Source organism: Pinus tabuliformis, chromosome 3_1 (genome assembly GCF_031772625.1).
Source record: "Pinus tabuliformis cultivar Carrire ecotype Pingquan chromosome 3_1, CPIR1, whole genome shotgun sequence".
Classification (NCBI taxonomy): Eukaryota; Viridiplantae; Streptophyta; class Pinopsida; order Pinales; family Pinaceae; genus Pinus; species Pinus tabuliformis.
Window position 1 is genome coordinate 710272235 of NC_142301.1, and position 72089 is coordinate 710344323.

At 39.2% G+C, this 72089-nt stretch overlaps 4 non-coding genes and 5 pseudogenes across 4 annotated transcripts; 8 read left to right on the top strand and 1 right to left on the bottom strand.

The window, feature by feature from the left end:
• The first annotated feature begins 3854 nt into the window (after positions 1-3854).
• On the top strand, positions 3855-17863 carry LOC149189193 (cation/H(+) antiporter 19 pseudogene; annotated as a pseudogene).
• A 375-nt stretch (positions 17864-18238) lies between these two features.
• On the top strand, positions 18239-19281 carry LOC149189194 (cation/H(+) antiporter 18 pseudogene; annotated as a pseudogene).
• Positions 19282-24409: 5128 nt separating this feature from the next.
• Positions 24410-30269, top strand: LOC149189195 (cation/H(+) antiporter 18 pseudogene; annotated as a pseudogene).
• Positions 30270-30394: 125 nt separating this feature from the next.
• Positions 30395-31542, top strand: LOC149189196 (cation/H(+) antiporter 18 pseudogene; annotated as a pseudogene).
• Positions 31543-37910: 6368 nt separating this feature from the next.
• Positions 37911-38669, top strand: LOC149189197 (putative 1-acyl-sn-glycerol-3-phosphate acyltransferase 5 pseudogene; annotated as a pseudogene).
• Positions 38670-69335: 30666 nt separating this feature from the next.
• TRNAQ-CUG (transfer RNA glutamine (anticodon CUG)) lies at positions 69336-69407 on the top strand. Its single transcript has one exon. It is a non-coding gene; the product is annotated as a tRNA-Gln (tRNA).
• Positions 69408-69638: 231 nt separating this feature from the next.
• Positions 69639-69711, top strand: TRNAE-CUC (transfer RNA glutamic acid (anticodon CUC)). Its single transcript has one exon. It is a non-coding gene; the product is annotated as a tRNA-Glu (tRNA).
• A 252-nt stretch (positions 69712-69963) lies between these two features.
• On the bottom strand, positions 69964-70035 carry TRNAG-UCC (transfer RNA glycine (anticodon UCC)). The gene has a single exon. It is a non-coding gene; the product is annotated as a tRNA-Gly (tRNA).
• Positions 70036-70400: 365 nt separating this feature from the next.
• On the top strand, positions 70401-70503 carry LOC149189201 (U6 spliceosomal RNA). Its single transcript, XR_016256655.1, has one exon. It is a non-coding gene; the product is annotated as a U6 spliceosomal RNA (small nuclear RNA).
• Positions 70504-72089: the final 1586 nt, after the last annotated feature.

The following is a 72089-nucleotide window of genomic DNA, read 5'->3' on the forward strand; positions in this document are numbered from 1 at the left end:
GTTCATTATGTGAACCATCCTCTTAGAAAAGCACCATTGTGATGGTACCATTTAAAGAAGATAAGTATAAAAAGTAATCTTGACGGTAATTTGGGGGATGTAGCAATGGTGTGTGGATTAACACATTTTTCAAAGCATCAAATTCTTTGTGTGTGGTATCATCCCAAATAAAGGGAAACGTTCTATTTAAAAGTCGAAAAAAAACTTTATTAAGCTTAGTGTAATTAGGAAGGAAACAACATAAAAAGTTTTCCTTCCCTTGCAAACTTTAGAGTTGGAATAAACTAGAAGGAAGTGGTAGATTAAGAATGGCCTCATCCTTCAAGGGATCAACTTGGATTCCTTTCTTGGATAGGATGAAACCTAAAATAAATTGTGATTCCACACAAAAAAAACACATTTATACATATTCAAGAAAATATTGTAATGTCGACAATGGAGGAAAATGTGTCATAAATGTGTTAGGTGATATTGACATTGCGTAGAATGTGAAGATAAATCATCAAGATAGGGCTGTAAAATATGCTTAATGTTGTGAAACACATAGGACATAGTTCATTGAAAAGTGGTGACAACATTCTTCATTTCAAAAGGAATCTTTCAATAAGAAAAGGAACCCCAAGGACAAATAAAAGTGGTTTTGTGTTGATCAGATGGTATTATATAAATCTAATTATAGCCAAAAAATCCATCCATGAAGGAGAAAATTTCACTAACAACACAATCATTGATAATCTTGTCGATAAAATGGGTTGGATAATTATCTTTAGGAAAATACTTTTTGATATCCCTATAATCAATACATAAGTGGATCATACCATCTTTCTTGTTGACTAAAACAATAAAACCCAATCGGTGAGAGGTATAGGGTAAATAAAACTTGCTTTAAGAAGTATTTCAACTTCAACTTTGATCGTAGTGGGTTTTCATCGTTGAATTGGACGAAGATTTTATAAAACAGGATTAACATTAATATATGTCTTAATTTCGTGAACAACAATTTGTGGATCAATACTAGTAGTTTCTTTGTAGGACCAAGAAAAATATCACAAAAATATTTAAATAGGGTCATATAGGTTCATAATTCTTTAGGAGAACATGAGGCACCTATATGAATGTTTTCCATGATCCCATATTTTATTGAGATATCAATCACTATGGCTACTAATGTATTCCCTAAAAACCCTTCATATGTTGGCATTGTTGTCATTGATGGAAAAGGAGTGGCAAAGGAGCAACAAGAAGTGTGGTCACCATATGTGTGTGAGAAGGTGATGTTCATATAGATATGTTGCTTGTTGACAACACTACAAAGGATCAACGCACAATTAATGTATGCATAGTTGAACATGTATTTTTGATGGCATGCTTGTGTTGATGCAAGTATTGTTATGCTTCGGAGGTGAAGGAGAACAACTTGTTAGGCCTTGCTTTCATACGTTGTTATTACATGTTGATCTAATTGCATGTTGATGATGTTGCATATATTGTTATGGAAAAGGAGCAACAATGTAAGATGGAAAAGGGTGTCATGTTTGTCTTGGAGTTCTTATGTTACACATCTGTATTGGTTACATATGCCTATTGGTTGCTGATGAAAAAATATTGCAGAGATTGGTATGAAACAAAGCAAAGGAAAAGGTATAAGGCACAAACAAAGGAAAATGCATGAAGAATATTGTTATGCTTGTGATGTTGCGATGTTATAGTTGTTGGTGTATTTCTAATGTATGTTACAAAGAATGTGGTTTCTATGCTTGTTGATTTAATCATTACAGGTGGTTGAAAATAATATTTGGTGAAGCATTTATTTTATTTTAATATTCAAAATCTCAAAAGGTGTGAAATGAATGAGTAGAATGCAAAGAGACAAGTCTTTTCACTTCATATTCATGTTTGGAATTGGTGAGCATCGGTGTTTCAGCAATAATGTTGCAACTCTTGGGCTGCCTACCTTACTCTTATCAACCCAGTAGTTCGTAACAAACTTGGAAGTGACGATGTTGTATGCACAAGTACTACTTACTGCAGGCTATCACTTGGTCAGCTAGCACAAGATCACTAGGAGCTCAAGCCAACTTCTATGGATTCCATAAGAAGCTCTATATGTGATGAAAGAAAGGAAAGCTTACTCTACAAAGGATACTCTACTTGCAGAAAGGAAAAGAAGACTAAAATGTAAAGTAAACCTAGTAAACCCTACTTAACCAACTAATCCCACTTTTGCAGAAAGAAAGATGAAAACCATGAAATGAATGCCATTACCTACTCAGGAAGTAAACAACATCTACTCAAGCTATTTCTAGAAGTAAATGAGCAAAAAACATTTTTTTGGATTTTTATGTGAAATTGTCATGCATGTAATTTATTTATTTGTGAATGTGGCAGCGATTAGGTGGCGATGGAGGGCGGTTTTGGGACTTGAAAAGATGTAGGATGGTGTGGATGGGTCCTAGGAGGTCTTAGGTGGCCTTTTGAAGGCTGGGTTCGACAACTCCCATCCCAGCAAAATGATAAATAGAAGAACCATCATTTCAGCGAAAGAAGGTCAGAGAAGGGAATGTTGAAAGGAGACTATGAGAGAGGCTCTGAGCCATTCAGGGTTGTTGAGGAACAGTTATTAAAAATACAAGAAGAAATTTTCACATTTTCATCATGAGAAATCACAATAATCAGGGTATAGGTTATGACAGAGGTCCAGCAGTTGCAGGTTAACTTATCTTCAGTTGTCATGTACCAATTTTCTCCAACGAAAGGTGTCTCAATCCTTCAACCATTGCGCGAACCACCAAAATTTCGTTGAGTTGCTAGCAATGTCATTTGTCTTGCTTTACATCATTTATAGAGGAGTACTTTCAGACTTCAGTATTAGATAGGTCGGCTTCATGGTGTAGTTCATCCTTCCTTTATGTATGAGTAGGGAGTCTAGATGGTATGGTTGCTACACTTAGAGATCTGACCCTTCAACTTCCTCCAGCAGAAATACTTCAAAATTACGATCCTTGCAATGCTTCAAGAAACTATCCTTACAAGGATAACTCTACCAAGTGTACAAGTCAACCTTCTATATAATAATGGTGTATTAGGATTGGATCTTTATCATACCAGCTACCACAGGTTTGAGACTGTCACTACGGGTTCGGATCACCACAGACCTTCGTATCACCTCAAGTTCGGTCTGCTAGCACAGAATTCAGATTTTTTATAGAATAATCACTGCTAAAGGGAGATCAGGTTTCACAAATTTGGATGTCACACAGGATGATTCAACAAGGGAAAAGAGTCGTCGTTGAAGAGGAAAAGAAACGGTTGGAGGCAGAGTGCACACAACTTAGGAGTCTCGTTAAAGACCTCGAAAGAAGAGCAGTGAAAACACAGAATGGTGAAGGAAATGAGGAACCCATAGCAGTTGTTGTCATTATGGCTTGCAATTGTGCTGATTACTTGGAAAGAACAATTAAATCAATTCTAAAGTATCATGGACCTGTGGCTTGAAAGTTTCCCGCTTTTCATATCACAGGATGGCCCAGATTATTCAGTGAGAAGCAAAGCTTTGAGATACACTAAGTTCGAATATATGCAGCACCTGGATTTTGAACCAGTACGAACTGAAAGGCCAGGAGAGTTGACTGCTGATTACAAAATAGTGAATCATTATAAATGGGCCTCAGAAAGCAGTTGTTCAGGATGCTGAATTGCTCTATCAATAAGACTTCTTCCTTGGACTAGGGTGGATGCTGACAAAGACTGTGTGGGATGAGTTGGCTCCAAAATGGCCCATCTAAATGAAGAAAACAAATGAATCAAGGATGAAATTGGCCAGCGTGGTGCATAGGATGACTAGTGCGACGCACATGGGCCTCGCGGCGCACTGGGCGCGATCATCCAGTGCAAAATATACACTGGCGCAGCGCACATGGCGTGCGCGGCACACATGGAGAATGGCGCGGCGTTCAGGCCCGAAAGCACTAAATTTTGCCTTTTTTCCCTCAAATTGTGTAAGGAATTCGCCACTTAGCACTGGAATCACCTTACCATTTGTGGTTGGTATTGGGGTTGCTTATGTGCTTAGGGAAACAATTTCGAAAGGTGTGGGATATCGACAGTTCCTCATATTCATGGGTGTATAGATGTCTATCACCACGTTCCCGGTACTTGCTAGGATACTTGCAGAGCTCAAGCTTATCACCACCGATATGGGATAGATGGCCATGACTGAAGCTGCTGTGAATAACGTGGTTGCTTGGGTTCTTCTGGCCGTTGCCATTGCCCTTTCGGGAACAGACAAGAACCTGGTCATACCAGTCTACGTTCTGCCTTGTGGCTTAGCATTTGTTATTTTCATGATGGTGGCCGTGAAGCCAGCCATGGCCTGGATTGGCCATCGTTCATCTGAAAATCAACCGGTGAGCGAAGAATGCGTTTGCTTTACACTTGCGGGAGTGCTAGCAGCTGGATTGGCAACGGATGTAATTGGGATACACTCAATCTTCGGAGCTTTTGTGTTTGGTTTGACGATTCCGAAAGACGGCCCATTCGCAGGGATGCTTATTGAAAAGATTGAAGACTTTGTGTCTGTCTTGCTGCTGCCATTGTATTTTGCCTCCAGTGGTTTGAAGACTAATGTCACCACGATTCATGGGAGCACGACTCCTGGTTTGCTTGTTTTGGTTATGGTGACCGCCAGTGCTGGGAAGATTCAGGGTACGTTTTTAGTGGCCATAGCCCACAAAGTGCCCTGTCGAGAAGCAATGACTTTAGGATTCTTGATGAACACCAAAGGATTGGTTGAGTTGATTGTCCTCAACATCGGAAAGGATAGGAGGGTCCTGAATGATGAAGTATCTGCGATCTTGGTGCTCATGGCTCTGTTCACCACATTCATCACCACCCCTTTAGTAACAGCTACATACAAGCCAGCGCACGAAGGGTACCTGATTATTGGGTGTATGATTCATAAAAGAAGATGGGTTTTGTTGTGCTGAAGAGTCAAGGGGCGACACGCTTGTTATAGACAATTTTGTGCCTTACAGCAACAGGCATGAATTGTCAATAATCCAAGGGATCCAAAGTTCCCTAAACATGATGTTCTTACCCCTAGAGGAACAAGGTCAACAAACCAACAGCTCTCAGATCAGTTCTCCACCTGAAAATACTCAAAAACAAGCAATCCTGAAATCAAAGCAGGTGCTCCACTAGGCTTCTGCGCTGAAACACAACTCCTCCATGGTGTACCTGCGTTGCAAAGCAGGTAGAACAAAGGCCACCTGCGTTGAGCGAGTTTGGACATGTGGCACACTGAGTCATTGCTCTGGAATCTTCCAAAAATGACACTTGGATCAGGGATTTCGCCTTGTGATGAGTCAAAGGCTCTGTTTCTCCAAGTGGAAGCAAAGTTCTCCAAGTGGACTCAAGAACTGAAGATCAACTGAAGAGAGAGAGGACACAAGGTAGCTACACATCAGTTGCAAGCTGACTCATCCTTTCTCAATTCATCTATATATTGAGCTCTCTCCTATGAGCTCAGGAGGCTGGAATTTTGTGCAAAGTAATGATATGCTGTTGGTTTCACTATAGAACTATTGGGTGATTGCTTGAAGGAGGTGAAGAGGAGAAATTCTTTCTGCTGGGAGGTGTTGCTGGATTGGAGCCTTCAATGGTTGTAACCTTCTCAGAACTTTACTTCTTCCATTAATAAAAGCTATTGAGGTTCTTCTATATGCAGTTGTTTCAATGATGTATTATGATGATTGTATATTTGATTTATGCTAATCCTTGAATCAGTTATGAATGCATGCTTCTTGTAGTTTCCTTCTTTGTTATTTTGCAGGATCTCATTGTAGCTGGGCCAGCAAAAGAGCAAAGAGCTAAGAGCAAGCAGCAAAGAGAAGAGATTGGAGCAAATATTAAGCGCAAGGCAACGGTTAGTGCATTTCTTCATTCTCTCTTACTTTCATAAAGAAGTAAACCTTAAGTAGTTTTCTTTACAGTTGTTGCTGAGGTACTATCACCCTTAGAGTGGGATAGGGTCATCCGAATCGGATACTTTTCCCTACAACAAACTGGTGACTCCGCTGGGGATCGTATCTGTTTGATTGTTTGTAGTATTTTGCTATTCATTTCCTGAATAAAAGAGTACTAAATTGAAAAGCTTTTGACTATATCAAAAGCGAAGTAGAGGGCAGCTACTCTGGCTCATTTCTGAGCCTGTTCATGATTTGAAGAGCTGATCTACAAGGATCCTTGTAAGCTCTTAGTGATAGCTTTTCATCCTCCTAATCATCCCTTTGTGTGTGCTTGACTGATTGCTTCTGATTTGAGCAAAAACTGTGCATTTTTGAGAAAATTGTGACCCGGAAACTGAGAAAACGCAACTTTCGTTTTCCAAAGCAGGTGGTACACAGGCTACCTGCGCTGAGAGCCAGACTGGCTGTGCAGCACCTGCGTTGGCCCAATTTTGCCTAGGGCAGTTGGGGTTTCCTCCCTTTTTCTTGCTTGTTTTCACTATAGATTTGGCTGCCAGTTACCAGTCTTGTACCTGTTCTGAAACCAATCTTACTTCCCATCATTCCGCCTCTGTTATATAACGAAATTGTACTTGTTCTTTTGTATTTCTTACGTCATTTACAATTTCCCATAACGAAAGTAGACTAGTCTTGCTTTGGCCTCCTAGATCTGAACCTGTGTTAGGCATTTTGCTGGTCTAAAGAGTTAGCTTGTTTGCTGTCCATAGCTGATTAGTCTTTTTACTTTCGTCATTATGGTTTGATTTCATGTATTTCCAGTGATTAAACAAGTAAATCTTAAGGTGTCTTTTGATTTTGGACAAACTTGTTTGTTTTCGCTTTAAATCGAAATCAAAGTTATATAACAACTTTCTTTTTGTAATACATCAACATTAAGAAAGGGAAAAGAAAATACATGCATTGTGCATTTTGCATTTGACTGTTTACATGCTGATTTAGGAAATTTTGCATTAGTGTGTGCTCTATGATCTGTGTGAAAAGATTTGCCTTTCTTCTCCTCAGTAGTTAAGATTTTCAAAGTTGAAAGATTGAAAAGTTTGCTTCTCATCTTAGACTGCATTCAGGAATTTGTTACATACATCTCGTGGTGATCCTTAAAGGCAAACTGCTAAGCAAGATCAACATTAAAATAAATTCAATTTACATAACAACGCTTTGTAACATAACGTAAACACATAGAGGTCTAGGTAGAGACGTGTTCCGGCGTCGTTAAACATAGTGACTGTCGATCTCTACGAAGGTGGGTGATTCCTCCTGAGAGTCGGTGGCACTAATACGGACTTGTGCTCCCACGTACCGTCGCGTATATATTGGGAGACCCCTATAGGAACAAAGCCTTTATCCATAGGAAGCCGTGTCGGCCGCCCTACTGATCGCGATGCAGTGAACACAGCATTCACGAAGATCGACCACCCGTACCGTAAAACGTATTCTGTGGTTTCGCGAAAAGTTTGGCACACCCTCTGCCTAGAACTCCAGAGCAGTTTCTTTTGGCCTTTTTCAAACTCTATAACTGAAAAAGTCCATCCGAGCATTTGTCACTTCGGGCTCGTTAAAACATCGAAGGGGACTAGAGTCATCTTTAGCTTTTTCTCGACTCTTAAAACATGAAAAAGCAAAGTTGTGTCTAAAGCGTCGTTAATAAAATTTATTTTAAACAGAACATAATCACCTCTTATTCCCACGTTGATCTTTCAGTTGAAAAGTATGGAGCCCACCACCAAGGAAGTCACCTTAGTGGAAGTCCCAATCCCTTCTCCTCTTGGGGAGATGTTGGTGCGCCTCATATGGCCACATTGTCCCTTCCAGGATTGACAATTGGCCTACCTGTATGGCTCTTTTCAACTAATGTAGTTCAAATCGCCACAAATCCTGAGCAGTCGAATCAACAGTCAGATCAGTCTAGAGCTGCCCACCAGCCTTCCACTTCTTACATTTCTTCCTCTGATCCTTCATCTTCACAAGGTAGAGCCGGAAAAAGTCAGCCTCCCATGGAGAAGAAGGAAAAGAAGAAGAAAGAAAAGAAGCAGAAGGGGCCTATGGCGAAGGCGACTGGGGGCAAGCAAAAGACATCTGACAAAAATCCACACACTGCACCGACCGGGCCTAAATCGCCATGTGTCATTTGCAAAGGGACCCACTTCCATCGTGATTGTCCTTGTATTCCCCGGATACTAAGGGACTGGTCCCCCAGGTTGCACAATCCGGTAGCATCAACCTCTGGTAGTCATGTTGATTGCAATCCGTCAACTAGCGAGAGTGAAGGACGAAAAGGGAGACCAAGATCACCCTGTATGTTGTGTGAAGGTGATCATGCCATCCACCGATGTCCATTCTTAGATGAGGCGAAGAGAGTTTTGGAAGATCGTCCGGTATCACCGTTACGACTTCCTCCTGGATACCAAAAACTCGCGCCAAGTCCCTCGATAGTTGAAAATCCAGCTGGCCCGCTCAAGTGGTCAGCTGAAGTGTCGGTCATTGAGAATGAACCTGCTGAATCCAGACCAGACGAAATTCTAAAGGTCGAAACGGCAGTTGACCCGGTTCTTCCTTCAGAGGTTTCATCCTCAAATGACACCGTCGTTGAAGATTCATCTTCAAATGACACCCTCACTGAAGAGAATAAGGATGACACCGTCCAGATTCTTTTCATCAACACAGACTCTGATGAGCATCAGGGCAATGCGCCCATTCCTTTATCGCAGGAAGGAACATCGTCAGGGTCGTATCCGGCCGTGTATTCGGTCCCACCACCGAGCAACCTAGTTGTATCCTTTGATTGGAATCAATTAGGCAGACCCCGGTTACCATCCAGTATACCATTCAGAATCATTGTCCAAATCTATAGAATGGTAATGGCTGGAACCATCATTGATGAAGGGGCATCTGTGAGTATCCTTTCCTTTATTGCTTGGAAAGCACTGGGTTCCCCGACGCTTTTACCTGAGATGAGAAATCTATCAGGATTTGATAAAGGAGCCAGTCGCCCATTAGGGATTCTCCCCAATGTTCCCATTACATTGAGGAAGAAGACAGTTCATATGAATTTCATGGTCGTCCAAGGACCCTTGGATTATAACCTACTCCTTGGACGGGACTATATATATTGCATGGGAGCTATAGTCTCCTCACTCTTTAGAGTAATGTGTTTTCCACACGAAGGAAAGATGGTCAAGCTCGTAGACCAACTTTCATTACTGGGATCTCGCATCGCAAATAGTCAAATACCAACCCTAAACGGCTTATTCACCCAAGAAATGCCTCCACCCCCGGTTCTACTTCCCGATGAATGCGAGTGATTCGGTAAGATATAACTGGGACCCAGGGGGCATGCACCCTGGCCTGCCTTGGGCAGAGGAAACCTTGGGTATAAAGTTAATTTCCGCAGAAGAATAGACTAGTCCGTACCCCGTCCGAAAAAGGAAGAGAGGGTTGTTCTAGAATAAAGTTCTTTTGTCAAAGTTATGTGAGTGGAAGAATCGCTCCCTTTGTCTAAAAAATAGGCTCTCCTAAGGGAGGAGATCCATTTGTGGCGGCAAGTAGCCACCATCTTTGAATGTCAAGCCTCACCCATTAAAACATATGTTTTGAAGGATAAGTAGGGGCAGTCTCCAAAGAAAGAGATGAAATTGCTGCAACAAGTAGTCACCATCCTTAGCAACCTAATGATAGGCACCGCCGAAAAGAGAGTTTAGTTTGCGGCAGCAAACAAAACCATTTTTCGGATAATAAGTAAGAGGACCTCCCTCCGTAACACCAATGTTTTATCTGTTGCGATCTTGAAAAACCTAAAAGTGAACTGATGGGAAGACAAGTACCGTCGGCACCGAAAAATAACGAGAAGACAAGTATCGTTAAAAATATAGCAAGACGACAAGTAGAAAAACGGAGGTGGGACGGAGGAGGGGTAGCCTTGAAATTATATTTTATACCTGGGGGCATGCAAACCTTTTGGAGTGCAAGCTAAGAGCGGTTATTTATCTGCTTTTTTGGATTAGTTGTTTCTGAACTAGCATGAAAAAAGGATGTGGGGCAAAAGTCAAAACTTGCCAAATTGGAGTAGCTAGTGAGGTATAGCTCCTTAAATAAGAATACCTCACCTGAGGCGTTCCTTGTATTATGACTAGTATAATCGAGCAGTTTTAGCACACAGTTCATGCTCGTTAAAAAATAAACACAAGATTCGAGCAGTTTTAGCAATGTTCATGCTCGTTAAAAAATAAACATAAGTTGTGAGCAATCTTCCCCTACAGTTCAAGCTCACCCAGAAAAAATGAACCGGTAAATAACCTTGGTAAATGTAACCTTTGACTGCCATATTAAAAGCCATTGGTCGTGTTTATATACCATCACCTCCATCCGTTCATTTGGCCAATCGTTCATCTCCATATGTTTGTTTACCCATTTTGAGGAACAGCTGCGAAGAGTGATTTCACTTAGCCATCCTTGTGACACTGCCGTGATTGGAATATTCCAACCTGTACCTGGAATCTGCTGCTATCCCTGTTTATCACTCGTTCCTCGAAAGACGAGTCTTCTTTGAGCTCTTTTCACTGACTCGTAAAATATGAAAAGTTTGCCGAGTTTTGGCCTTCCAGCTCGTTAAAGCGACCGGAAGAGCTATCCCTCCTCTAGATTTTAATCTTTTTGGACCTGAGGGATTATTGCACAAAAAGATCGAGCGCTTGTTTTGTTCGGCTCGTTAAAGGAATCGAAAATTCATCCCTTTTGTATTGTTTTATACTTTTTCGGACTTAAGGGATTAGATGACGAAAAAGGAATTTTGGAGTTAACTTTCCGTACCTTTTCAGACTCTCTAAAAATGAAAAGGACCGAGTTTTCCTTGTCGTTAGACTCGTTAAAATGATTAAATAGCGACAAACTTGTCTTTAGACGAGAACGAGTTTCCCTATCGCTAGGCTCGTTAAAACATAGCGATGGGCTTGCCCGAAGGGCAGGTTATAGAACAAGCATATGTTATCCTCCTCAAGCTTGACAAAAATAAAGAGGTACTGGTCAGCAATGACTGGGGAAAAATTGGGAGAACCTCACAGCATTAATGGTAGCAAGTCGCTCTTGAACATGACACTTTGTCCTCCGTATCACATCGGGTTGGGTTGTTTCATTCACCGGTCTCATAACCATGGTCCTCGCCACACCATCCACATTTGGGGTAATGCTACCGATCCATCACATCAGTGTCGTTATATGTTCAAGAGATGTTGTTCTGCAAAGAGTCAACCGTGTCCCATCCACGGCCATACATTGTCCTTCATCCATTTCATGACCGCCACCCTGAATCATACATCACAGTTTGTTTTCACCTCATCACAATCATTAGCTCCGTTCCGTGTCACTGATGTGGGATTCATTAAAGCCCTCCTTTGACGGATCGCTCCTTGTCGACATCAGCTCATTATCCAAGGAGTTGATCTAGGAACAACCCCTTCAGTACTTTGAAACTTGCATGCCTCAATGGCAAGTTTCTCACTTCCGGCGACAGGTATACATCAATGACCTTCGACCAGAAGATTTTGCATGGTGGTCGACGCCAAGTCCTTTATTCCCACCATGTGAATTGTACTGCCGTACCTTGAGGGTCATCATCCTTATCGGTGATTCCTCTCGCGCTTGTTAACGGTTTACATCATTGACCGGTAATCAAGCGATGTCTTTCCATGTTCGACTTCAAGAAATTCTCACATGGATCGACTTGTACATCGAGTGAAGATCGGAAGAGATTGAAGACCCCGGATCTAGTTTCATCCATCCGGGCTGCGATATATATTCAGGATATTAAGACATTTGATATGTACATCATTGCAGCAGATGATCATCCTTCTCAAAGGATGATAATTTCAGTAGAGAATTATCAGTCTACAATCAGACGATCGTCTGTTCTATGTACCAAAATGTGTTTATAAAGCTGAGCATGGGAATGCCCGCCTCAGCTAGATCATGAAAATGTATGAAAAATAATGTATTGTATTGTATCTTATTACAGGACACTTCTCAGCAGATTGAATGAACTTCGGATCCTCCCAATAAAGCATTTCACCCGATAAACGACCTCATACTTTAGGGGGCATCTGTTATAGACAATTTTGTGCCTTACAGCAACAGGCATGAATTGTCAATAATCCAAGGGATCCAAAGTTCCCTAAACATGATGTTCTTACCCCTAGAGGAACAAGGTCAACAAACCAACAGCTCTCAGATCAGCTCTCCACCTGAAAATACTCAAAAACAAGCAATCCTGAAATCAAAGCAGGTGCTCCACTAGGCTTCTGCGCTGAAACACAACTCCTCCATGGTGTACCTGCGTTGCAAAGCAGGTAGAACAAAGGCCACCTGCGTTGAGCGAGTTTGGACATGTGGCACACTGAGTCATTGCTCTGGAATATTCCAAAAATGACACTTGGATCAGGGATTTCGCCTTGTGATGAGTCAAAGGCTCTGTTTCTCCAAGTGGAAGCAAAGTTCTCCAAGTGGACTCAAGAACTGAAGATCAACTGAAGAGAGAGAGGACACAAGGCAGCAACACATCAGTTGCAAGCTGACTCATCCTTTCTCAATTCATCTATATATTGAGCTCTCTCCTATGAGCTCAGGAGGCTGGAATTTTGTGCAAAGTAATGATATGCTGTTGGTTTCACTATAGAACTATTAGGTGATTGCTTGAAGGAGGTGAAGAGGAGAAATTCTTTCTGCTGGGAGGTGTTGCTGGATTGGAGCCTTCAATGGTTGTAACCTTCTCAGAACTTTACTTCTTCCATTAATAAAAGCTATTGAGGTTCTTCTATATGCAGTTGTTTCAATGATGTATTGTGATGATTGTATATTTGATTTATGCTAATCCTTGAATCAGTTATGAATGCATGCTTCTTGTAGTTTCCTTCTTTGTTATTTTGCAGGATCTCATTGTAGCTGGGCCAGCAAAAGAGCAAAGAGCTAAGAGCAAGCAGCAAAGAGAAGAGATTGGAGCAAATATTAAGCGCAAGGCAACAGTTAGTGCATTTCTTCATTCTCTCTTGCTTTCATAAAGAAGTAAACCTTAAGTAGTTTTCTTTACAGTTGTTGCTGAGGTACTATCACCCTTAGAGTGGGATAGGGTCATCCGAATCGGATACTTTTCCCTACAACAACGCTACATGAATTCTTCATTTCAAACATCCTTTCATATTCCTTACTTCAGAAATGCTGACTATCACATGCCCACAACTGAGAAATGATATACCCTCAAACAGTATTTCGTTGGCTCCACAGAACTTGTTTTATAAAGTCCAGTGTAGCGATGCCGACGTTTCAAAAAAAAACTTGACCAAATCATTTGGATTGGGCACATATGATTTTTTTTATACAACAGGAACAAGCTCAGCAACCATTGCAGATGCAGCTACAACTTCCATTAGTACTTCTGAAAGATATATCAGGCGAAACACTTCTATAACCCAGTGACAAATACAGTAAGGAGTAAATGAAGAGTATCACAATGTCTGTGCTGCAGATTCAATTAGCTCGAAGGGTATGTTTGAAACTTATTCAGAGAAAGAGGTCCTTGTGGGCATTTCATGGCACTTGTTAATACTGATGGATCTGGCGCTAATTATAAAAATTGGTTTTAAACGGAAAAAGAGAAGGTGAAAGGTCAAAATCCCAATTAAATGAAGAATACCTACCATAGTGGAAAAATAGGAAACGATGGTCTATTTGTGACTTCAGTTACAATTTCAAGGGATTCACACCTACAGATGTCACTTTTTCAGATCCGAGCAAAATGTAACGCTGCTCCTTTAGCGATGGATGGCTTTTCATCTTCAGTTAGTAATGATTAAATCATCCCATATTCTGAGTCGATTCATTTTTTGATAGAGTGAGTCTATTTATTGTATAGAAATTTTTTGAAAAAGGTTTCTGAGTTCTGGCAAACAGTGGGAGAGCTGTGAAGGAAAAATTCACTGTACAATTTTTTGATAGGGATTTAATGAAAAGATACAACTCTGACTCCTGAGATTCTTGTGGTGTGAATTCAACATTTGTCTTTTCCGTTGTTTCATATGTAGCTTGTTATGTTTCCATTTTATTTCATAATCATTCCTAAATGAATACTTTTAAGTGAGAAAGGCAGAATCCAGTTTGCTGCTCTGCCTTGGGAAGGTATTCATGTTTTGTGTTTTCTTTTGTTTGATAAGGATTCATCCATTGCCCTTGTCAACCTCTCAGCATTCTTTTCATTCCATATAATTTCAAAATTGAATGCTAAATTTATTGCCTGTCTTGCCTCCTTAGATAATCTGTGTCTTGGATTTCATCTCCCTGCTCATGCTATTCTCAATCCCACGCTGCCCAGAAAACCCAGTCATTTATCAAATTACCCCTTTCCTATCCATTTACTAGCCTAAAATCAGTTCCCATTTTTAGTCATCTCCTGTCCTCGTAGGGCTAGCTACGAGGCTGAGCTTGGTTTGATGTTGCCTCGAGTTTCACCTTCTTTTAGCCTGAGGCAGATTCGAGCGCTAACATATTGGCGACCATACTGGGGAATGAAATGGTTTACTTGTAGATTGTTTTGCCCCAGTACATATCTCAAGTTCAGAGCTGATTGTTGATAGTGAACAACGATCAAACATAAGAAGACGACTGAAATCATTCACTTGGTGACTCCATTCACTGAAGAATCCGTGCAATCAATCCTTCATGGTGACTCCACTGCAGAGGGATTAATAGCTTTGAGGTTTCTTAATATGGATCGGATTGCAAGAAGATACGCTCCCATGAGTCGAGATCACATCCCAGGTTTCCCAAATAAAATGCCCAAGGTAGTTGGTCAAAGAATTTGCCTGTTCAGAAATGTGGAAGGTAATGACACTGCTCTTCATCTGGTGAAATTTCACATTCACGTGCATAAATTAAAGATCGATTTTCCTGAAGACTGTTTGATGAAAATGTTTATGGCCACTCTAGAAGACGAAGCCCGATCTTGGTATGAAAGCTTGCCACCTGCTTCCATTTATTGTCTAAAGGATTTTCATTCGATATTCTTTGAGAAGTATAAAGAAACTTATCCATCATTAAATCTAGTTCATGATTGTTGCAAACATGCTTCTACTTTTATTGAAAGCCTTGAAAAATATTACGAAGATGATAATTTCATGGATGATGAAATCATGGAAGCATTGTATGAAAATCTGTTTCAGTAGTCTACGGAACTCCTAGAGGAAACTTTGCAGCAGGATCAAAATCAGCAGGTTAAAGATTTCCACATGACTGAAAAGGATCAAAAAGGAAGTCCTATTTCAGATCTGGTTGAAATAAAAGAGGATACGCAGGAAAATGATGTTCCAATCTCAGAAAATGATGATGATAAACCAGATCGAGAGACGGATTGTGATGAGGAAAAATATGTTGTTCCAGATCTCATAGAAGAGAATTGTCTTGTTGAGGCTGCCTCAAATGAGGAAGATAGAGTTACAGGCCTAACTGCCCTCATCTCATCAGAACACAGCCTTCCTACCAAGGTAATCCAGTCTATGTATGAACAACAAAATGAGACCTTCGTTCAAGTAAGCGAAAAGGTTCCTTTGGATGAATCTTTAGTAGATAGTAGAAATGTCATTTGTGTGCTTCAAGAATCATATGAAGTTTCTCTTCTTGTGATTAATGAATGTAATAAGGAACATGAAAACCTGGTTGTCATATCATATGAAGATGACCTATAGCACATTCACACCACAGAAGATTAAAACATTCAAGATTTCCATTCAGATTCCTCTTCATATGTTTCATGTGTTGAAATGTTTTTCCAAGAAGATATCTGCTCATCTACCTGTTCAGAGTTTTTTGAAGCCCAGGAGCATACTTTTACTGAAGTGCATGATGAAGAAAGTTCAGAAATTGAAGCAAAGGACACCTTGTTTCTTCAGCAGGAAGAAAATCTTCATGTTTTTCACGATCCAATGGTAGATTTATTGCAGTCAGCAGTGAAGGTGATCATTGTAGTGTCCAATGATGAAGGAGATCAGGTTAAATTAGCTTTTTGGATGCCCAGTTACAAGTATCTACTGTTGAACAGAAGATCTGATAGGAAAAATCAGTCAAGAAGCCATCTTCTTGATTGGTTACATTGGCATTTTGATATAGTTTGATCGTATATGGCCTTGTAAGAAACATAGGTGGCCATGCAATGCCACCAAGCTTTAAGTTTTAAGTCCAGGTCTTTTCCATTTTGAGTTAGTTTGTTAGAGTCAATTTTCTCACTCATTTCAGTTTGCATTGAGTTAGTTTGATTCAAGTTTCAACCAATAAATTGAGTCATGTTGGTTTGTCGGAATAATGGACTCCATAACCCAATGGACGAAGGCACTGTCTAGCTCTCCTAGAGATCTGATGTTCTTGGCACCTCCACGGAGTGGGAGCTGCCATCCCAATTGGAGCCAATGTTAGACTCAGTCTTGTCAGTCCTCTGTCAGAGTCAAATTCACCAAGGTTCATTTCTCGTCATTTGCAGTCATCAAATACCAGTTTGGTCAAAAAGAGTCATTTTAATCCTTGAGTCCAGGGTTTTGTCTCCAGAAGTGTTCACTAACGCCTGTAGGCCTAAGAGAGCTTAAATAATGTTTCACTTCAAGATTCACATTATTAATAATGCTGAAGAACATTCCTTCTTGAAAACTCTGTTTTGAAGAAGAATTATTAAGTTTGTTTAATACATGATTGATAAGGTTTTACAGTTCTTCAGGCAGCCCTGCCATCTTGCTGGGTTCAACAACTCCCATCCCTGCAAAACGATCAACAGAAGAACCATCATTTCAGCGAAAGAAGGTCAGAGAAGGAAATGTTGAAAGGAGACTATGAGAGAGGTTTTGAGCCATTCAGGGTTGTTGAGGAACAATAAAAATAGAAGAAGAACTTTTCAAAGTTTCATCATAAGAAATCACAATAATCAGGGTATAGGTTATGACAGGGGTCCAACAGTTGTAGGTTAACTTATCTTCAGTTGTCATGTACCAATTTTCTCCAACGAAAGGTGTCTCAATCCTTCAAACATTGCACGAACCACAGAAATTTCGTTGAGCTGCTAGCAATGTCATTTGTCTTGCTTTACATCGTTTATAGAGGAGTACTCCCAGACTTCAATATTAGATAGGTCGGCTTCATGGTGTAGTTTATCCTTCCTTTATGTATGAGTAGGGAGTCTAGATAGTATGGTTGCTACACTTAGAGATCTGACTCTTCAACTTCCTCCAGCAGAAATACTTCAAAATTACGATCCTTGCAATGCTTCAAGAAACTATCCTTACAAGGATAGCTCTACCAAGTGTACAAGTCAGCCTTCTATATAATAATGGTGTATTAGGATTGGATCTTTATCATACCAGCTACCACAGGTTTGAGACTGTCACTACGGGTTCGGATCACCACAGACCTTTGTATCACCTCAAGTTCGGTCTGCTAGCACAGAATTCAGATTTTTTATAGAATAATCACTGCTACAGGGAGATCAGGTTTCAAAAATTTGGATGTCACACAGGATGATTCAACAATGGAAAATAGTCTCTGTTGAAGAGGCAAAGCAACGGTTGGAGGCAGAGTGCACACAACTTAGGAATCTCGTTAAAGACCTCGAAAGAAGAGCAGTGAAAACACAGAATGGTGAAGGAAATGAGGAACCCATAGCAGTTGTTGGCATTATGGCTTGCAATTGTGCTGATTACTTGGAAAGAACAATTAAATCAATTCTAAAGTATCATGGACCTGTGGCTTCAAAGTTTCCTGCTTTTCATATCACAGGATGGCCCAGATTATTCAGTGAGAAGCGAAGCTTTGAGATACACTAAGTTCGAATATATGCAACACTTGGATTATGAACCAGTACGAACTGAAAGGCCAGGAGAGTTGACTGCTTATTACAAAATAGCGAATCAGTATAAATGGGCCTCAGAAAGCAGTTTGTTCAGGATGTTGAATTTCTCTATCGATCAGACTTCTTCCTTGGACTAGGGTGGATGCTGAAAAAGACTATGTGGGATGAGTTGGCTCCAAAATGGCCCATCTAAATGAAGAAAACAAAGGAATAAGGGATGAAATTGGCCAGCGTGGCGCATATGATGACTGGCGCGGCGCACATGGGCCTCGCGACGCACTGGGCATGATCATCCAGTGAAAAATATACACTAGAGCGGCGCACATGGCGTGCGTGGTGCACATGGAGAATGGCGCGGCGTACAGGCTCGAAATCACTAAATTTTGCCTTTTTTCCCTCAAATTGCATAAGGAATTCGCCACTTAGCACTGGAATTACCTTACCGTTTGTGGCTGGTATTGGGGTTGCTTATGTGCTCAGGGCAACGATTTCGAAGGGTGTGGGCTATGGACAGTTCCTCGTCTTCATGGGTGTATCGATGTCTATCACTGCATTCCCGGTACTTGCTAGGATACTTGCAGAGCTCAAGCTTCTCACCACCGATGTGGGACAGATGGCCATGGCTGCAGCTGCTGTGAATGACGTGGTTGCTTGGGTTCTTCTGGCCGTTGCCATTGCCCTTTCGGGAACAGACAAGAATCCGGTCATATCAGTCTATGTTCTGCTCTGTGGCTTAGCATTTGTTATTTTCATGATGGTGGCCGTGAAGCCAGCCATGTCCTATATTGGCCATCATTCATCTGACAATCAACCGGTGAGCGAAGAATGCGTTTGCTCTACACTTGCGGGAGTGCTAGCAGCTGGATTGGCAATGGATGTAATTGGGATACGCTCAATCTTTGGAGCTTTTGTGTTTGGTTTGACGATTCCGAAAGACGGCCCATTCGCAGGGATGCTTATTGAAAAGATTGAAGACTTTGTGTCTGGCTTGCTGCTGCCATTGTATTTTGCGTCCAGTGGTTTGAAGACTAATGTCGCAACGATTCATGGGAGCACGCTCTGGGTTTTCTTGTTTTGGTTATGGGGACTGCCAGTGCTGGGAAGATTCTGGGTACGTTTTTTGTTGCGATTGCCCACAAAGTGCCTTGTCGAGAAGCAATGACTCTAGGATTCTTGATGAACACCAAAGGATTGGTTGAGTTGATTGTCCTCAACATCGGAAAGGATAGGAGGGTCCTGAATGAAGAAGTATTCACGATCTTGGTGCTCATGGCTTTGTTCACCACATTCATCACCACCCCTTTAGTAACAGCTACATACAAGCTAGTGCACGAAGGGTACCTGATTATTGGGCGTATGATTCATAAAAGAAGGCGGGTTTTGTTGTGCTGAAGAAACAAGGGGCGACACGCTACATGAATTCTTTGTTTTAGATATCGTTTCATATTCCTTACTTCAGAAATGCTGACTATCACATGCCCACAACTGAGAATGATATACCCTCAAACAGTATTTCGTTGGCTCCACAGAACTTGTTTTATAAATCCAGTGCAGTGACGCCAACGTTTCAACAAAAGACATGACCAAATCATTTGAATTGGGCACATATGATTTTTTTTATACAACAAGAACAAGCTCAACAACCATTGCAGATGTGGCTACAACTTCCATTAGTACTTCTGAAAGATATATCAGGCGAAACACCTCTATAACCCAGTGACAAATACAGTAAGGAGTAAATGAATAGTATCACAATGTCTGTGCTGTAGATTCAATTAGGTCGAAGGTTATGTTTGAAACTTATTCAGAGACAGAGGTCCTTGTGGGCGTTTCATGGCACTTGTTAATACTGATGGATCTGGCGCTAATTATAAAAATTGGTTTTAAACGGCAAAAGAGAAGGTGAAAGGTCAAAAGCCCAATTAAATGAAGAATACCTACCACAGCCGAAAAATAGGAAACGATGGTCTATTTCTGACTTCAGTTACAATTTCAAGGGATTCACACCTACAGATGTCACTTTTTCAGATCCGAGCAAAATGTAACGCTGCTCCTTTAGCGATGGATGGCTTTTCATCTTCAGTTAGTAATGATTAAATCATCCCATATTCTGAGTCGATTCATTTTTTGATAGAGTGAGTCTATTTATTGTATAGAAAATTTTTGAAAAAGGGTTTTGAGTTCTGGCAAACAGTGGGAGAGCTGTGAAGGAAAACTTCACTGTACAGTTTTTTGACAGGGATTTAATGAAAAGATACAGCTCTGACTCCTGAGATTCTTGTGGTGTGAATTCAGCATTTGTCTTTTCCTTTGTTTCATATGTAGCTTGTTATGTTTCCATTTCATTTCATAATCATTCCTAAATGAATACTTTTAATGAGAAAGGCGGAATCCAGTTTGATGCTCTGCTTTGGGAAGGTATTCATGTTTTGTGTTTTCTTCTGTTTGATAAGGATTCATCTATTGCCCTTGTCAACCTCTCAGCATTCTTTTCATTCCATATAATTTCAAAATTGAATGCTAAATTTATTGCCTGTCTTGCCTCCTGAGATAATCTGTGTCTCGGATTTAATCTCCCTGCTCATGCTATTCTCGATCCCACGCTGCCCAGAAAACCTAGTCATTTATCAAATTACCCCTTTCCTATCCATTTACTAGCCTAAAATCAGTTCCCATTTTTAGTCATCTCGCACCCGATTGTTCATTTTATCGAGATTGACTAGAGAGAACCCTCTCCTGTCCTCGTAGGGCTAGCTACGAGGCTAAGCTTGGTTTAATGTTGCCTCAAGTTTCCCTTCTTTCAGCCTGAGGCAGATTCGAGCGCTAACATAGTGGCGACCATACTGGGGAACGAAATGGTTTATTATTAGATTGTTTTGCCCAATACATATCTCAAGTTCATAGCTGATTGTTGATGGTGAACAATGATCAGACATAAGAAGACCGCTGAAATCATTCACCTGGCGACTCCATTCACTGAAGAATCCATGCAATCAATCCTTCATGGTGACTCCACTTCAGAGGGATCAGTAGCTTTGAGGTTTCTTAATATGGATTGGATTGCAAGAAGATACGCTCCCATGAGCCGAGATCACATCCCAGATTTTCCAAATAAAATGCCCAAGGTAGATTGGTCAAAGAATTTGCCTGTGTTCAGAAATGTGGAAGGTAATGACGCTGCTCTTCATCTAGTGAAATTTTACATTCACGTGCATAAATTAAAGATCGATTTTCTTGAAGACTGTTTGATGAAAATGTTTATGGCCACTCTGGAAGACAAAGCCCGATCTTGGTATGAAAGCTTGCCACCTGCTTCCATTTATTGTCTAAAGGATTTTCATTCGATATTCTTTGAGAAGTATAAAGAAACTTATCCATCATTAAATCTAGTTCATGAATGTTGCAAACATGCTTCTACTTTTATTGAAAGCCTTGAAAAATATTAGGAAGATGATAATTTCATGGATGATGAAATCATGGAAGCATTGTATGAAAATCGGTTTCAGCAGTCTACAAAACTCTTAGAGGAAACTTTGCAGCAGGATCAAAATCAGCAGGTTAAAGATTTCCACATGACTGAAAAGGATGAAAAAGGAAGCCCTATTTCAGATATGGTTGAAATAAAAGAGGATACGCAGGAAAATGATGTTCCAATCTTAGAAAATGATGATGATAAACCAGATCGAGAGACGGATTGTGATGAGGAAAAATATGTTTTTCCAGATCTCATAAAAGAGAATTGCATTTCTGAGGCTGCCTCAAATGAAGAAGATAGAGTTACAGGCCTAACTGCCCTCATCTCATCAGAACACAACCTTCCTACCAAGGTAATCCAGTCTATGCATGAACAACAAAATGAGACCTTCGTTCAAGTAAGCGAAAAGGTTCCTTTGGATGAATCTTTAGTAGATGGTAGAAATGTCATTTGTGCGCTTCAAGAATCATATGAAGTTTCTCTTCTTGTGATTAATGAATGTAATAAGGAACATGAAAACCTGGTTGTCATATCATATGAGGATGACCTATAGCACATTCACACCACAGAAGATCAAAATATTCAGGATTTCCATTCAGATTCCTCTTCATATGTTTCATGTGTTGAAATGTTTTTCCAAGAAGATATCTGCTCATCTACCTGTTCAAAGTTTTTTGAAGCCCAGGAGCATACTTTTACTGAAGTGCATGATGAAGGAAGATCAGAAATTGAAGCAAAGAACACCTTGTTTCTTCACCAGGAAGAAAATATTCATGTTTTTCACGATCTAATTTTATTGCAGTTAGCAGTGAAGGTGATCATTGTAGTGTTCAGTGATGAAGGAGATCAGGTTAAATTAGCTTTTTGGATGCCCAGTTACAAGTATCTATTGTTGACCAGAAGATCTGATAGGAAGAATTAGTCAAGAAGCCATCTTCTTGATTGGTTACATTGGCATTTTGATATAGTTTGATCGTATATGGCCTTGTAATAAACATAGCTGGCCATGCACTGCCACCAAGCTTTAAGTTTTAAGTCCAGGTCTTTGCCATTTTGAGTTAGTTTGTTAGTGTCAAGTTTCTCAGTAATTTCAGTTTGCATTGAGTCAGTTTGAGTCAAGTTTCAACAAATAAATTGAGTCACGCTGGTTTGTCGGAATAATGGACTCCATAACCCAATGGACGAAGGCACTGTCTAGCTCTCCCAAAGATCTGATGTTCTTGGCACCTCCACGGAGCAGGAGCTGCCATCCCAATTGGAGCCAATGTTAGACTCAGTCTTGTCAGTCCTCTGTCAGAGTCGAATTCACCAAGGTTCATTTCTCGTCATTTGCAGTCATCAAATACTAGTTTGGTAAAAAAGAGTCATTTTAATCCTTGAGTCGAGGGTTTTGTCTCCATAAGTGTTCACTAACACCTGCAGGCCTAAGAGAGCTTCAATAAGGTTTCACTTCAAGATTCACATTATTAATAATGCTAAAGGACATTCCTTCTTGAAAACTCTGTTTTGAAGAATAATTATTAAGTTTGTTTAATACATGATTGATAAGGTTTTACAGTTCTTCAAGCAGCCCTTCCCATCTTGCTGGGTTCAACAACTCCCATCCCTGCAAAATGATCAACAGAAGAACCATCATTTCAGCGAAAGAAGGTCAGAGAAGGAAATTTTGAAAGGAGACTATGAGAAAGGTTTTGAGCCATTCAGGGTTGTTGAGGAACAATTATTAAAAATACAAGAAGAACTTTTCAAAGTTTCATCATGAGAAATCAAAATAATCAGGGTATAGGTTATGACAGGGGTCCATCTGTTGCAGGTTAAATTATCTTCAGTTGTCATGTACCAATTTTCTCCAACGAAAGGTGTCTCAATCCTTCAACCATTTCACAAACCACAGAAATTTCGTTGAGCTGCTAGCAATGTCATTTGTCTTGCTTTACATCGTTTATAGAGGAGTACTTTCAGACTTCAGTATTAGATAGGTCGGCTTCATGGTGTAGTTCATCCTTCCTTTATGTATGAGTAGGGAGTCTAGATGGTATGGTTGCTACACTTAGAGATCTGACCCTTCAACTTCCTCCAGCAGAAATACTTCAAAATTACGATCCTTGCAATGCTTCAAGAAACTATCCTTACAAGGATAGCTCTACCAAGTGTACAAGTCAACCTTCTATATAATAATGGTGTATTAGGATTGGATCTTTATCATACCAGCTACCACAGGTTTGGGACTGTCACTATGGGTTCGGATCACCACAGACCTTCGTATCACCTCAAGTGCGGTCTGCTAGCACAGAATTCAAATTTTTTATAGAATAATCACTGCTACGGGGAGATCAAGTTTCACCAATTTGGATGTCACACAGGATGATTCAACAAGGGAAAATTGTCACCGTTGAAGAGGCAAAGCAATGGTTGGAGGCAAAGTGCACACAACTTAGGAGTCTTGTTAAAGACCTTGAAAGAAGAGCAGTGAAAACACAGAATGGTGAAGGAAATGAGGAACCCATAGCAGTTGTTGTCATTATGGTTTGCAATCGTGCTGATTACTTGGAAAGAACAATTAAATCAATTCTAAAGTATCATGGACCTGTGGCTTCAAAGTTTCCCACTTTTCATATCACAGGATGGCCCAGATTATTCAGTGAGAAGCAAAGCTTTGAGATACACTCAGTTTGAATATATGCAGCACTTGGATTTTGAACTACTACGAACTGAAAGGCCAGGAGAGTTGTCTGCTTATTAGAAAATAGCGAATCATTATAAATGGTCTTCAGAAAGCAGTTTGTTCAGGATGCTAAATTGCTCTATCGATCAAACTTCTTCCCTGGACTAGGGTGTATGCTGACAAAGACTGTGTGGGATGAGTCGGCTCCAAAATGGCCCATCTAAATGAAGAAAACAAAGGAATAAGGGATGAAATTGGCCAGCACGGCGCCTAGGATGACTGGCACGGCGCACGTGGACCTTGTGGCGCACTGGGCGCGATCATCTAGTGCAAAATATACACTAGCGCGACTCACATGGTGTGCGTGGCGCACATGGAGAATGGCGCGGCATACAGGCTCGAAATCACTAAATTTTGCCTTTTTTCCCTCAAATTGTGTAAGGAATTTTCCACTTAGCACTGGAATCACCTTACCGTTTGTGGCTGGTATTGGGGTTGCTTATGTGCTTAGGGCAATGATTTCGAAGGGTGTGGGCTATCGACAGTTCCTCATATTCATGGGTGTATAGATGTCTATCACCACGTTCCCGGTACTTGGTAGGATACTTGTAGAGCTCAAGCTTATCACCACCGATATGAGACAGATGGCCATGACTGAAGCTGCTGTGAATAACATGGTTGCTTGGGTTCTTCTGGCCATTGCCATTTCCCTTTCGGGAACAGACAAGAACCCGGTCATACAAGTCTACGTTCTGCCCTGTGGCTTAGCATTTGTTATTTTCATGATGGTGGCCGTGAAGCCAGCCATGGCCTGGATTGGCCATCGTTCATCTGAAAATCAACCGGTGAGCGAAGAATGCGTTTGCTCTACACTTGCAGGAGTGCTAGCAGCTGGATTGGCAACGGATGTAATTGGGATACATTCAATCTTCGGAGCTTTTGTGTTTGGTTTGACGATTCTGAAAAACGGCCCATTCGCATGGATTCCTTTTTGAAAAGATTGAAGACTTTGTGTCTGTCTTGCTGCTGCCATTGTATTTTGCCTCCAGTGGTTTGAAGACTAATGTCGCAACGATTCATGGAAGCACGGCTCCGGGTTTGCTTGTTTTGGTTATGGTGACCGCCAGTGCTGGGAAGATTCTGGGTACGTTTTTGTGGCCATAGCCCACAAAGTGCCCTGTCGAGAAGCAATGACTTTAGGATTCTTGATGAACACCAAAGGATTGGTTGAGTTGATTGTCCTCAACATCGGAAAGGATAGGAGGGTCCTGAATGATGAAGTATCCGCGATCTTGGTGCTCATGGCTCTATTCACCACATTCATCACCACCCCTTTAGTAACAGTTACATACAAGCCAACGCACGAAGGGTACCTGATTATTGGGCGTATGATTCATAAAAGAAGACGGGTTTTGTTGTGCTGAAGAGTCAAGGGGTGACACGCTACATTAATTCTTTATTTCAGACATCCTTTCATAATCCTTACTTCAGAAATGATGACTATCACATGCCCACACCTGAGAAATGATATACCCTCAAACAATATTTCGTTGGCTCCACAGAACTTTTTTTATAAAGTCCAATGCAGCGACACCGATGTTTCAACAAAAGACTTGACCAAATCATTCGGATTGGGCACATATGATTTTTTTTATACAACAGGAACAAGCTCAACAACCATTGCAGATGTAGCTACAACTTCCATTAGTACTTCTGAAAGATATATCAGGCGAAACACTTCTATAACCCAGTGGCAAATACAGTATGGAGTAAATGAAGAGTATCACAATGTCTGTGCTGCGATTCAATTAGCTCGAAGGGTATGTTTGAAACTTATTCAGAGACAGAGGTCCTTGTGGGTGTTTCATGGCAATTGTTAACACTGATGTATCTGGTGCTAATTATATAAATTGGTTTTAAATGGCAAAAGAGAAGGTGAAAGGTCAAAAGCCCAATTAAATGAAGAATACCTACCACAGTCGAAAAATAGGAAACGATGGTCTATTTCTGACTTCAGTTACAATTTCAAGGGATTCACACCTACAGATGTCACTTTTTCAGATCCGAGCAAAATGTAACACTGCTCCTTTAGCGATGTATGGCTTTTCATCTTCAGTTAGTAATGATTAAATCATCCCATATTCTGAGTCGATTCATTTTTTGATAGAGTGAGTCTATTTATTGTATAGAAAATTTTTGAAAAAGGGTTCTGAGTTCTGGCAAACAGTGGGAGAGCTGTGAAGGAAAACTTCACTGTACAGTTTTTTGACAGGGATTTAATGAAAAGATACAGCTCTGACTCCTGAGATTCTTGTGGTGTGAATTCAACATTTTTCTTTTCCTTTGTTTCATATGTAGCTTGTTATGTTTCCATTTCATTTCATAATCATTCCTAAATGAATATTTTTAAGTGAGAAAGGCAGAATCCAGTTTGCTACTCTGCCTTGGGAAGGTATTCATGTTTTGTGTTTTCTTCTGTTTGATAATGATTCATCTATTGCCCTTGTCAACCTCTCAACATTATTTTCATTCCATATAATTTAAAAATTGAATGCTAAATTTATTGCCTGTCTTGCCTCCTGAGATAATCTGTGTCTCGGATTTAATCTCCCTACTCATGCTATTCTCGATCCCACGCTGCCCAGAAAACCCAGTCATTTATCAAATTACCCCTTTCCTATCCATTTACTAGCCTAAAATCAGTTCCCATTTTTAGTCATCTCGCACCCGATTGCTCATTTTATCGAGATTGACTGGAGAGAGCCCTCTCCTGTCCTCGTAGGGCTAGCTACGAGGCTGAGCTTGGTTTGATGTTGCCTCGAGTTTTGCCTTCTTTCAGCCTGAGGCAGATTCGAGCGCTAACATAGTGGCGACCATACTGGGGAACGAAATGGTTTACTTGTAGATTGTTTTGCCCCAGTACATATCTCAAGTTCAGAGCTGATTGTTGATGGTGAACAATGATCAGACATAAGAAGACGGCTGAAATCATTCACCTGGCGACTCCATTCACTGAAGAATCCATGCAATCAGTCCTTCATGGTGACTCCACTGCAGAGGGATCAGTAGCTTTGAGATTTCTTAATATGGATCAGATTGCAAGAAGATACGCTCCCATGAGCCGAGATCACATCCCAGGTTTTCCAAATAAAATGCCCAAGGTAGATTGGTCAAAGAATTTGCCTGTGTTCAGAAATGTGGAAGGTAATGATGCTGCTCTTCATCTGGTGAAATTTCACATTCACGTGCATAAATTAAAGATCGATTTTCTTGAAGATTTTTTGATGAAAATGTTTATGGCTACTCTGGAAGAAGAAGCCCGATCTTGGTATGAAAGCTTGCCACTTGCTTCCATTTATTTTCTAAAGGATTTTCATTCGATATTCTTTGAGAAGTATAAAGAAACTTATCCATCATTAAATCTAGTTCATGACTGTTGCAAACATGCTTGTACTTTTATGGAAAGCCTTGAAAAATATTACGAAGATGATAATTTCATGGATGACGAAATCATGGACGCATTGTATGAAAATCCATTTCAACAGTCTACAAAACTTTTAGAGGAAACTTTGCAACAGGATCAAAATCAACAGGTTAAAGATTTCCACACGACCTAAAATGATGAAAAAGGAATTCCTATTTCAGATCTGGTTGAAATAAAAGAGGATACACAAGAAAATGATGTTCCAATCTCAGAAAATGATGATTGTAAACCAGATCGAGAGATGGATTGTGATGAGGAAAAATATGTTGTTCCAGATCTCATAGAAGAGAATTGCATTGTTGAGGCTACCTCAAATGAAGAAGACAGAGTTACAAGCCTAACTGCCCTCATCTCATTAGAACACAACCTTCATTTGTGCACTTCAAGAATCATATGAAGTTTCTCTTCTTGTGATTAATGAATGTAATAAGGAACATGAAAACCTGGCTGTCACATCATATGAAGATGACCTACAGCACATTCACACCACAGAAGATCAAAACATTCAGGATTTCCATTCAGATTCCTCTTCATATGTTTCATGTGTTGAAATGTTTTTCCAAGAAGATATCTACTCATCTACCTGTTCAGAGTTTTTTGAAGCCTAGGAGCATACTTTTACTGAAGTGCATGATGAAGGAAGATCAGAAATTGATGCAAAGGACACCTTGTTTCTTCAGCAGGAAGAAAATATTCATGTTTTTCACGATCTAATTTTATTGCAGTCAGCAGTGAAGGTGATCATTGTAGTGTTCAGTGATGAAGGAGATCAGGTTAAATTAGATTTTTGGATGCCCAGTTACAAGTATCTACTATTGACCAGAAGATCCGATAAGAAGAATCAGTCAAGAAGCCATCTTCTTGATTGGTTACATTGGCATTTTGATATAGTTTGATCATATATGGCCTTGTAAGAAACATGGGTGCCCATGTACTGCCACCAAGCTTTAAGTTTTAAGTCCAGGCCTTTGCCATTTTGAGTTAGTTTGTTAGAGTCAAGTTTCTCAATCATTTCAGTTTGCATTGAGTCAGTTTGAGTCAAGTTTCAACCAATAAATTGAGTCATGTTGGTTTGTCGAAATAATGGACTCCATAACCCAATGGACGAAGGCACTGCCTAGCTCTCCCAGAGATCTGATGTTCTTGGCACCTCCACGGAGCGGGAGCTGCCATCCCAATTGGAGCTAATGTTAGACTCAGTCTTGTTAGTCCTCTGTCAGAGTGGAATTCACCAAGGTTCATTTCTCGCCATTTGCAGTCATCAAATACCAGTTTGGTCAAAAAGAGTCATTTTAATCCTTGAGTCCAGGGTTTTGTCTGCCGAAGTGTTCACTAATGCCTGCAGGCCTAAGAGAGCTTCAATAAGGTTTCACTTCAAGATTCACATTATTAATAATGTTGAAGGACATTCCTTCTTCAAAACTCTGTTTTGAAGAATAATTGTTAAGTTTGTTTAATACATGATTGATAAGGTTTTACAGTTCTTCAGGCAGCCCTGCCCATCTTGCTGGGTTCAACAACTCCCATCCCTGCAAAATGATCAACAGAAGAACCATCATTTCAGCGAAAGAAGGTCAGAGAAGGAAATGTTGAAAGGAGACTATGAGAGAGGTTCTGAGCCATTTAGGGGTTTTGAGGAACAATTATTAAAAATACAAGAATAACTTTTCAAAGTTTCATCATGAGAAATCACAATAATCAGGGTATAGGTTATGACAGGGGTCCAACAGTTGCAGATTAACTTATCTTCAGTTGTAATGTACCAATTTTCTCCAAGGAAAGGTGTCTCAATCCTTCAACCATTGCACGAACCACATAAATTTCGTTGAGCTGCTAGCAATGTCATTTGTCTTGCTTTACATCGTTTATAGAGGATTACTTTCAGACTTCAGTATTAGATAGGTCAGCTTCATGGTGTAGTTCATCCTTCCTTTATGTATGAGTAGGGAGTCTAGATGGTATGGTTGCTACACTTAGATATCTAACCCTTCAACTTCCTCCAGCAAAAATACTTCAAAATTACGATCGTTGCAATGCTTCAAGAAACTATCCTTACAAGGATAGCTCTACCAAGTGTACAAGTCAGCCTTCTATATAATAATGGTGTATTAGGTTTGGATCTTTATCATACCAGCGACCACAGGTTTGAGACTGTCACTACGGGTTCAGATCACCACAGACCTTCATATCACCTCAAGTTCGGTCTGCTAGCACAGAATTCAGATTTTTTATAGAATAATCACTGCTACAAGGAGATCAGGTTTCACAAATTTGGATGTCACACAGGATGATTCATAAAGGGAAAATAGTCTCAGTTGAAGAGGAAAAGCAATGGTTGGAGGCAGAGTGCACACAACTTAGGAGTCTCGTTAAAGGCCTCGAAAGAAGAGTAGTGAAAACACAGAATGGTGAAGGAAATGAGGAACCCATAGCAGCTGTTGTCATTATGGCTTGCAATCGTGCTGATTACTTGGAAAGAACAATTAAATCAATTCTAAAGTATCATGTACCTGTGGCTTCAAAGTTTCCTGCTTTTCATATCACAGGATGGCCCAGATTATTCAGTGAGAAGCAAAGCTTTGAGATACACTTAGTTCGAATATATGCAGGACTTGGATTTTGAACCAGTACGAACTGAAAGGCCAGGAGAGTTGACTGCTTATTACAAAATAGCGAATCATTATAAATGCGCCTCAGAAAGCAATTTGTTCAGGATGCTGAATTTCTCTATCGATCAGACTTCTTCCCTGGACTAGGGTGGATGCTGACAAAGACTGTGTGGGATGAGTTGGCTCCAAAATGGCCCATGTAAATGAAGAAAACAAAGGAATCAAGGATGAAATTGGCCAGCGCGGCGCATAGGATGACTGGCGCGGCGCACATGGGCTTTGCGACACAGTGGGCACGATCATCCAGTGCAAAATATACACTGGTGCGACGCACATGGCGTGCATGGTGCACATGGCGTGCGTGGTGCACATGGAAAATGGCGCGGCGTACAACCCCAAAATCACTAAATTTTGCCTTTTTTCCCTCAAATTGCATAAGGAATTCGCCACTTAGTACTAGAATTACCTTACCGTTTGTGGCTGGTATTGGGGTTGCTTATGTGCTCAGGGAAACGATTTCGAAGGGTGTGGGCTATCGACAGTTCCTCGTCTTCATGGGTGTATCGATGTTTATCACCGCATTCCCGATACTTGGTAGGATACTTGTAGAGCTCAAGCTTATCACCACCAATGTGGGATAGATCGCCATGACTGAAGCTGCTGTGAATAATGTGGTTTCTTGGGTTCTTCTGGCCGTTGCCATTTCCCTTTCGGGAACAGACAAGAATCCGGTCATACCAGTCTATGTTCTGCCCTGTGGCTTAGCATTTGTTATTTTCATGATGGTGGCCGTGAAGCCAGCCATGGCCTGGATTGGCCATCGTTCATCTGACAATCAACCGGTGAGCGAAGAATGCATTTGCTCTACACTTGCGGGAGTGCTAGTAGCTGGATTGGCAACGGATGTAATTGGGATATGCTCAATCTTCGGAGCTTTTGTGTTTGGTTTGACGATTCCTAAAAACGACCCATTCGCAGGGATGCCTTTTGAAAAGATTGAAGACTTTGTGTCTTTCTTGCTGCTGCCATTGTATTTTGCCTCCAGTGGTTTGAAGACTAATGTCACCACGATTCATGGGAGCATGGCTCTGGGTTTGCTTGTTTTGGTTATGTTGACCGCTAGTGCTGGGAAGATTCTGGGTATGTTTTTGTGGCCATAGCCCACAAAGTGCCCTGTCGAGAAGCAATGACTCTAGGATTCTTGATGAACACCAAAGGATTGGTTGAGTTGATTGTCCTCAACATCGGAAAGGATAGGAGGGTCCTGAATGATGAAGTATTCGTGATCTTGGTGCTCATGGCTTTGTTCACCACATTCATCACCACCCCTTTAGTAACAGCTACATACAAGCCAGCGCACGAAGGGTACCTGATTATTGGGCGTATGATTCATAAAAGAAAACGGGTTTTGTTGTGCTGAAGAGTCAAGGGGCGACACGCTACATGAATTCTTTATTTCAGACATCCTTTCATATTCCTACTTTAGAAATGCTAACTATCACATGCCCACAACTAACAAATGATATACCCTCAAACAATATTTCGTTGGCTCCACAAAACTTGTTTTATAAAGTCCAGTGCAGCGACGCCAACGTTTCAACAAAAGACTTGACCAAATCATTCGGATTGAGCACATATGATTTTTTTTATACAACAGGAACAAGCTCAGCAACCATTGCAGATGTAGCTACAACTTCCATTAGTAATTCTGAAAGATATATCAGGCGAAACACCTCTATAACCCAGTGACAAATACAGTAAGGAGTAAATGAAGAGTATCACAATGTATGTGTTGCAGATTCAATTAGCTCGAAGGGTATGTTTGAAACTTATTCAGAGACAGAGGTCCTTGTGGGTGTTTCATGGCACTTGTTAACACTGCTGGATCTCCCGCTAATTATCAAAATTGGTTTTAAACGACAAAAGAGAAGGTGAAAGGTCAAAGCCCAATTAAATGAAGAGTACCTACCACAGTCGAAAAATAGGAAACCATGGCCTATTTCTGACTTCAGTTACAATTTCAAGGGATTCACACCTACAGATGTCACTTTTTTAGATCCGAGCAAAATGTAACGCTACTCCTTTAGCGATGGATGGCTTTTCATCTTCAGTTAGTAATGATTAAATCATCCCATATTCTGAGTCGATTCATTTTTTGATAGAGTGAGTCTATTTATTGTATAGAAAATTTTTGAAAACGGGTTCTGAGTTCTGGCAAACAGTGGGAGAGCTGTGAAGGAAAACTTCACTGCACAGTTTTTTGACAGGGATTTAATGAAAAGATACATCTCTGACTCCTGAGATTCTTGTGGTGTGAATTCAGCGTTTGTCTTTCCTTTGTTTCATATGTAGCTTGTTATGTTTCCATTTCATTTCATAATCATTCCTAAATGAATACTTTTAAGTGAGAAAGGCAGAATCCAGTTTGCTGCTCTGCCTTGGGAAGGTATTCATGTTTTGTGTTTTCTTCTGTTTGATAAGGATTCATCTATTGCCCTTGTCAACCTCTCAGCATTCTTTTCATTCCATATAATTTCAAAATTGAATGCTAAATTTATTACCTGTCTTGCCTCCTGAGATAATCTGTGTCTCAAATTTAATCTCCCTACTCATGCTATTCTCGATCCCACGCTGCCCAGAAAACCCAGACGTTTATCAAATTACCCCTTTCCTATCCATTTACTAGCCTAAAATCAGTTCCCATTTTTAGTCATCTCACACCCGATTGTTCATTTTATCGAGATTGACTGGAGAGAGCCTTCTCCTGTCCTCATAGGGCTAGCTACGAGGCTGAGCTTGGTTTGATGTTGCCTCGAGTTTCGCCTTCTTTCAGCATGATGTAGATTCGAGCGCTAACAGAATGATTCCCCCCCCCTCAAGAAGATTGTAGTAAGAGCCTAGACTAGGCTGGGGGTCAGGTTCTTGTGCCCCAATTGCATCCTCCTTCCCTGTGGCTGTCCTTCTATATTTTTTACAAGTTTTTTGGTCTCCTATAGCCTTGACAAGGTCTCTTGTAGAACGGTCTGTGCCCCCTGTAGAACTGTTTTTGAGTCTTGTAGTTCTACTTTTTCCTTCCATGTGGGAGATCTATGAGTCCCCCTTTCATAAGTGATAGGTGTCTTGGAAGGGGATTCCTTCCCTTGGGCAGAGGGTGAATCTTCAATAACAATAGGCACTTTAGAAGAAGGTTGAGGTTTCCCTTGTTTGATCCTTGTGCTCTTCCTAGCCCTGAAATACATTGAGGTCTGCCTCTTCCTCTTTTGTTTTGGTTTAATTGGGGTGTTGAGGCAGTGAGAGCAGTTGCTGCCTCTCTTTCTAGGGTCTTAGGAGAAACCTCTATCTTTTCTGCCCCTTTTTCTCCTCCTTCTTTATTTTTCTCTATCTCTGATTGTTTTGTTTCTTCCTGCCCTGTTTTGGTTTCTTCCTTCTTTGTTTCCTGTCCCTCAGTTTCTTCCCCTTCTCCCCCTTGTTACTCTTCCTCCTCACTATTAGAAGGACTGATATCATAGGTGAGGGCCTTCATGTCATCTTCTGCTGTCATGTTCATTAAAATCTCCCATGCTATGGGGATTGTGAAGGTATGGAGGGCTTCTTCCACTAAGATTTTAATTAACCCATGGTGAGCCAGCTAATCTAGACCTCCTGCCTTTAACTTAATGCTGGAGCCTATGAGGGATTATAGAAGAAAATAGGGGATGCTGAGTTTCTGGGGTGTTGGAGTGTCCATGCCATATCTCAGCTCATGGAGGATTCTAAAATGGTAGCCATAGACTATGTTATACCTCCCTTCACAGGAAATATATTTGATGATTTGGTAACTGACCTCATTCCAATGGTATGGTATGCTTGTCCTTCTAATGCCATTTTTGTCTTCTACAGGATGTTCATTGTTTTGGAAGAAGTTTTTCTTGGCAGCCTGTCCAATGGGTTTTTCATCTTTTGTTCCAAGGCAATCCAAGAGGAAAGGAGGTAACCCTACTGATAAATTTTGGGGTGATTTCCATGGAAATTCCTCTAAAAGTGACAGTGGAATGGGTCCTTGAGTGAGAGACTTAAGAAAGGGAAAATTCCTGAGCAACTTCTTCATTAAACCCTCGGAATTTCTCAAAAAATGACATCCAATCCTCATATTGCCCCTATATATATTAGTCATCAGGCTCAAGCCATTGCACATTTTGAGGATATAGAAAGGTTACTTGGGGAAGACTATGTGCATGCATGTATGAGGAGATGGAACACCTTACCACACAGTCTGCAGATCAGGGAATATCATTCCCCAATGAGGATGAAAGAGGCATTAAGGAGAGTGCCAATGTACAAGCACTCCATGCAGAGGTTGAAGGTCAATTGGATTGGCCTCAAATTGAGTCCCCCACTACTGCTAGGCATGCTAGAAGGCAGAAAAGAAGAAGAAGAGCAACAATAGTGGGAAGAGGTAGACAGGAAGGTAGGATTCTATGACAAAGAAGAGGAGACCACATCAGAAGCATGGGATGCTAGGGAGGCCACCAGGGCCATAAAAGATGAGGAGATGGACTAAGTTTCTTAGAGGATGAGCAACACTTTCAGTAGGGGAGTGATGATGAGCCTCATCAATGGGTAATTATATGGGCTCATTTTACCTCCTAACCTAGTCAAATCAACCATTCTCTTAGCTTATTGTATGATTTTATAATTATATTTATGCTTATAGAGTGAGTTGAGTTAGTTATGATGCCATGTGGTCTAATATGTGTTTAATGCAGATTTTTGATGAATTTTGTGGTCAAAGTCGAGGATCCAGTGGACAAATGGCAGCAATAACTCGAAGTGGAAAAAGGAGAGGATTTATAGGAGGGAATCCCCCTCATTTATTACTCCCCACTTCGAATTCCCCTTCATTCAGCTCGGAGTATAGGCAACCAAGTCATGCATTAGCAGGCAACTGAGCAAGTGGAGGATAACTGATGTTTATCTCGAGTTTTGGGAGCCAAGCCTCCCTGATTTTGAGGAAGTTGTTGGTAGCTTCATTTGTATAAGTAGAGAGGCCTAGGGCCTCACTAGGGTTGGATTTTTGTTGGATTTTTTTTGCAGTTTTGCTTATGTAAACTCTGCTCAACTTCGAGCTTATTATCTTAATAGTTCATGTAATCTTGTTATTAGTTTTGAGAATAAAGATAGAATCTTTTTTGAGTTAGCATTGAGTTACCTCAGAGGGATGAAGCTCTTGGGTTAGGGCCCAATCCAAGTAGCAAAGCTCCTCTTTACTTGTATTTTTATGTTTTCATTTCAGTGTGTAGATTAGGCTCCTGTTAGATGCATTTCTTTTATGCTTAAGAATAGGTTGCTTTTGATGATTTAATAGTTTTCTTCCATTTGTGCTTTCTATAGTAGGTTAAGTAGTGATAAAGAAAAGATCCAAAAGGCTAGCAGCAGTGCCTTGGCCTCTCTTCCTCCCTTTGGGACAATGATTTGAGGCAAAGACCCTCTTGCTGCCCCAAAAACACAGATTTCCCTCCTTCATAGGACTTCTAGTGTTTGCAACTTTCTAGTTGGTTCATAGTCTAGTTTTCTTTACTTCAGAACTTCTTCATCATGCCCATTTCATTATTAGCAATAGTCTTCTTTTATGCTTTTATTTCATGCAGTGGTTATCAGCATTTCCTTTCATAGATCATAGTTTACTTTGATGCAAAAACTCTGTTTTTTTATGCACTTATTTCCTTGCTTGCTTGATCTCATTGGTTGACTGTCAGTTGTTTATGTAGCAGATATCTTCTAGTAGCAGGTCAGCCTATCATCCATGCCATCCTCCATCTGATCCATTCCCTACAGGTCGCTCAAGTCTCCCCTCAATTCTGCCTTAGTTTCCTGCATTTTCCATAGACTTTCCTCTCTCTCCTCGAGCAAATCCAACCATCTTTCTCTCTCCTAATGATTCTTGGTAGACCCTAGGTGCCCTAAAACTTCATTCCAACCTTCATCTTCCTTCTTCACCCACTCTCACACCTTCAAAATAGTGAAAACTACTCTCGACCTCCTCCTGTAGGACTCCTGTAGAATGTTGTTTTTCCTCCTGTAGATTTCCTGTGTCTTCCTGTAGATTTTCCTGTAGGCTTTCTTTTGAAGCTTGAGTTTGGGAAAAGCCTCAAGAAGGCCACCTGAGACCTCCTAGGACCCATTCACACCATCCTACATCCTCTTAAGTCCCAAAACCACACTCCAACGCCACCTATTCGCTGCCACATTCACAAACAATAAATTACATGCATGTCAAATTCACATAAAAATACATAAAAATCCAAAAAGATGTTTTTTGCTCATTTACTTCCAGAAATAGCTTAGTTAGATGTTGTTTACTTCCTTGAGTAGGAAATGGCATTCCTTTCATGGTTTCCATAGTGCTTTCTACAAAAGTAGGATTAATTGGTTAATTAGGATTTACTTGGTTTGCTTTACATTTCAGTCTTTCTCCTTACTGCAATTAGAATAGCATCTATATTTTTTCCTTTCATCACATATAGAGCTTCTTCTGGAATTCATAGAAGTTGGCTTGAACTCCTAGTGATCTTGCACCGACTGACCAAGTGACAACCTGCAATAAGAACTAGTACTTGTGCATATGGCACCGATGCTTCCAAGTTTTTTACGAACTACCGGGCTGATAAGAGTAAAGTAGGCAGCCCAGGAGTTGCATAATTATTGCTGCAATACTGGTGCTCACCAAAAATCCAAAGAATGTGGTGAAGAAAAGGTTCTTTACAAAAAGATAATTTTCTCCTAGAGTTGAATTGAGAAAATTTGGAAGATCCCAAAGGAGATTCTTTACTCCCTTGAAAGATATCAAGTGTTTTTCTTGCCATGAACTTGGAAATGTAGTAACAGAGTGTAAGAGAAGAAAACAAGGACCAAACAACAAAAGATGCAACAAACAAGAAGGTTCCCTCAAGCAAGAAAACAGATAAGACAACCATCACCAGGTACACAAATAATTTCTTTGGTTATTGTTGTTTGAGTAATGGATTTGGACATAAATCATTTGAATGAAAAATGTATGCAAAGAAAAAATTGAACACAAGAAGAAACACACCATTTCCTCCATTTATTAGTCATATAAGGTGTTATTGTGTAACAATCTTGGCCACAAATCCAAAGACTGCAATTTGGTTTGTACCCTACTGAAGTCTAGACTGAAGATGGATGTCAGTACAAATAGACCAAACAATGAGACAAAAGGAAAGGTAGACAACAAAAGGTGACCCACAAAAATATGGAACAAAAAGAAAAATGAGAAACCTCTGACCTCAACGACAAAGTGAAGTTAACGTAGTCTCATGGGGAGTTGCTCATAAAATCATATTTTTTCAGTGTTAGAGAAACCGTTATGAAATGTGAAGTCTCTATAATCATGTGAGCAACAACAAAAGAAGAGTAGAATGACAGATAAGTCAATTTGCCCTCCTGGATAAGTAGAACAAAAATGAGTTAGTTTGTCCTTGTGGACTACCATTAGTCAATTGAATAAGTGCTTGGCTCATCTTGAAGAGAAAGAATAAAATTGAAGATCCTTGCACACAAGCATTTGAAATTTGAGATGTTGGAAAAAGCACTCGGGCATGGTGGTATTTGGGAAAAGGAGTCCTTATTAGAAAGAAACTATGATGCTTTATAATCATTGTTTTGAAAGATACTTGAGCGGTAGGAGAGGGAAAGCATGAACTCACTGTGATTTGTGTGGAAATAGTGAAAGTCTTTATAATTTGGAGTATTTCTTCTACAAGTTAAGGTACTCAATTGATATATAGACCTATGGGTGACAAAGTCAAAATGAATGGAAATGAAAGTATGAAACATGAATAGTTGGATGGGAAATTCAATTCTACGAGTATCCCTAATCATAATATCCTAGAAGCAACACAATTGGAACCTTGAAGTCTCATGAACTAAAGAATTTCAACTTTATAGAGAGATTTACAGAGAAAAATAATCTACTGGAGAATCAAAAAGTTCAAACACATATGCCTTGAAATTTTGGAGGGTATTAAGAGGGGAAATATATCTAATGGTTCTTCTTTCTACAACATTTATAACATTGGTTTTTTTTCTTTGGTCCTTCTTCATTTCTGGTACTATGGCTATTCAACATACATTATAGCAGAAAGGTAATATCTTTTTTATTTGGTCTTGGATAGCCATGTGGCCACTATGGGTTGAGAAAATAAATGGGTCAAAGATTATATTTGTTGGAGAACATGTTCCTACTAGGGAGCATATTTTGTTGCTTGCAGCATGACATACATGAGTAGATTGTTTGTACATATGGGACCTTGCTGTGTGTAAAGGTTAGTTGGGTTACATTAAGTGTGTGCTCAAGAGAAGTGCCATAATGCACCAACTTTTGGTTGGGGTTTCCATATTCTTGAGTTCATTCTGGCTGAAATAAAATGGGAAGTAGATGAGCCAGTCTTAGATTCAATTCTCTTAACGTTCAAGGACCTACAAGATCCACTTTGGATTATTTTCTTCCCTGAGGGCACTGACTTCATAGAACACCAAGGAAGAAGGTAACAAGAATGAGAAATAATAATACAACTCATATGACACGAGGAGAAAAAAAGGATCGTATGTTTAAACTAAATTTAATTTTTTTGAGGGTGAGTGAAATATGCGAAATGAAATATGTCTACAAGACCATAAGGAAGGAAAGTGATATAAGAGTTGCAAACTGGATAACTCCATTATCTTCCTCTGTTAATAATGATCTTCCATATTGCACAATACAAATAAGGATGGAAACTACAGGAATAAAGAAACTGCAAATTTCAAACACTAGTCATGCACATCATAAAGAATGCCAAATCGAAATCTAGAGCATAAAATCAAGAAGACCTACGGACATAACAAAAAAAAGAGAAAATGTGTTTAAAATATTCATGTTAGTAACCTTGCAGCTGCAACAATTGAAGTTGCTACATTTTCTCAATAATAAAATGATTTCGGATGGGCACCAAAGGAATTTAACCAGGCTGAAGATATGCAAGTAGAAAATACATGTGAACATTTACTACTATTGTATAAGTAGAGATAAAACGTAGGGATAAAATCATTGCAGAGATAAAACACAAGATGCAGAAAATGACGAACCAAAGAGACTTGAGTAACTAGGAGAGTTCATATATGTAAGAATACATGTTTGAATAGAGTATCCAAGAAAATTGTTTAGGAAAAGGTAACACAAAAAATATTATGTGACAGGGATGAAAAAGATGACAAATTACAGAGAGGCAGAGTAGTCAGGTAAGTAATCAAAGCGTAGAGAAATGCAAGGGGAATAATGACAAGTCAGAACATTGGAATGAAAATCATGCTAGGTCGACAGAGGAATGCTAGAGGTTGAATAAGTTATAATGTTAGAGGGTGAATAAGAAGCCAATTGAACATTTCTTACATTATTAATGTCGTGCAGTGTACGCCTAAAATGGTGTTAGTTGTGCGTTTCGGAAGGTTATTGAAGCAATGCCAATCAAATTTTATAAGGAAGAAGGGTGTGCTAGAAGAACCTATGTGCTAATGCTAGGCCACTACAAAATTACATATGATTACTTATTTCATTACATCGACCTCATACACAAAAGAAAAAGGAAATTTGGATGTTTGTTATCACTTTGATTACATGTTGATCAAATTTTGTACATTTGAATAACACGATGCATCATATGTAGGATGATACCACCGTGGCATATATTATACGACAGTTGGCAGGATTATATTATTCAAGTGCCACAATATATATAATTCCACCATGTTTTAATGCAACGATATATATTATACCACTGCATTTATATTATTTGACTGTCTTATATATTGATGATTGTATTAATGCACAACATTATAATGTTATGGTGCATTATAAATATCATCAACATTATATTGGTAGTGTTATACAGTGGGAGCATTATATTAGTAGTGCATGCATATTGGCAGTGTTATACGATGGTGTATTGGCAGTGTTATACAGTGGTGTATTGGAAGTGTATCTTTACATATTTATTATTATTGTGTTATATATATTATATGTCATTGATGTTATTGTTACATTATATATGGCATTGTTGTGTTATAAATTGGCATACATTGATACATGATATATCCTTTCATACTTTTTTTTTTCGATGTCGCGTTATATATATTAGTGTTAATTTTTCTTAGGGATATATTGTTCTTTGGGATATCTGCTTGAGCTTGCAACCTTGTTCTGCCTCTGTGTTGTTAACAACCCTCGTCTTGCATTCATTTCATTGGTATGCTGTCTTCAACTGTTGTTCATGATGTTGCTCGTTGTGATGCTGCCATTGTCATATCTTGAAGTCCTTGTCTACGAGCAACTTGATGTCTTCGTGGGTAGGCAAGTCCATAGACACTTGATCGACTGCATCCCCAAGTGTGCTCTAAACGTTGTCTTCGTCTCTGCTCTCCTAGAAACCATTGTACTTGTACTGCTGAGAGGCAGATGAACACCTGCGATACCTGGAGACATGGAAACACTCATGGCAAGCAATCTGTCAATCGAAAACCAAAATGAACATGAGAACTGACTTGCAACATACTTGGGTGAATGATCATGAAGGTTGCGCAATTTTGGCCAGGAGGTCAGGAGATCGACTGCCAAGATTGCACAAGGTACAATCTAGGATGCTGGGAGACTGACTGACTGCTGGAACTGTACAATGCATCGTCCAATTTGGATGCTAACTGTTGGGATTGTGCAATGTGAAATTCCAGCTCGGAAGGACTATTGGCCCAGGGATATATTTGTGCAATTTCTTGGGCCAAGCAGCCACTGTCCTCTAGGAATGCACAAAACAATCCTGGAGGCTAGTGCTGGGCAGGAATGCATATTTCTGTAGAGGAAGGTGAGCCTTCCTTCCCCATATTGTGCAATGCAACTTTGGTGAAGGTAGAGTCTGGGTCGAGGTTGGCTCGACTCACCGATGGGAAACTAAAAGCAAATAAGACAATGAATGCATGGTGACACTAAGTGATAGGAGAAGTGATCAATAGTGCATGTGAAACATGAATGAAAAATTCAACAAATAGATCAACATGCATGTGGGTGAGGCAATTCGCCGGTTAGGTGAACATCTGTGCTAAAAAGTTTCATGCATGCCACAGTAATGAGATAGAAACAAAAAATGAAACAAAGCTAGGACAAGCTAGAATACACGTAAATGATAGCAAGCGTTCAAAGAAATCAAGAAAATAGTACTCCCACAAGTGAAAACAGAAAAAGCGACAAAAATACAGCACAAGGCATGGGAAGTGGGCTTACCCCAAAACAACTGAGCTGAATGTGCCGACTGCTCCTAGATGTGAAGTGAGATATTAGAGCTACAAGGTTTATGTGAGGAATGAGCTCTGCAGCATCCAGTTGATGAGTTTTGATAACATCAAGGTTGTGACGCGCATGTCACGAATCTAGGGAAAGCGAAACTTGGTGGGAGGTTTCGGAATTGCTCCTTGCATGTAACCTCCAAATGCTAAACATAGATCCCTAAAACAAGGGTTGCCTTTAGATGCTACCTTGGGAGAAGAAGCCCTTGCATGCAAGTTTGTTTTTCTCAGTCCTAGAGGGAACCGGTCAACTCAGTTGCACATGCAATAGACTGCTCGACTGCTTGAAGGAAATGTGCATTTCTGGTTTCGAGATCGGCTGACTAACTAGGAGGCTTGTGCAATTTCTTGGCAGAGTAGTTGATTGCTGCCTAGATTTGCGTAAATCCTGGGCTGAACAACCTGCTGCTGAGAAAATTTGCATAAATCCTGCTGGGAGGGTTGGCTGGAAGGATTGTGCAATCCTGGAGCCTATCAGGCTGTCAGAGAGGATTGCACAATTCCTGGAGGGAAGGCTAGTTACCCTCTAGAAATGCACAATTTTCAAAGGGAAGCTACTCATCCTGCAACTGGACCAAGTCTGGGTGAGCAGCGTGTGAGGGGAATGGATCAACTGTGATTAACAAGCTGCCTTTGTGCGATGAGAACACTGAAGCTCGAGTACTTGATGAAGCAATACAAAGTGTTGTGTAAGGTTGGTAGGGAGGCTCAAGAACAGGCTAAGGAAAAATTTTGGACGGTGGTTGTAGTCGCTACAACACTTGGTAATACACTGGTAAGACTCCAGCTCTCTGAATGGACCTTTTTTATGAAAAGCAAGTCTAACACCTCCAGAAGTATTGTTCAGTTTTCAGCTCATCTTGGTTTCACACTAACTTGATTGTAAGATGTAGCATCTGCCAAACCCTTGGTCAATTGTCACACATTCCAAGCCAAGGCAACACAGTTGTTTCAATTGGGGTTGATGGGTATATGGGTGCACAAGCAGTATAGTCGCTAGAGTCTTAGTTTCATCTCTGGTGTTGCTCCACTACCAGTAATCCTAGACAGTACCCCGGTGGAGTCACATAGGAACACAAGCATGGTTCCACTGCGAGCGAGCCTAGTCAGTACCTCATCAGAGTTACTTGCATCACCTCCTTGCACAGGAAGCCTTTCTCTTCTTTCACCTTATTCATTTTTCATTTTTCATTTTTTACTTTTCATTTTTTCATTTTTCACTGTGCATAACACTTATTCATTTCAAAGGCGGAAGAGGGATCCCGAATTATTGAGAGCAGAAGAGGTTGTTCCAGTAGAGAAGTAGTTTATTATATCTCTGACATTCCTATTAAATTTTTCCCCCTTACCTTACTCTACTTGATTGAGCTGACAAGGGTTAACCCAATAACAATCAACTAGAGAAGGTGACACTAGTTAGTGTGCAAGCATTGTCTTTACAGCAAGTTTCACTTCGAATAGTACGTATTTTCCTTCGACGTATCATGGACTAAAAGTAACAAGCTCATCATATAGAGGCAAGATGACAGATAACCAAGTAGTGATAGCTGTACAAGTCCTCTTGTACTTTACCCAACTCGCTTCAAGAGTCATACATGGTTTCATGCAAAACTAACCTATGAACGAAATAAGCAAACAAACTAACAATCAACAAAGCAAAGAAAGAGCAAAAGCAAAAATGAAAGCAAAGCAAGTAAACAAACAAGCAGGCAAACAAAGCACGTAAGAAAACAATCATGCAAGCAAACGACTGAAAGAAAACACTACTCCTACTCCTACACTAATGGTACATGGACTTCATCATGTGAAGTGATACTTCCAATGTAGCCACCGGCGTATTGGTAGACCCATGTTGGTGAAGGCTTGGTCCGCGAGCAACCCAGTTGTGTGAAATAGCAAGCAAGAAAGATATAACAATGAAGATAACCACACTTTGTGATTCAAAGTGCCCATGGGACATAAGTGAGTGCATGTGCATGACAGGCAGTCCACAGACTTATCATGGTGTTTTGTGACACTGCGTGCAACTTTGAAGCATAATCACACTCTTGACTGTGACATGCAAGAAAACGAAAGAAACAAAGATAACTTGCGTCGCGCACGAGTGCTTGCAATGTAAGACTCCTCCAATGCATGAGCAATGGGATCGTATAGTTCGAGTGGAGGAAGTAAAATATGAGTGTTAAATTGATCCTTAGTGCATACAGATGAGTAATGAGGAACCTTGGGTTTTTGAACAATTTCTTGATCGAAAGTGAAAACAATCTCAGAATAGCGAGGGCCTCACATAACCATTAGCTAGGGCTAAAGTGCCTCGATGATCTATGGCTTTTCGACTTCATTGATAGATGGATCTTCGTATACTAGTGGCTTAGATGGATTAACAATGAGTGAATCAACATCATGATCCAATGATGAGGTGAAGAGATCATGACAACCAAGATCAGGAAATTCAGGATGTTGGTCAGCATCCTCATGGTTTGATAAATCACACAGAGGGGTAGATGAGGAGGAAGGATGTTCACCCTCTACGTTTCTGGAAAGAGCAGATGAAAGATCAAGTGGATTTCCAATGAATGATTGGTCCTCTCCATTGTTGGATGATGGGCTAACATACGGTGTGTCCTGCGAAAGATCAATAATGGGTGCATCCGTGGATGAAGACACACATGTGAAATCATGGATGGCAAGTTCACCAACGATGTTAGGAAAGAATGGAGGGGGCTAGGATGAAAGGGAGTCATCTTTCGCCGAGTTTTGATACTCAAGCTCCCACTCATATTCTTCATGAATGAAAGTGTATGTTGGTTGTGAAACTCCAACTCTGTCAGTGGGTTGTTCCTCATTCACAACAACTGAAAAGTCCATAATGGATGAACACAAGACAACTTCATTCGAAGGAACACCCTGGTGCAAAGATGGAGGTCGTAGAAAATAATTCATATGAGGACTTGAAGGACTCACAACCAAATATGCGCAAAAATTGATTGAAGTGATGTTGGGAGGGTGTGAGGGATGAACAAGTGTGTGAGCATGATCCTCAACATCATTGGCCAGTGGTGGAGCTGTTGACTAAGAGGAAGGCGGATAATTAGTTGAGGCAGTTCCCACTTCCACATGAGATTGCACAATTCCATCAATGAAGAATGTTGAGCGAGGCTTGATCTCAAACTTTCTCTTGGGATGGGTATATTTCTTAATACAATACTTGAACCAGTCCCAAAGATAAGAAAATTTCATTTGGCTGCTCAGAGCTTGAAACTGCAAGTCACAGAAGTGCTGCCAAAAATCAATAACGGATTCATGTGGAGACCTCCATTGCTATAGCAATTTCTAGTCAAGATGGTCTGGATCAAAATGGTAGAATGTGTCTTCAATAAGATCACAAAAGTGTTCAAATGAGTGCACATTGTCAACCGGTAGGTTGAGTGCCCAACGAAATGGAGATTCACGAAGTGTGTATGCAAGCAGCAAACTGGCATGTTCATTAGAAAACTCATCTTCCTCATGAATCATGGAAAAAAATTTAAGTAAGTGCTCAGGCCAAGCCACTTCGCCTTCACCATTATACATGTGAGTGGACAAGAGATCAAAAATCTTCCTTGAGATGGAGACATATTCATGATTTGAAAAACACCTCGGGGAAGATGAGTGCAAGACTCCATGAAAGATATGGAAAGGTTCAAAATTGGATGAGAGGACACAGCTTGTCATCAGGCCCTCCTTCTATCGCTAGAAAAGTTGAAAGGTCTGTCTGATGCTCGAAAGAGCAGTCGACACGGACAATGAAAGCAATAACAACATATGCAACACATTAACAACAAGATTCATATAATTGCATGTGAATTAGTTCATACACAAGTACGTAAGTTAAACAACACATATCATTAAAGCAACCGAAGTAGTCCAAATACAATAACAACATATGCATGAAAATGTGCTAGCTCTTATTATATAAAGAAGTGTAAGTCACAATCATACAATACATCCATGTAAACCTACTAGCCCCAACAAATGAATGTTACAGTCACATCTGCCTACTCCTCCAAAGAGATGTACTAGCTCCGTGTTGTGGAGAAGCCAAGGCATGTTATAATACTGTCCAAGCTTTCTTCAAAATAGTCTTAGTAGAAGCATGGCTGACCAAAAGCCTTTACAATGAGTTATGAGGGACTATTTATAGCAAAGGGTGGGGTGACCCTTGACATTCTCCTTTGTGACAGTTCAACTACCCTCATGACTCTTCGCCTACTCTATGACTGTTACATCCAACTATTGACACTTGACTTACACTTGACACGACTCAACATTACAATGCACATGTACTCATGTGAGACAACATGGCTTGAGCAAGCCTTGCAAGACATGATTGACACTCAGTCTGCTATGATGAGACCATCTCTTTGACATTCATGTGATGGTAAAGGTGGTGAGTTGATGCCAATCTTGGTCATCCTTGATGGTGTGCATGCACCTCATGGTGACATCTTGCTGAAGTAAACTCTTGCCTCTATTGCAACCGGTGCATTGGTTCGTCTCCTTCATCTAACTCGTCTACTAACATGTGCATGGTTTTCTTGGGTGTAGATGAACCAGCAACACACTAATACATAGTGTCCATGTTGACCTTCAAGTGGGTGATGGTGGTCATGCGCATCAACTTGTTGAAGTACATGTTCGACTCTAGTTGGACTTGCTTCTTGTCTTCTCCTTAGTGAGTGTGTTGAATGGGTTGGATTACATGTGTGCACTCAATGACATGCATGATGTTGAATCCCTTGCATGTGATCAACAACATTGCTTACCATGTCTGCTCCGTGTTAGCTGCTTGGATGGATCTTTAACTTGTACGATCGTAGTTTCATCCATGAGTGCATGTTGCGCTCACTGTTGTTCCTATTCCTGCTGGAACTCATTCGTCTGTTTGTGCAACTTCATGTTCTTCCCGAGTTGCTACTTCAGCACATGCAACTCCTTCTTTGTTCCATTCTCTGTCTTTGAACGATCTTCATGTCGCATCATCACCTCATAGCAGAAGTCTCCATAGTTTATTTCATCATTAATGGATCTGATTGAGCTTGCAACCTTTTTCGCCTCCGTGTTGTAAACAACCCTCCTCTTGCATTCATTGTATTTGGTATGATGTCTTTAGTTGTTGTTCATGATGTTGCTTGCTGTGATGCTACTTCTGTCATATCTTGATGTCCTTATCTACGAACAACTTGATGTCTTCGTGGGTAGGCAAGTCCATAGACACTTGATCAACTACATCCCCAAGTGTGCTCTGAACAATGTCTTCATCTCTGCTCTCCTAGAAACCATTGTACATATACTACTGAGAGGAAAATGAACACTTGCGATACTTGGAGACATGGAAACACTAATGGCAAGCAACCTGTTAGTCGAAAACCAAAATTAACATGAGAACTAACTTGCAACATACCTAGGTGAATGATCATGAAGGTTGCGCAATTTCGACTGGGAGGTCGGGAGACTGACTGCCAAGACTGTACAAGGCGCAGTTTGGGCTATTAGGAGACTAACTAACTGTAGGAATTGTACAATGCATAATCCAGCCTAGCTACTGACTACTGGGATTGTGCAATGCACAATTCTAGCTCGGAAGGACTGTTGGCCTAGGGACATATTTTTGAAATTTCTTGGGCCAAGCAGCCATTATCCTCCAGAAATTTGAAAAATAATCCTGGAGGCCAGTGCTGGGAAGTAATGTGCATTTCTGGAGAGGAAGCTGAGTCTTCCTTCCCCAGATTACACAATGCAGCCTTGGTGGATGTAGAGTCCAGGCCGAGGTTGGCTCGACTCGCTGATGGGCAACTGAAAGAAAATAAGATAGTGAATGCATGGTGACACTAAGTGATAGGAGAAGTGATTGACAGTGCATGAAAAACATGAATGAAAAATTCAACAAACATATCAACATGCATGTGGGTGAGGTAGTTCGTCGGTTGTGTCAACGTCCGTGAAAAATAATTTCATGCATGCGATAACAATGAGATAGCAACGAAAACTGAAACAGAGCTAGGACAAGCTAGATTACATGTAAACAACAACAAGCATTCAAATAAATCAAGCAAATAGTACTCCCGTAAGTGAAAACACAAAAAGCGAATTAAATGCAGTAGAAGGCATGGGAAGCGGGCTTACCCCAAAACAGCTGAGATGAATGTGCCGACAACTCCTAGATGTGATGTGGGATGTTAGAGCTACAAGGTTGATGTGAGGAATGAGCTCTGCAACATCTGGTTGATGAGTTTTGATAACAATGAGGTTGTGATGTGCATGCCACGAATCTATGAAAGTGACACTTGGTGGGAGGTTTCAAAATTTCTCCTTGCATGTAACCTCCAAATGCTAAACATAGATCCCTAAAACAAGGGTTGCCTTTGGATGCTACCATGGGAGAAGCAACCCATGCATGCAATTCTATTTTGCTCAGTCCTGAAGGGAACCGATCAACTCAGTTGCACATGCAAGAGACTGCTCGATTGCTTGAAGGAAATGTGCATTTTGGGCTGGGAGCTGGGCTGACTGCCCAAGATATTTGCCCGATTTCTAGGAAGAGCAGCTGACTGCTGCCCAGATTTGCGTAAATCCTGGGTTGAACAACCTGTTGTTGGGAAAATTTGCACAAATCTTGTTGGGAGGGTTGGCTGACAGGATCGTGCAATCCTAGAGCCTAGCTGGCTGTTAGAGAGGATTGCGTGATTCCTGGAGGGAAGGTTGGTTACCCTCCAGAAATGTGCAATTTTCAAGGGGAAGATGCTCATCCTGTAGCTGGACAAAGTCCAGGTGAGCAGCCTATGAGGGGAATGGATCAACCGTGATTGACAAGCTACCTTTGTGCGAGGAAACATTTAAGCTTGAGTACTTGATGAAGCAAGACAAAGTGTTGCATAAGGTGTGTAGGGAGGCTCCAAAATAGGCTAAGGAAAAATTGTGGAGGGTGGTTGTAGCTGCTACAATGCATCATCACATCATTAGAAATTATGTAGAAAGAAAAATATCATCAACAATGCAAGGGAACTATAAAAGGAACATCAAAAGAAAAGCATGCACAAATAGAGACACCATGATTTGGTCGGAGACTAGGGAAAAATACCACAAGGGGGGAACCTAGAATTAAATTCTTCTTATTCTATTATATATTCATCAATTATTCAACTAAGATAAAAAGTACATCCATAGTGAGATATATAAACCTGATTGTAAAATAATTATATCATCAGACCATGTGGGCCATATCATCGAGCCATGCCGGCCATACCAAGTGGGCACTATGGGCCATACCAATCAAGCACTACAGGCCATACCAATTAGATACTGTGGGCCATACCAAATGGGGACTATAGGTTGTACCAACTGAGCACTATGGGCCATACCAACCAAGCACTAAGCAGGCCACCTCGGGTTATGCGAAGTATTGTCACTAAATGATCCATCCTGTGCCATGGGAACCGAGCCACCCTGGGCCATATGAACTAGGCCACATTGGGCCATGTGAACCAAGCCACATTAGGCCATGTGAATCAGGGGGCCATGTGAACTGGGCCACTCCGGGCCATGTGAACCGGGCCTCCTTGGGCCATGTGAACTAGGCCACCCTTGGCCATATGAACCATGTAATGAGTGGGCCATCTGAGGAGGATATCTAGGCCATACGAACCATGTAATGAGTGGACCATCTGAGAGGGCTATTTGGGCCATACGAACCAAGTAATGAGTGGGCCATTCGAGCAGGCTATATGGGCCATTTAAACCATGAAATGAGAGGTCCATTTGAGTGATATATTTGTGCCATATGAACCATCTAATGAGAAAGCTATCTAGGACATACAAGCCATGTAATGAGCGAGCCATTTGAGAGGGCTATCTAGGTCATACGAACCATGTAATGAGCAGACCATCTGAGCGAGATATCTAGGCCATACAAACCATGTAATGAGTCAGCCATATGAGTGGGCTATCTGGGCCACGCGAACCATGTAATTGGTGGGCCATATGAGCGATCTATTTGGCCATATGAACCATGTAATAAGCGGGCCATCTGAGTGGAACATCTTGGCCATACAAACCATGTAATGAGTGGGCCATTTGAGCGAGATATTTGGGCCATACGAATCATGTAGAGACAACCATTGAACTTGACCATCGTTCCATGTGAGCCTCAACACAGAGATGTAATGAATTGTGTAATGTATAGTTGATCTTAGAAAATTACAATTCCAGTTCACACATCAAAATGTGGGCCTATAGGATTTTATGTGTGATCAAATCGTGTGAATCATTATAATGAGTGTGGGCCACATGTAAACCATAAATAATCGATCCACGACAACCATAAACATACACATTTCTTAAATATAAGTCGAGCCATGAGATATATCAAGGGTGTAAGCCATCATATTTTTATCTTAATCAATTAAATGCAAACCACCAGGGGTTTATCTTAACCAATTCCAAGCAAATATATGTGATCATATATACCAAACAATCCACGAATAAAAAATAGACTTTCGCACCATTTCCTAGAGTTGACCTCAGATCATTTTCATGGTACCCTACAAATACACTTTGGACTTTAATTTATAGCCATCAGAAGGATGCCAAAGGTGTCAAGCTGACATAACCATATTTTAAGTTGACCTTGAAATTTGGTGGGAAACTTAAAATTTAAATTCAAATTTGAATATAAGAGCAAATAAATTTTTTGCCAATTAATAATAATTACTTTTGAGTTTTACCCTTGGGGTTTAATGGATTTCCCAAGGGAAATTATTCCCATCGTTGCCCCATATTTTAACGCTCCCTCTCAACTAGGGAGGAATTTCCATCAACAACATTAAGCCTTATCTAGGACATCTCATCATATCTATATCTCAATCACAAGGAAGACAAACAATTCTATCATCGATAAGGACCATCTAATATCATCTTATAAAGGAAGAGGAATCCATAACCAATGGTAGGGGAGTTCAACCCTCCAAACCCTACCTGTCTTGAAGACATATCCCACAGTTATATCAATAAGACATCCATCAAATCCAGATTTCGCTCTATATCCAATAACCAATTCAGTCAGATGAAGTAAAATCATCATTGACATCAAGTCATATCTTGTATCGACTCATTTCTTCCCATCTCCAATTGTTGAACAATATTGATTCTAAAGAAGAATAATATGGCATCATAGGGGAGATAATTCTACTGCCCTCTATCCAATGAATCATCATAGGGGAGTTCCAACTTGACCCACATTAAAGGGGAGCCCAACTTAACCCTCTATCAATAGGTGAGATCAACTTACTACAAGGGAAAGGATCACACTCTGTCATATTGATCTAGGACAATAGGCGATATCTACTCAAGGATCACACTTTGTCCAAATCTAGTGACAATAGGCAAGATCAACTTAAGGATCACACTTATTCCTATTATTTTTTGATCCCTCATCGAGACACTAAAGAGTCAAGTGGTAGAACACCTACATCCAAGACTTGAGAGATATTTGCTTACTAGTTCGGGTAAGGATCAAACCATATCTCAAGTCACCTCTACCCATTAGCTAGATGGGGAGGTCCATCCCAACAAGCCCAACTTGTGGGTAAGATTCCAACTGGGGTATACTCATTAAAAGAAAAAATGGACAAGATCGACTCACCACATGAGTAAGGATACACACCCTATCATATTATCCATAGGTCCCTCAACCCTGGGAGCCATTACTGCTACATTCCTCACCCTGAGAGCTCAACGAGGGGGGGAAGAGAACACTCAGTGTTCTTGATTAGTTATGACCCTTACCTAATGTCACATGAATCAATCCAAGTTTATCTCTAAATATTAGAAAATATGATGGAGCACCATTTCTTCTCTCTACAACATATCAAAGTGCTCATATCCAGCACCGGCTCAAATAACTCACAGAAGAGTTTAACCACACTGCCTTATGCAGTAGTTTCAAGTAATAGTCCTCTTATTTCCTATTCATACTGGACATCAAATCAAATATTGTGTTAGAGAAAATACATATCATAAAGAATAGAATACCATAGTCATCCTTTCTCCCTCTCATATAGGAAGGCAACAAACACAAGCTTAAACTTGTCTCATACAACAACATTCTCTCAACCCATGAAGATGTCTTTGTTACAGCTATATATATATATATATATATATATATATATATATATATAGATATATTTCCAAACTCTATTTAGTTTGGGGTGAATTAATGCAAGGATCCATCATATCTAGCAACAATAATCCATCAATGCACTCTAGTATGCCACGATTCTAACAAAACACTTCTACACGAGAAGAGGTTCCTAAAATTTCTTTGGGTAAACCAGTCCTGTTAGCAATGAACTATTAGCACATAAATTTAATTAACAAAGAAAACATCAGATGATCATCAATCCAAGTTCAGGAGACTAGTTTTAATTTGCAATCATGGGTCTCCTATTCATCCATCTCAAAACTTCTGAGGAAGCCTCAATTTTATATTTATTATGAAAATAATAATGGGTGCAATGATCTCATCAAGGGTCTCTCCCTATGAATGGGAGGCTTCTATAGTCATCATAAATGGACCAAGATCATTGTTTCTTCATGACAAAGTCATATCAGTTCATGCAAAATTGTCATATATTAGGTCCCAGAGTCAAACTATATTGGGTTCTCATATATATCATTGTCATGACAAGTAAATCATCTATTCAATTTGGCTTTGATGTATATGTCATCAATCATCAAGGTATAATGTCATACAATCATGTTATGCAATCATTTCCATCAAAGTCCTAACATTATCAAATCAGGGCATCCATTAAGTCATCATAGCAGTTACAATGTATCAAAGCCTTATTAAGATCAATAAGAAGAAAGTCAATAGATCATAAGTATCAATCTTACAACCACACTATTTCCATTAGGGTTACCATACTCTTTACAAATATTGACAACAATATCAATAAACTGTATATCAAAGTCAATGTTTCTAGCTATGCTTTATCTTTAAACAACATCGGGATATCCAAATATACTAGGAATCAAACGTACTCACATATGTATATGACTGTCATGCATTACTCAAGGGTGCTATATGAATTTTAACTTTTCTTAAGAGTAATTTTTTGTCATACCTTAGGGCTTAACTTGCCATCCCAATGTTACAGTTAAATCAAAGAATAATTTTGAAATAATTATGATATACTATACATACCTCATAATATTCAAATACCTTAGCAACTTGTAGCAAACACACTTTGCCATCTCTCATATGTAACATAATACTCCCACATCCACCCAAGTAACCATGCCAATAGGGGTAAACATGAGAAGAGAGCCTACTATGATCAGATTCAACTTATTATGTGACCTTAAGGAAGTGGAATCGACAAAAACATCACACATAGTCATCCAACATCAGCAACAAAACCCTCAGGAGACATGTCAACCACTCAGACAACTTGCCCCTCGGTCCCACTATTATTCTGAATCTCTTAGGCCATAGTCGATATCATGCTATGGGTAAGAGAGAGACCAAGAACCTAAATTCTCTCTCATGGGCTTGCTTGCCAGTGACTAGAAACCAAAATTTCATGTTCTGTGCCAGCAACCCCGAGATTTAAGCCAATTTTTTAGGCCCAAAACCCATGCCACTGCCCAGAATGGAGTGATAGCTTAGAATTGGTAAAAATACAAGGAAATAATGATGCAAAAATAGTAAGTTGAACAAGACCATAACCAGACCCCTACTAGCCATGACAAGCTTTTCATCAAACATATCATCAACATGTAACCTATAGGGGTACACAACATGATTAAGTGTAGCAGGATCTCATACTTATCTAAGAATCGCTATGAACTATTGTTCCCTCATGTCATTTGGTGAATTATCATCTATTAGGTCATAGACACATTATCCATTCATGTACAAGTAAAAAAATGTTGAGAGCCATACATAGTTGTTGTCATAAAATATACATATAACACACATAATAGGAACAAAAATACCATAAACATATTAACCATCAAAATCCACATATAGATTAGTACATTTACACATGAAAATCAATGGAATTAATTTCTCATTAATGAATGCAATGAACCAACCGGAGATGGGACTACCACGTTCCACCTGACAATAGAATGGTTGAGCCAAATCTCTCTTTATCCATTCACCGCCATGCCATATTCCAAGCATGAATGTGGGACACAAACCAAAAGAACCAACTAGGGCATACCGAGGCTAAACCACCTCACTCTCATCAACAGAAACCTTACTATAATCCATCTTGAATCACTAGGTCAATACAATGAACACATCATAATGATATTTACCATGATCTCCACCTAATCACTAGGCCAAACAAGCATGGATTCCACCTAATTTATCCACCTACATAGTGAGGAATTTTCTTGTCTTCTAGTCTATCAGGCTTTATCGCAATCCAAACCTGGATCATTAGGCCCTAAACTGAGACCCACTCTCTAGGCTTTATCACATATCCTAAATGCGGGGTTACTAGGCCCAACAGAGAGAAACCACCTCTTGGCTTTACCGTATATCTTGCCATTCGCTGGCAAGGAATCCTAGGCCCACTGAGGCAACACAATCTTGGATTTACCGCAACCCACATTATGACTTAGGGGTCACTAGGCCAGTGGCTTTACCGTGATCCACAGTCTAGTTCAGAGACCACTAGGCCATGTGCCCTATAATTTGGAGATCCACCCCACTCAGCTTCGAATCCATTCGACAATCCATCTCAACCAAAACATGAGAACCCCATCACACCATGGCTATCTAGAAATATCAAGGTTAGGTTGAAAACATTGTTACACTTGGAAAAACACATGCCATGAAAAGAACCACATGCAATACCATGCATGCCAAATCTAGCAAGGAAAATACATGTGCAAGTCGATACCTGCAATGAAGCCTATTGTAGCTTCTTGATCTTGCCTTTCCCTGCTTGATCTTTGCTTCCTCTTGCCTTATTTTTCTTTCTTGCTCCAATGCCAAAATGCTCCAAGAGAAATATGTGTCCGAGAGTATGAGAGAGAGAGAGAGAGAATAATGAGAGAGTTCAAAAACTCAACTAACAAAGGTTACCAACTGATCCTCATAAGCCTTTTTATGTATGAAGCCTCTATTTTCTTCATTTTCCATTATTTTCCTTCAATTTCCTCCTCACATGCAACCTGTGACCTTTCACCTTCCTTTTCTCCTAATTTCCATTATTTTCATAAACAAATGTGCCAAAAATTCCATTTTTCCTTTCCAAAGCCTTAGCCATTCCCTTTCCCAAATACCTTAGCCATAGACAACCAAATGAACACCCCCTAGGATGTCTTGCCCAACATTCATCTTGGAATAAGTGTCCCATCAACCATCGTGTTATATATTTTTACATGGAATATTTACTAGGGCTGTTGCAAAACCCTCCCCATTAGGGGACACCATCCTCAGTGTTCAATGACACTTATAACCAATAAGAATGCTAAAAAAAAAAAAAAAAAAAGCTTCCCATGGAGCTTTATAACACATATCATTGTAGTATTTTCAATGAGTGACCTTCTCAAAAGTAAAACATCATGACAACATGACCAGATAACAACCATACCACATACTAGAGCTTTATAACATAGCTCATTAGGGTATTTGCAATAACCACATATACACATATGGAAATGTCCTAAACTAACCTATAAATGATACAATGTTTGCATCCGCAACAAGGGAATCCAGAGGCTCATACATCCACCCTCAAAGTAATACCAGGATTCACCTCCTTCCCAGGAAGTCTAGAATCCACTGCAAAGTCAAATCTGCATCCAATGCCCAGCGCTACAATCTAGGTCCACTTGTCCTCTCAGTGAACAGTTACCAACTCATTGTTCCAGGGTGCACTCCCAATGTACATCTGATTGAATATGGAAATGCTCATCACCAAAATATATATATCTGCAACCTCCTCTTCTCTGTTGTATAGTCCCTCGGGAAGTTACTTGGGAGGCACTATTACTTAGCTTCTCTTTCACTAAACTAATTGTCCCAATGTCAGAACTGGCTTCACTTCAACATCACGAATTACAGGAGAGCCATTTGTTGAAATTTTGCATGGTAGTACCCACTTGTCTTCACTTCGAAAGACTATTTCGCAGTCGGGCCCAAAGACTATATCATTGTCGTCCTTCATTAGATTTTTGCAAATTTCGCAAACAGGAATTGCTCCAATGCTTTTTTATAGGTTTCACAAACAAGAATTACTCCAATGCTGGATGCTTTGATTCTCATGCTAGGAAGCATTTGCAGATATGGCAGGATTCTCGAGCTACAATGTACATGCAGATGACAATGATGGAGAACATGGAGAGAGCATTGTATTGGACACTTGATTTCTCAACAATACACAACATGCTGTTTGAGACATCCGATTTTTCAGTAACATGACATACTATATTTGTTGCCTGTGATGTTTCCTAATTATGATAGCAAAAATAGCACTTCTTCAGGCACTAGATTTCTTAGTAGAAAAATAATTTCTTAGTAGTACAACATATTGTTTGGGGCATGATTTTTCATCATCATAGTTTATACTATTCAGGGTATATGGTTTTTTTAACAGTAAGTCATAATATCTATTTCATTGTCTATGATATTTCCAACTATGGAATTAAATATAGGACAAATCAATTTGAGGCACATGATTTTTGTACAGATATTGAATCTATATGAATTGCTTTAAACAACTTTTAATTTAGAAATTATTGAGTCATATATTTCTATACCCTGAAAAATCAAATATTGAATCTACATTCTTATATATTTAGTACATGAAAAGACAAATATATTTCTATAAATTTAGTTCCTTGAAAAAAAATACTTGAATTACTCCAAATTCAATGACCTAAAGCAATTGAAGTATCACCTGTTGAAACGCCATTGAAGTTTATCTAACAGTTGCATTCGTTGAATCGATTGTCGGCCTAGAATCCTTTGATCCATTTGCTTAGTCACAAGTCCCAGTTCGAGTGAGAGAACCAATCCCAATAGTTGGGAGATATAGATCTGGTGTCAATATACTGAATGAAAGTTGATTCCACAAAGGCGGGTGCAGAGAAAAAGGGCATGGCCCATTCCAGATTATTTCCTAGCGTTTGAGCTTGTAGAAGAAAATATGGCTGGAGGAGAGAAGGAATCACCTTAAACAGTCATGCCATCATCAGTTGTAGCACCAATAAAAATAAAACATAGTAAAAGAATAAGATAGTCTAACCTTGTCATAACTGGACATATAAAATCAAAATTGCCTGAAGTTTGGATGAAAGTTCACAGATTATATGGCGTACCATTACATAGATGAAATTGGCCCAAAATGATGCCCAGAAAACAATAGTTACGCCGAGCGCTACATAAACCATTAATTTCATTTCATTTTTTGGAGGTTTAACAACATTCCAAGTTGTTTCAAGCCAAAAAGTATGCATTTGAATTCCCAAATGCATTATGTACCCTTGAGGTGAAATTTTGCAAGTTGTATACGTTGAGTTTCGGTGATGCCTATGCAAAGCTTGAAATATGCCAATGAGAATGGCTAGGGAGCTGTTGAATTTCGGTGATGCATGTGAAAAGCTTGAAATAGGCCAGCCATAATGGCTACGGAGCTGAGAAAATGATGGTTTTCCTATGTTTTCCAAATGTTCTTCAAGAGCTTGTCCATGCTTATGTTGTTAAGTGACATGCGGGTGTCTCCGAGTTGGTTCTAGACCTCCTTCAACATTAAAATTTATAAAGAATTATGACTAACATGTGGCTAGAACTGAGGTGTTCATCCACCATTAGAGGACAACATTGTGCAGGAACCCATTCCTTGAGAGCCTCTATGAGCCCAAACCGAGGCTTGCATTTTATTTTTAAATTATTCCTCTACTGGGTATCTAACCTGAGACGTACCAATGGCATTGTTCTCTCTACAATCAGTGTGTTTCAAAGTGTCAACTCAATACCATACAATACCATATTGTATTGTGTGGGGGAATGTCCTTCCTCTCTGTCGAGTATAAATTGAAAAGAGCCTTGTTATGAAACCAACTCACAAAAGATAGAAAAGAGAGATAAACACCTTAGAATTCATCCTCTTTGAAGGGGAAACCTCCTTTACATTACACAAATGAACAATTCTTGGATGATTCAAATGACAAAACCTCCTTTCTATATATAGGAGTCTAACGGGTCACAATATAACCAAAGCCAACCTAACAATAATAATATAAGGGCACAAAAATAACAATAGAGGGCTTCTATGGGGCACAATAATAACAATATGGGGACAATAGGGCCACAAAAATAACAATAAGGGATACAATGACAATAGTAATGGGGGAATCATTAGTATTATAGGGACCTAACATGCCCCTCTCCTTCAAAAAAGTGTTGTCCTCAATGCTTGAGTAGTTCTGGATGCTTCTATATAAAATTATTATCCTCCCATCTTCAACGAGTAAGTTCTTCCACTTGATGATATACTCTGAAAGTGATCGATTTCGTAGCTGTAGAGTTATTGTTTCTTTGACTACTTTAGGTTCCAATATTATTTTTCCTTCCTCAACAAGTTCTGGCAATATTTTTTGAACTGGGAGCTGACACCTATAACTTTCTTTAAGCATGACACATGGAAAACGAGGCGCACTCAGGAAGTTGCAGGAAGCTCCAATTTGTATGCCATAGTACGTATCTTTTGCAACACCTTGTACAAACCATAATACTTTGGTGATTATTTATTATCCTTCTTAGCTTCCTTGAGGGACATTTGTTTATATGGTTGTAGCCGTAAGAATACCCAATCACCTACGTCAAAACTTCTTTTGTTGCAAGGTTGATCTACCTTCTATTTCATTCTATTATGTGCCAAGGTGAGGTTATCCTTTAAGAGTTGGAGAACTTGTTGTTGATGCTCGATGTGATCTTCCACTGCTTGAACCTTAGAATTTTCTCTTAAATATGATGTGATGGATGGTGGATGATATCCATAAAGTGCCATAAATGGAGTCATTTTTTTTGCAGTATGGAAGGAAGTGTTATACCACCATTCAGCGAGAGGCAACCATTTGACCCATTGTGTCTATTTATCTGATACAAATCAATGAAGATATCCTTCCAACCATTTTTTTACTCTCTTAGTTTTCCCATCAGATTGAGGATGATAGGATGAGTTGTGAGCTAACTGAGTACCAAGATAATAAAATAATTTTTTCCAAAAATTTCCAGTGAAAATGGGATCCCTGTTGCTTACAATAATATTTGGGCTTCCATGTAGCTTTTGAATTGTTTCCATAAATGTAGTAGAAATTGTACTCACTTTAAATGGATGAGATAATGCACAAAAGTGTGCATACTTGGTAAGTTTGTTAACTACCACCATGATAACACTCTTCCCTCGTACTTGGGTAAACCTGTGATAAAATATATTGAAACCTCCTCCCAACGTTGGCTTGGAATGGATAAAGGTTGTAATAGACCTGGGGTCTTATTTGTTTCAACTTTATTTTGTTGGCAAACCAAACATTCTACCACAAACTTTCAAATATCTGATTTAAGGCCATCCCAAACAAATATCTGATTTAAGGCCATCCCAAACAAATTCCTTCTTAACCCTGTGGTAAATTTTTAGAAATCTTGAGTGCCCTCCTAAGGGAGAGGTGTACAATTCCCTAAGAATATTTTTTTAAAATTTGGGAATTCTTACATAGGTATAACTGATATTTGTAACATAACTAATCATTTTTCCAGCTAAATGTATTAGATGTACTGGGATCTTGTTGTAACTTTTGAATGAGTGCCCACACTTATCGTCATTCTTCCATTCATCCCTTACTTTGTTTATCCAATCTGGTTGGATAATAGAAATGGCACAAAGAAATTCTTCCACATCCTCATCCTTTCTTAAGAGTGCATCTAGAACAACATTTTGCTTCCCTTTTTTGTAGATGATTTCAAAGTCATAACCCAACATATTTGTGACCCATTTTTACTGCTCTTCTGAAGATAATATTTGTTCTAAAAATTATTTAAGACTATCATGATCTGTTTTTACCTTTAAGTGTCTTCCCATTAGATAGGGTTGCCATTTCTTAAGTGCATGTAGTAATTCCAACATTTCCTTCTCATAAATAACTTTGTGTAAATACTTTTTTTCCTTTGATTGGATGACTTTCAAAGGCAATGGGTCTTTCTTCTTTCATTAAAACAACACCAATTCCATTTCATGAGGCATCTTATTCCACAATAAAGGTTTTTGTGAAGTCCGGTGTAGCTAAGACTGGTGCTTGGCACATTGCCTCTTTAAGATGTTCAAAGGCCTTCGTTGCTTCTGGATTCCATGAAAATGCATCTTTCTTCAATAATGTTGTTAGAGGTGCTACTATTCTCCCATAATTCTTAATAAACTTGCGATAATACCCTGTCAACACGAGAAATCCTTGTAGATGCTTTATGGATGTGGGGATTTTCCATTCCTTAATGGTTTTAATTTTGCTAGGGTTTACCTTAACACCTTCATGAGATACAATATGACCCAGATATTCCACCTCTTGTACTCCAAAGAAGCATTTGGAGCTTTTTGCATATAATGTTTCTCCTCCAATAGTTTGAGCACCTTGTCAACTTGTTGAACATGATCCTTCCAAGACTTGTTGTAGATTAGTATATCATCAAAAAATACTAACACAAATTTTCTAAGGAAGGGTTTGAAAATGGAATTAATCAAACCTTGAAATGTAGAAGGTGCATTGGTAAGGCCAAAAGGCATGACCAAAAATTCATAATGACCCTCATGAGTTCTAAATGCTATTTTTGGCATGTCTTCAGTCTTCATTCTGATTTGATGATATCCTGAACGAAGATCCAACTTGGTGAAGTAAATTGATCCATGAAATTCATCCAATAATTCATCAATGACAGGAATGGGAAATTTATCTTTAATAGTGAGCTTGTTGAGCTCCTTATAATCTGGACACGTGCACCATGATCCATCCTTCATATGAACCAATACTACTAGAGCAGAGAAAGAACTTTGACTAGGTTGAATTATACCAACCTCTAGCATTTCTGCAACCATACGTTCATTTTCACCCTTTTGGGCATAGGGATATCTATAACGTATGATGTTTGGAGGAACACTTCCTGGAATCAAATGAATAGCATGATCATGATCATGAATAGGTGGGAGGCCTTTGGGAATCTCAAATACCTTGGAATGATTATACAAGAATTTTTGGAGATATGGAGAAATAGATGATTTTGATGTGGGAACCTCTAGTGAACATAATTTTGCAATTATGCCTCGTTGTTCTTTCTTTAGAAGCTTTTTCATTCTGTTAGAGCTGATTATCTTTCCTGGTTTCCCTGCGATACCCCTTAATTCAACTTCTTTTCCTTCTGAAAAAAATTTCATGAAAAGTTCTTGAAAATTAAAAGCTATTGTACCTAAGGATTGTAGCCATTGGACTCCTCGTACAACATCAACACCACCCATTGGAATGGAAAACATTGGGATATTCAATACATATTCTCCCATGGATAGCTTGATATTATGGCACTTTCCTGAGCAATTTATGGTTCCTCCACTTGCAACCATCACTTGACACTCTGGTGCTAGATATAGGAAGCAATTCAATTCCTTGGCTATCTTACAATGAATAAAATTATTGGTACTGCCCGAATCAATCAACACTATTACCTTTTTCTTCTTGATATGCCCTTCTAACTTGATAGTTTGAGGAGTGGTAATTCCAGCCAATGCATTACAAGATATGGTCAGATTCATTTCTTCTTTTTCTAGGGTTTGTTCCTAGTGTATATCCTCTTCTTTTGATGTTTCTTGTTCCTTTTCTTCCTCCTCTTCACAATCTATGTAAAATAATTTCTTCTCGGCACACTTATGACCTTTAGTGTATTTTCTATCACAATTGTAACAAAGTCCTTTTTCTCTTTTTATTCCAATTGTTGTGGTGTCAACATTGTAGGTTGTGGATGGCTAGGGGCAATAACACTTCCATCTTTACGATTGTGAGTGGTAGGCTTCCTTGTTGCCATAATTTTTCTTTCCATTTTTCTTGCCAACCTGAATGCCTTCTCCAATGAATTAGGTCCCCAAAGGCGAACCTAATGTTGGACGTTATCCTTTAAAGTCCCTATAAACACATCAATCCTATGCTCCTCTGGAATATCTTTTACCCTTATATTCAATTTTTGGAAGTCCTCAATGTGCTCTATCATTGAACCCTTTTGTTTGAGATTTATCAATTGGCTAAAAAAAGTGTTGCTTTTTGTATCCTCATAATGTGCTATCATTTCATCCGTAAAAATAGCCCAAGTGACAATTTGTTTACGAGAGAAAAGCCACCGATACCATACAAACTGATTTGGTTCCAAGAATAAGTTGTAATGTGTACCTTTTGTGTGTTTTGGACATTATGGAGATCTAAAAATTGCTCCATCTGTAGTATCTATGTTACGTGATCATTGCCATCAAACTTCTTCATATTGATCTTTGGAACATGATAGTTCTTCGATCCAATGTTAGAGTCTATGAAATCATGATTAACATTTATTTTGTTCTCAGCATGAGTTTCCTATACTACCCTTTCACCATTAGTAAGCATTTCTTGTAGAAACTTTGTCAAATCTGTCTTCAAATCTTCCATCTTTGCTTCCATGCCTTTTTTAAATCATTCATCTTAGCTTCCACGCCATCCATCTTAGCTTCCATGTCATTCATCTTAGATTCTATGCCTTTCTTTAAACCATCCATCTTAACTTCCACACCATATATCTTAGCTTCTACATCTTTCTTTAAACCATCCATCTTAGCTTCTATTACTTTTTGTGCGAGTGAAATTTGTTGCACTTGGTCTCGTAATTTTGATATATCATGTTGCATTTCTTCCTGTTCTTCATGAGTCATGCTAGATATTTCATGTTGCTTACTAAGGTGTTTCCATTTTATTTCTTCAAGGCATCAATTACTCATAATAATGCTTCACTATACCCTTTGAATTCCTTCAAACTATTTTTTTCAAACCAAACTTATGCAAAAATTTAAAAAAACTACACACCTTTTTTCACTTTGTAGGAGCTCGATATTGAATCTGTTGTATCTTTGTAATTTTGGATCTCCAAGGTCTAAAATTGCTTCTTGCGGTAACCCTCTGAGTACTCTTTCTAACCCCACAAGTCTGATCAAGATTGGATTCTCCAATGAAGAGTTATGCCAAATCTCCCACGGTGACCTAATTATAAACTGGTTCAATAGGGCGATCTTGTACAAAGTTCCAAATGTAACTATTTTGACCTCAGGATCTGAAATTGATACACAGAAAAATATAGTCTGTCCTATTCCTATAACTTCTTACAAAATTTCAATCTGATGCTCAGAAAAAAAAGTTATGACGATTTTCCCTAGGTCACCTATTTGAGATATAATTAGGGATCCTGCAAAAACCCTAACTTCCTTGGATCATATCTACGAAAATATAGCGAGACAAGATTTGAAATTCAGACCCACTGTTCAGAGAGATTTTGGATCAAATGGCTTTTTTTTTTTCACTTCTGAGATGTCGCAGAAAAAAATTTATAGTGAAAATGCCACAATGACCTGTTTGGAGCAGCGAAACCCTAGAATCCAAGCTCTGATACCAAATGTTATGAAAATAGCTCACAAAAAAGATAGAAAAGAGAGATAAACGCCTTAGAATTCAGCCTCTTTGAGGGGCAAACCTCCTTTACATTACACAAATGAACAATTCTTGGATGATTCAAATGAAAAAACCTCCTTTCTATATATAGGAGTCTAAGGGGTCACAATATAATCAAAGTTGACCTAACAATAATAATACAAGGGCACAAAAATAACAATAGTGGGCTTCTATGGGGCACAATAATAACAATATGGGGACAATAGGGGCACAACAATACCAATAAGGGATACAATGACAATAGTAATGGCGAAAATCACTAGTATTATAGGGACCTAACAGGCCTTATCCTCTGTCGTCTACTCGTAAGGACTTCTATGGCTGCAATAAGGACTTCTCTCATGTATGTTGGGAACTTTGGTAAATCTATATAAGTTTGTGAACAAAATTAATCTCTCTTCCGATGGGAGGGAAACTAGCGTGCCGTTCGCAACAGATAGAAGTCGTCATTCACGAAAGTTTTGGACATCAAGCAAACAAAAATCCATTCACATTACAGCACAAAGAAGCAACTCACATAGAGAAGGTTTACATAAGTCGTTCACTAAGAGCACATAGAATCCATTCAAATAAAACAACAGTTAATTCATTACACAAATTCCCTTACGGGGGTGTGTGTTCCTTATCTCTCGAGTATGTATAAGACTAGCTATGATCATCTATTCTCGGCTCACACAAGGACCGACCCCCAAGTATTGAAATTTATAGTTCTATATGCCCTGAAAATGGGCTCTAGTCATTCAGCTTAGGGAAAACAGAGAAATGGCCAACTAGGCCTCGTCATTTTGAGCTAGAAAAGCTTCTCAAACAAAAAAAATCATTTGATATAGAGGTCGAAACCATGATCAAGTTAAATTGGTGAAAAAGATGGAAATGAAAGAAAACATTTACGTGCAAACCCAACTAAGGCATCTCCATACCAAAAATTCGGAAGATGGGAGCAAACTTGATATAATAACAACTGTAGTTGTGCTACTTGACTCCTACGATGTAGAAGACACTTGTGCCTACTCGCATTTTTGTGTGTGCAACATATATTATTATATTACTCTGGGAAACTCCATTCTGTCTCGATAAAGGTCATGCCTATAGGTAGGACCAATTACTCCATAAAATATTGAAAACAACTGCCAAATCCTCAATATTGTCACTTGAACATGTGGACTATAAATAAGCCAATACATACATCAATTATAAACGCCTACTTGTTGAACATAGTGACAATGTTTGTTCACTTTACAAAAATACCTAAATAGGTAAACAACAACAAGTAATTACAAAATTTACAAAGCAAATTTACAATAAGTCTAGCCAAGCTTTGCCTCTCCTAGGCTTATGGGTTCTCTTCTTGCATCATCTTTTCCTTGAAGGTTGCTTTGGATTGTTGCAAGTCCTCTTTGCCACCTCTTTCTGCCCTTGCATTATGTTGCACAATCTCTTTATCCTTCCTTGAATGAAGCTCTGGATGTAACTTCCAACATAATTCAGTGTCATGCCCATGCATCTTCCAATGAGTACAGAAGAAATTTCTCTTGTTTGCCGACATAGAATTTCTCTCATGCGAAGGAGAGTCATTATGCTTGATGCCTATAATTTGATTCATTATTTTAACCATTATCATATGTTTATCATATACATCCATGCAAAGGTCAAATGCATCAAAAAAAGTACAAGGGTACTTATTCCACAAGTATTGCCTATAGGTAGGACCAATTACTCCATAAAATATTGAAAACAATTGCCAAATCCTCAGTATTGTCACTTGAACATGTGGACTATAAATAAGCCAATACATACATCAATTATAAACATCTACTTGTTGAACATAGTGACAATGTTTGTTCACTTTACAAAAATACCTAAATATGTAAACAACAACAAGTAATTACAAAATTTACAAAGCAAATTTACAATAAGTCTAGCCAAGCTTTGCCTCTCCTAGGCTTATGGGTTCTCTTCTTGCATCATCTTTTCCTTGAAGGTTGCTTTGGATTGTTGCAAGTCCTCTTTGCCACCTCTTTCTGCCCTTGCATTATGTTGCACAATCTCTTTATCCTTCTTTGAATGAAGCTCTGGATGTAACTTCCAACATAATTCAGTGTCATGCCCATGCATCTTCCAATGAGTACAGAAGAAATTTCTCTTGTTTGTCGACATAGAATTTCTCTCATGCGAAGGAGAGTCATTATGCTTGATGCCTATAATTTGATTCATTATTTTAACCATTATCATATGTTTATCATATACATCCATGCAAAGGTCAAACGCATCACAAAAAGTACAAGGGTACTTATTCCACAAGTATTCCAAACTACCAGCATTGGAAAACACCCATGAGAGTTATACCTGTCTCTAGGGCTGCAACTTTGATAAAGTGGAGTGGACGATTCCACGCAAGGTCCATTCAAACATTCATCTTGCTTGGGAGATCAATGAACATTGTTACAAGGTGGTGACATCTCATCCTTAGATGGCAGATGTGCCTCAAGTCATTTAGAGCATTCTCCAAACTCACTTCAACCATATCCAAATCCCTGATACATCGGTCTCTCCTCCACCATAATTGGATTGGTAATACCTTGACCATTTTTATCGAGGCCTCCACCTTCATAACCCATCTTAGAAATCAACTTCATACCTATGCCTTTGGTATGTTGCTCAAATGCTGCAAAAGAAGTGTTATGCACATAAACAGAAGGAATGGTACTTGGAATGCTAATTACCTCCCTAAACTTATCATTCATGTTTTTGGCTTTTGATGATGACGACAATGATATTTCATATGAATCTAGCCACCCACTCTTATCCACTAGCATATGGTGTGTTTCTTGAAGATGTTTTCAAAATGCACATGCAACATCTTCCACATATGGTCCAAAACCATGACTTCTCTTTTAGTGAGTGTTAAGTCAATACTCTTCTTCCATGCAAGGAAGTTTGTTGATCCAACAAGCTTGTTTCTTTCCTTGCAAAATGTAGCCATATGATCTGTAGATTAAGACATAGAAGACAAAATAACACTTACTTGTCAACCAAGAGTCCTCCCTTTTAATTATGGTTCCAACTCTCTTCATGTTTTCAAGACCTTCAAGGAGACTTCAAAGATGCTCTAAAATGATGATTTCTAGGATTCCTTCAACAATGGTTTCTTTTATCAGCTTTAAGGAGTGAATCATGATCCCAAGATTCCTTCATGCTTCATCTTATTTGAGATGATTTACTAGAGAGCCTTCATTAAGAACTTATCTGTCCTTCCTTAGATACAGTAATCTTCCTTCTTAGGTAAATGGTTCTTCTTCTTATTTCCTTGTGTCCTATTTGCAAATGATTCCCTTTGACAAACAAACCCTTCAAGATGATCTTCCAGATGCCATCTCTTGTTCAACTTAGCTCTGATACCATGTTTGAGAATGCAATAGGGTAGCTACTAATTCAAATTCTCCTTAACCTTAACAATTGCTTGTGAACATTAGTTATCTTCTTTTGTTTCTTTATTAGATGTTTGCATCAAACAATTATCAAGAGAAAAAACAACAAATACAAAGGACACTTGTATTAGGCTCCTATGAGTAATGATAATGTCATTGATCAACTTGTTACTCTAATCCTATTAATATGCCTACCAAATCTGATATAAAGCTAAGAAAGATCTTCCACATTTCATCCCAACTAAACATGGAATAACCCATTTAGCAAGCACACCTTACATATTAATATGATACTAAGAGTATTTTCCCGAAACTTTTAAACTTTTATTATAAGATAAACATTTATTTAATCAATAAAATGAGAAGATGAAAGAAAAAAAAGAGAGAGACATGAAATGGGAAGAGAGTGAAGGATTTTACCAAGATTTGTAAACTTTGCTAATGAATGGAGGGTCTCTATATCCCTATAGTTGAAATTCTCACTAACGATTTTGTAGAATTAGTTACACATATGTAAGAGAGGAATAATAACCCCAAAGGGAATTCCAAAATAATAGACAAATTCACCATCTCTCATACATCGTCATGGTTGGTTCAACCACTTTGGTTTATGCTCAACACCAATTAGCTAGAAAATGGAATTGGTGTCATTAAAGCACACCCTAACGATGGTGTACAATATATCCAAATATTCCAAACTCCTATCCACTATTCTAAGAGAAGTGAATTATAAGATTGTTAAACACCTCAAAAAAAGCACCACCCTCTAGCCCACTTCCCCATATTATTGAAATGCCTTTGATTTATCCGTGAAATATATCCCAATATATTTACAACTAAAATACATAGATAAGACTCAATAAAGTATGTTTACCTAATAAACTTATGTAACACAATTTTAGCCTAAATAATCCCATCGAACAAAATAATTGCTTTTGTATGTGGAGGAAAAAACATAGACTAAAGACAAAAAGTGATGTTTAAATTGTAACCATTGCAATGGGTTTGTTCTAACACACCAATGTATCTTATTATAAACCTAATCTTCTAACACACAAATGTATATTATTATAAACCTAATCTAAATCAGTTTTTAGTAAACATAAGATATACATAATGATTTGAGTACATTGACAATTATGAAGACCGAAACTAGTTACATTTTCCAACATGATTGACCTCAACCACTTGAAATATAACATATTTCATGGTGAAAAGTGCCTCATTAGAGATTACGTCATCAAGCCTAGGAAATTTAGTGCCCTAATAAAGCCTAGTTCTATACAAGGCTTCAAGTTAGGGGTTGTTAAAGGTTTACCATCTCCTATTGTTGATCATACCTTTAAGTAGACCTTTTCTTTATTCTTGCATTCCTAGATACACTCTTGTTGAACTATGTATTGAAACGGTAGGCCTCAAGTACTCTCTTCATAAAATATATTGAAAAGTCGACAACTTTCGAATACCACTGTAGAAAATCCAAACTCTCTATCTACAAAAGCAAACCACATAAGTGTAAAATGTAAAATATCTTTTGTTTTTTTACACGTAAATGGAATATTGCTAGTGTTTTCTATAGTTCATTGTCTAAATTTCGTTATACAACCGACATGTATGGTTTTTAGATATATTAATCATTATTAAGGGAGAAAATAAGAGTAGTTTATATTATTTGAAGTGAGACGAGGGGCTTTCATGTTCATTGGTCGTATTCTAAATTTGGTTCATATGTGCTTATAGTGAGAAGAAGCAAAGGAATATTTGGATCTAATGTTGAGAGTCTTATTGAAGGGTGCAATTTGATTAGGCCGTATAAATGAGTAGCACTAAGAAGTAGCCAATTTTGGGTATGAACAAACTACTCCCCTTTGAATTCAAAGGTTTTCATTCATTAATCATTGTGTAAATGACATGTACATTATTTAGTAAGAAAACACATTAAGAGAAGAATTTATGTTTCCTATGGTTCACATAGTACATTATATATATATATATATAATCGCATTTGAGTTACATGATTAATTGTTTGATAGTTGAGAAGAAGTTGAGTGAAGTGAAAAGTCAAGGTCTAGGTGCGTGACCTTATTTAAGATATCCATGAGCTTTGTTGACGAAGACCATCTTCAAAGAGGCACTCCATGAAAATGGGAGTTATTGGTAAAAGGGCCATCAACAAGGTGACAAGGAAAGATAAAAGCACGAGAGCAAACCGTACATCAGATGGGAAAGATAGAAGTGAGGAAAAAGCCTTTTTTGTGTGTATATTTTTGATGAACGAAATGGAAATCTAAGCCGAATGGCAAAATTTTGCGATAATATTGGGTTATGTTATTTATTGTGCACGATTACGATTACCATTATTATTGGGTGAAGGTTCCAAACCTTAATATGAGAGAGAGGCACTCGTTGGACAGAAGCGCATTTGGGATTTTTACAACGGTTAGTTCCACACGATTTTCAAAATTTGCGACACATGAATAGGAATGGGAATGGGAATAATTAAGTTTGTAAGATGTGTGGCCAAAGCACGCTTGTGAATCTGAGAAGTAGTGGTGCCATCAATATCAATTTCTGTTCATTGCAAAATTCGTATGGGGAATTGTTGGGATAATTTATGCTTGGCATTTCATGTGGTTCCATGGTCTAGTGGTGAGGACATTGGACTCTGAATCCAGTAACCCGAGTTCAAATCTCGGTGGAACCTCGTTGCTCTGTTTCACAACCAATGGTTGTGTTGTGTTTTTGTTTTTCTTTTTCTTTTAATGCGGTGCGAAATAAGATTTGAGCACTTTGTGTTTGTTTTTCTTTTTATGCGGTGCGGTAAGTCCATACTTCTCCTTTTTGGTAGATTGAGGCAACCTATTATTAGAGTAGAGTGAGTGATGGATGTGGCTCTGGGTTTCAGAGAAACGTCCATGCACAAAGCGATCACAGCTCCGTTGTAGTCTAGCTGGTTAGGATACTCGGCTCTCACCCGAGAGACCCGGGTTCGAGTCCCGGCAACGGAATTTTACATTGCGGGTTTTAAAAATGTTAATGTTTTTGTTTTTGTATGAGGGAGGACAGAGCTGGAATCGGATTGTTCCTTTTTCATCGCGGCAAAACCGTTTTTGTATGTATGAGGGAGGACAGAGCTGGAATCGGATTTTACTTTTTTCATTGTAACATCGCGGAGCGGAGATCTTCTGGGATTTAAATGTATGTATGTATTTGTATTGGAATCCAACCTAATACAAATTTAAAAAAAGGTCAAGGACCGATGCGTCTGCCGGGAGTCGAACCCGGGTCTATTGCTTGGAAGGCAATTATCCTAACCGTTGGACTACAAACGCTTTGCGGCAAACACCTGCGCCTGCTCACCTTCCGCACAAGGAAGGAAGGAAGCTCTAACCGTAACCGTTGGACCGCAAACGCTCTCGCTGTAACAATTATGGTAACCGTCTTGCAAACCACAAAATGTAAATGTGAGAGCGCATAGTTGATGATAATACTAAATTCCCCCTCAGATTCAAACCCCAAATCTCACGCAAACCAATGAATGAATAATATTATTGATTGGGAGTTAGACACAAACATCATCGGCATCGGCTTCTTGTTATTGGTGACACGTACATACAGAACGTTGCAATTTATTCCCACATGCGTAACGCGAAATACATTTAGCCTTTGGATAATGAAGTAGAGTGCAGTCTCTAGTGTCTCTTCGGAGACATCCGATAAAATTGGAACGATACAGAGAAGATTAGCATGGCCCCTGCGCAAGGATGACACGCACAAATCGAGAAATGGTCCAAATTTTTTATTATTTATTATTGTTCTTCTTTTATTTATTTATTAATTAATCACAGCTTTTATTTTTTTATTTATTATCGTTTCTCTTTTATTTATTAATTAATCACAGCTTTTTGTTCTTCTTTTATTTATTAATTAATCACAGCGTTTCTTTATTTATTATCGTTTTTCTTTTATTTATTAATTAATCACAGCTTTTCTTTATTTTTATTAATCACAGCGTTTTTTATTATCGTCTTTTATTTATTAATTAATCACAGCTTTTTAATATTCATTAACCCACTTTCTTTTTATTATCGTGTTTTATTTACTAATTAATCACAGCCTTTTAATATCCAGTGAAAATTGATACCACCTTTTTAATATTCACTAGTCACTTTAATTAATGCCCATTTTTCATATGCATGGAATTTCATGCCATTCACCACCCCTTGGCTCATTGCAAGGAATTATGATAACGGAAATGCGCTATGGTGTTTTATTAATTAATGACGCTTTTTAAGATTCATTCATCGAGTTAATTGGTGCCATTTTTTAATATTCATTAATCAACTTCATTAATGTCCATCTTTCATATGCATGCGCTGTCCATTTTGACCACTACTTGGCTCATCGCAAGGAACTATGATAGCTGAAATGTGCTACCAAAATATCCATGCTTTGCTCTCTATGAGGTACTTGGATATTTGAATGACGCATCCATTCCAAGGACGCATGTTTTGGTTGGGGACTCATTCAAGGCTCTCGAGTCTAAAAGGATTCAACAATATCTCATGCTACTCATTTTCCTTCTTCGACCATGGTCAAGGTGTTGTGACCCATCCTCAATGTCTAAGACCTTTTAATGGCATCCATGGGCCAACTATAATTCCAAAGAACCCCTAGAGAGGGCCTCTCTATGGCTTTTAAACCTAAGAGTCGACCTTTAGCGCCTAACGCTAATTAAACCTAAGAATCGACCTTTAGCGCCCAACACTAATTAAACCTAAGAATCGACCTTTAGCGCCCAACGCTAATTAAACCTAAGAATCGACCTTTAGCGCCCAACACTAATTAAACCTAAGAATCGACCTTTAGCGCTTAACGCTAATTAAACCTAAGGCCGAAGACTTGTTTTCCTCCTCTTACCATGGCACTTAAGCTCTATAAAGTTCATTTAGGGCTTAAGGCCCACTCTTGGTTCACAACTGACCTAGACATGCTGCAAATATCACACTCATCATCATCATCCTCATGAGCATCATCCACATCACCATCGTAATATTCATAAAATTTCTCATGATTATCATCATTATTGTCATCGTCGTCGTCGTCGTCGTCATCATCATTGTCATCGTCATTAATTTCTAGATTTCCTTTACCACAATGCAATTCTTGTACCCAACATCATAGATTATTCTATTGGCATACCTTTTGGAGAAAATCAAGAATAGGGGTTTTCTTGCTAGTACCCTTGATAATAATGATTTTTTGATACTCAAAGTGCACCTAGGATGCATGTATGAGCCTCCAACTCATGGTTAAAGGTTATGGTCAAAGTTGGCAACAATTTCCAAGAAATGATCTTTGAAGTTGATTTCTGTGCAAGGTGAAT